At 35.9% G+C, this 60,948-nt stretch overlaps 1 protein-coding gene across 3 annotated transcripts; it reads right to left on the bottom strand.

Moving 5' to 3' along the window:
• Positions 1-15,000: 15,000 nt before the first annotated feature.
• Positions 15,001-58,343, bottom strand: UCHL3 (ubiquitin C-terminal hydrolase L3). Of its 3 annotated transcripts, XM_028106131.2 has the most exons (10): positions 58,224-58,343; positions 58,097-58,108; positions 50,052-50,180; positions 47,433-47,589; positions 46,733-46,818; positions 44,643-44,690; positions 25,000-25,191; positions 20,635-20,710; positions 15,815-15,873; positions 15,001-15,218 (listed from the first exon to the last, which is right to left on the bottom strand). In XM_028106131.2, exons 1-10 carry the CDS (start codon positions 58,263-58,265, stop codon positions 15,135-15,137), a joined length of 885 nt encoding a protein of 294 aa, XP_027961932.1. In that variant the 5' UTR covers positions 58,266-58,343; the 3' UTR covers positions 15,001-15,134. The 3 variants fall into 3 exon arrangements, with proteins under 3 accessions (XP_027961932.1, XP_027961934.1, XP_087877991.1); XM_028106133.2 differs by lacking the exon at positions 25,000-25,191; XM_088021865.1 differs by lacking the exons at positions 25,000-25,191; positions 58,097-58,108; positions 58,224-58,343 and having other exon boundaries at positions 50,052-50,196.
• Positions 58,344-60,948: the final 2,605 nt, after the last annotated feature.

Raw genomic sequence — 60,948 nt, 5'->3', positions numbered from 1 at the left:
AAAAATCACCCAAATTTTAATGCCAGCTATTTCCAAATGGAGATATTGTGCTTCTCTTTTACAAGTTTTTTGCAAAAGACATATGCATTACTTTTATAAATGGGAAAATAAGTATGACACAAAGATATGTCCAAATACCTTTTTTGGCTCTCTCATCCCACGAACTTCAACCTCCTCCTGCCTTCCCTGACTTGGCAAATGGTACCACACCTAAAATTTGGTCTTGTCTTTCACCCCCATATCTACCCCATTCCCGTTCTTGTCCATCTATTTCTTTAGTATCTCTCCAATTGGCCCCTCTTATCAATCCCCATTTCTACTATCTTAGGTCAGGCCATCATTTGTTCTCAGCTAGATGTCAAAAATCCTATGACCTTTCTAAAATGTAAATCTTATCATGCTACCAAAACATCCCACCTCCCATTACTCCTCAGTGACTCCCGGTTGCCGTTTTATATTTTTAAAGGTTTATTTATTTGGAGGGGGAAACCAAGAGTTAGGCGCTCAACCAACCCTACCACCCAGGCACCTGTCAGTTGCTTGTAAGAGTCATTTGATGGTTTCCAGAACATTAAGTGGCATCTTCCAGGATTTGCTCCTGCCCAGACCTCTAACCACATGTTTTGGCCCATATTTCGCCCTTTGTGAGAAATGTGCTTCCCCCTCTCCTTGCCTGGCTTTCTCTGACTTATTCTTCCAGGCTCAATTAAGGTCTCTTGCTTCTCGATGTCCTTCAAAACATTTTTGCAGATAGTCATAGGCTAGGTTAGATATCTCTTCTTTATGTAATCATAGCCCCTTTCATGGGGTATTATTTATTTTTCTTGTTGAACCATGAGCAATTTAGGAGTGTGTGACACATATCTGGTATTCAACAACTGTTTATTGATGAGAGTGTATGTGGGTATAAATATATATGTATTTAATATATTTAACTCTTAATGCACAGAAGTAATAAAATATAGTATCAGAGTAGAAAATGCTGTTGATTGCTGCAGCTAATACAAGAATTTCCTCACAGCAGGGTTTCTAAACAGAAGTACAATTAACAACCCAGACTAGATAATTCTTTATTAGGGGAATAATCTTGTGCATTGTGGGATGTGTAGCAGCATCCCCAGCTCTAACCACTAGGTACTAGCAGCACCCCTGAATATTCAGCAACCAAAAATGTTTCCAGGTATTGCCAAATGTCTCCTGGGGGACAGGTGGCAAATCACCCCAGTTGAGAAACCACTGCTCTACAGGAAGAGACTGGCTTTGTCAGTTGATGCTTTGGTAACCTAGAAGTATAACTCAAGCCCAAGTTTCTTGTAACACGTGGGTGGAGTAGAGAAGAGTTAGGGTGAATTAGAGGACAAAGGTTATTTTGTGTTATAATACAGGAAGGGGCAAGGGAGAACTGGACTGAATGAGGTCTGGGCACAGATTATAAGAGGAAAGGGATCTTGGTGACTGAAAAGATGTATGAGAAGAGACAGGCACAGTGCAAATTCTAACAAAAGAACTGAATCTATACTGCGGTTGCTTATGATTCAAAAAGTACCAGCCCTTATAAGTTCAAAGATAGCCAACATCTGGATTGTATATATATTTCTCATGCTTATATAATACCTTTATTAACGGGAAGATTCACTCTTGGAAGATAGATAAAAAATATATATTAAATATAATAAAAATTGTTTCTGTTTGCAGGTGATATGCTCTTATATAGAGAAAAGTCTAAAGACGCCACCAAAACACTTAAAACTAATAAATGATTTCAGCAAAATTGCCACAGAATACAAAATGAACATACAAGAACCAGTTGCATTTCTGTACACTAACAACAAACTATCTAAAAAAGAAAGAACAATACCATTTACAATATCTTCAAAAAAATAAAAGACCTAAATAATAAATTTAACCAAGAAGGTGGAAGATCCATACACTGAAGATTAGAAGACTTTGATGAAAGAAATCAAAGACACAAGTAAGTGGAAAGATACTCATGATCATGGATTGGAAAAATTAATGTTGTTAAAATGTCCATAGTACCCAAAGCCATCTATGGGTTCACTGCAGTCTCTATCAAGACTATGCATCGGGAGGGCGCCTGGGTGGCTCAGTTGGTTAAGCGACTGCCTTCAGCTCAGGTCATGATCCTGGAGTCCCGGGATCGAGTCCCACATCGGGCTCCCTGCTCAGCGGGGAATCTGCTTCTCCCTCTGACCCTCTTCCCTCTCGTGCTCTCTATCTCTCATTCTCTCTCTCAAATAAATAAATAAAATCTTTAAAAAAAAGACTATGCATCGGGAAAGGATATTCTCTTCAATAATTGGTGTTAGAAAAACTGGATGTCATGCACAAAAGAATGAAATTGGACCCCTATTTTTCATCATTTACAAAAGTTAAGCTGCAATGGATTAAGTATAAAACCTGAAACTGTAAAACTACTAAATGAAAACATAGAGGAAAAACTCCTTGACATTAGTCTTGGCCATAATTTTTTGGATGTGACACCAAAAGTACAAGCAACAAAAGCAAAAATAAAGAAGTGGAAGTACATCAAATTAAAAGGCACTGTACTACAAAAGAAACCGTCAACAAAATGAGAAGGCAAACTACATAATGGAAGAAAATATTTGTAACTATCTGATAAGGGGTTAATATCCAATATATATAAGGAATCCATATAACTCAATAGCAAAAGCAAAAGAAAAGAGAAATGAAAAAAAAAGAAATCTGATTTGAAAATGTGCATAGTACCTGAAAAGACACTTTTCCAAAGAAGACATACAAATGGACAACAGGTACATGAAAAGATGCTCATCCCTCATCATCAGGGAAATGCAAATCAAAACCACAATGAGATTTCACCTCATACTTGTCAAATGGCTAGAAAAAACAAAAAACAAAAAGTAACAAATGTTTGCAAGGATGTGGGGAAAAGGGAACACTTGTGCACTGTGGTGGGAAGGTAAATTGATGCAGCCACTGTGAAAAGTAGTATGGAGTTTCCTCAGAAAATTAAAAATCAAACTATCATACGATCCAGCAATTCCGCTTCTGGGTATATATCCAAAGGAAACAAAATCACTATCTCAGAGATATCTGCAACCCCATGTTCATTACAGCATTATTCACAGTAGCCAAGACATGGAAACAACCTAAGTATCCACTGATAGATGAAGAAATTGTACATACACATACATGCGCACACACACACATACACACATGCACATACAAAATGGAATATTCAGCCATAAAAAAAGGAAATCCTGCCTTTTGGGGCAACATGGATGGACCTTGAAGGCTTTATGCTAAGTGAAATAAATCAGAGAAAGACAAATACTGTATATTTTTATCTTTATGTGGAATCTTAAAAAGCCAAGGGCTGGGGGATGGGAGGTGAGGCATAGAATTAGCAGAAGTTGGTCAAAGGGTACAAACTTCCAGATATAAGATGAATAAGTTCTAGGGTTTTCATGTACAGTATAGTGACTCTAGTTAACAATACTGTATTATACACTTGAAAGTTACTAGGAGAATAAATCTTAAGTGTTATCACCAGAATAAAAAGAAAAATGGTAATTACGTGAGGTGATGGGGTGTTAACTAATCTTATTATAATCATTTCACAATTACATGTGTATTAAATCATCACGTTGTACACTATTTTTTTATTTTTTTTAAAGATTTTATTTATTTATTTGAGAGAGAATGAGAGATAGAGAGCACGAGAGGGAAGAGGGTCAGAGGGAGAAGCAGACTCCCCGCTGAGCAGGGAGCCTGATGCAGGACTCGATCCCGGGACTCCAGGATCATGACCTGAGCCGAAGGCAGTCGCTTAACCAACTGAGCCACCCAGGCGCCCACGTTGTACACTTTAAACTTAAATAATGTATGACAATTATATCTCAAGCTGGAAAAAAATTCATATAAGCAAAAAATATATACATATATAATGATAAAGTCATAATTGTCCCATCTTTACCCGCAAAAATATATCTAATAGTGCTAGTAATTAAAGGATTATGATGTTGCCAGTACTTACATAATGACATTCAGGCAAGTAGATTCAATTTGATGGAAGCCAGAGAGAAAAAAGGAGCTAACGTGTTACAGATAATGACTAAGAAATGAAGATAAGAGGAAGGATATAGAAGGGAAAAAATCTACGTGAATCCATATTTTATCACTCCCCAAAATGTAGACAAACCGTGAGGAGGTTTTTAGTATGGCCTTAGGATGGCGATGAGTGCTTTGCTCAGTGGATGAAGACAAGGGTCCTAAATTTTCTTCTGAACCTGCTGGATGGTTAACTGAGAAGGAATAGATGAGAAGCCCTTGGTTCTTATCAACCTTCCCCCTGTGTTCACAGACATCTCATTAAGAGATCAACTGAGATTGTAACTTTCAAAACATGGGACCAACCCCATAATAAGAACAGTTAGTTATTTTCTTCCTACTGTAAAAATCTTAAGAGTTTAGAGTTTGGCTTTTTTTTTTTTTTCTTAACATGTATAACAGTTTCCTATCATTGAACTCAAGTTATTTGACATAAAACCTAGGACTTTTTCTTGTTGTTGTTGCCATTAAGATCCTGCATCTGCATTCTAGCCGGAATTGCAAAACCACACTATAATTCTCTAAGTGGTAGCAGTGAGATCAAAAGGACTTACCCTAGAATTAGCTTTAAAATAAACTATTGGGGCTTCTGGGAAAGAAGGAGAGAATGTGTATTTACTAAACTTCTCTTCCTGAAGTCCAGTGAAATGAGTAAACTCTGTGTTTTCCCTAGAAGGATATCCTTAGTAATTATAATCACATAAAAATAGTCAAGTCCAGATTTCTCTAAAACATACTTATTTTTTTCTTTGTTATTATGGTTTGGGAGAGAAGTTCTACCTGACTTCATTAAGTTTACTAAAAAAGAGCAACAACTATACTATCTGTTCAAATTGTTATGCTTTTAAAAAGGGAGAGAAAAAACAAGCACAGGGTTTACTGTATTATTAATACTTTAGAATTGTAATAACCATTGTTTACATTCTGAAATGGACCCATAGAAGAAACAGCTCATCCATTATAGCAAACTTAATTTTATATAGTTATAGGAAACAATTCTTTTTTTAAAAAAATTTTTATTTATTTATTTGACAGAGAGAGACACAGCGAGAGAGGGAACACAAGCAGGGGGAGTGGGAGAGGGAGAAGCAGGCTTCCCGCTGAGCAGGGAGCCCGATGCGGGGCTTGATCCCAGAATCCTGGGATCATGACCCGAGCCGAAGGCAGACGCTTAACTACTGAGCCACCCAGGTGCCCCAGGAAACAATTCTTTTAATAACCCTTTCATTCTCCCTATTATGTGAGAACTAGCTACCTATTGATAATATATTACCTTCAGAAAGGAAAGGATTCAAAAACTACAAAATAGACTGGCCTGAGAAACAAGAGACTCAGGTTGTGCTCCTGGGTTTACCACTGGTACTAGGGTACTAGTCTGGCCTCAGTTGTAAGATGACAGATATTTTTAAAAGATTTTATTTATTTATTTGAGAGAGTGCACACAAGTTGAGGGGGAGGGACAGAGGGAGAAGCAGGCTCCCCCACTGAGCAGGGAGCCTGATGTGGGGCTCGATCCCAGGACCCTGAGCCAAGGGCAGCCACCTAACCAACTGAGCAACCCAGGTGCCCCAGATGACAGATTTCTAACAAAGCTGTTTCTTATTTTCATGCAGTATGAAGAAATCTTACAAAGAGCCATAAAAAGAAGCCCTTGGTTGTTCTCCAGAGTCCCAGGATGGCCATGATATCATGCTGAGACACGTCTGGTGCTCCCTCGAGGATTGGAGATTATCACAGAAGAGGCTAGCCTCAGACCCAGCTCAGCCAGAAGCTTCCGTACAAAAGGAGGTAAAGGAGTTTCCCTGAATGTGGGGATCACTTGAGAATGCTCCCAAGGATCATGAATGAAACCAGATGGTCTGTGAGGTAAATCACCAAAGTTCCCGGGAGTTCTTACAGGAAGAATGCTCCATCCGTGACTCTACTATAAATTTATTTGGTCCCTGTGGACAGAAAGAGACCAGTCAGGCCAAACCATTTCAATCCTATATAACTGAATTCAAAACAAAAACATGGGACATTGTGGCTTTCTCAGGACAGAGAAGACAACTATCTACTCCATTTCTGCTAAGACAGTTAATTACACTTTTGTCATGGATCAAGGCTACACACACAGGCGCGCGCGCGCACACACACACACACACACACACACACACATTCAGACCCCTCCACAGATTGCACATACGTGTATCTTCTTCCACTGGATCTTTGAATAATTAAAGGTAGTGATTAGGACTACATGGCTTTGTTACTTCAGGAAGTATTATAATGGACTCCATTTTATTTTTGCAGAGATAGGCTTCTGGGTATGGTCTAGGTAAGAAGAACGATATGGGGGAAAAGACCTAACACTCTGTAAAAGGTAAAGAGCTATTTATTGTAGACAGGAAAAATTCTTTGTGAGATATATTGGAAATGCAAAACCTTTTGTTTTAATTTGTACAACAAAATAATTTTACAGTAATATTTCGTGCCAGAAAAATTATTTGCCAAAGAGGTGGTTTATTCATTAAACCCTCATGGCCAGAGAAAAGCTTATTGGATGCTAAGTCAAAGAGCAGGAGTTATTAATTTTTATTTTTTAAATTTTTTAAAAGATTTTATTTATTTATTTGACAGAGACACAGCGAGAGAGGGAACACAAGCAGGGGGAGTGGAAGAGGGAGAAGCAGGCTTCCCGCTGAGCAGGGAGTCCAATGCGGGGCTTGATCCCAGGGATCATGACCTGAGCCAAAGGCAGAGGCTTAACGACTGAGCCACCCAGGTGCCCCAGGAGTTATTAATTTTTAGATCGGTTTTTAATTGATATCCTGACATATTCAGCCAATGCCATGAGAGAAAATAAGCTCTTCTCATGCATAAGTAGATTTTTCAAAATCAGACATTAGTATTATCTATGTTTATTGCCCTATCTGTTGAATAGATCTAATGTCAGGTTAGGATGGTGGTCATAAATCAACATGTCACCCACCATAAGTATCCACTTCTAGTTTGGTCCCTTTGAAAGGAGTCCCCGGCTTATAATTCTTAAAACTCTTAAAAGCATGGCTAGAGTAGGAGCATCAATTATGAAGGTGGTACTTACAGACAATTACAAGATTTAGAAAAAGAATGAGAAAAACTTTTCAAAGCTAAGTCCAGAAGGATCTTAATAACGCTGGGTTCACAAATCTAAGCTAAAACTGGCTTTGAGTAGCTTGGTTGACATTTCCGCATGTCCTTAACACCTTGTTTGTGATAGCATCTTACAAACTACAACATGCTTTATGCTACCTTAATGTCCTCCATCACCCAGACATATCCTATTGTTATAAGAGATCAATAATGATTATAAATTTGCTAGGAGGGGCTAAATATTTGCAATATTGTGGCTACCGGCAATAAAAGTTCAGATTGAATATGCCTGGGGATGTTCTGCAAGATTGACTTAACTTTGTCTCAGTTGTAGTATTTACTTCCTAACCTCCTTCTGACTTCCTCTTTTCCATCAGCATGTGTTCCAGAAGAAAGCCAAATGAAGGCATTATGCCTTAGAGCTTTCAAAGCAACAATAGAGAAGTCATCAAAGAACTATTATTACCTTCTGTGCTGCCAACTCCCTCCGTGGTTTGTAGCCAGCCCGTACCTACCCAGACATGGGCACTGATCAGTTGCCTCCATATTTCCAGCGCTCAGAGGCCTGTTGTCAGCATAGGAAGTACAACTGTAAAAAGTGGAAACACTGAATGTCTGAATTTTCTTTACAGCAGTTGTAATAATAATTAACATAGGTTTATATCACAACCATATATTGAACTTATCTGAACTCGTTTTGTTGTTCTAGCACCACACTGGAATTTATCAAAATTCAAACAGCTTGTAAATGAAGCATGAGCAGTTATAACTTGAAATGTTGAAATAATTATTCAGGGTGATTTAGATTCTGTAAACATAGCTATCAAAAAGAAAAACAGCATTCTTGGCCCTCAAGAGTAAGAGATTCAGATAAAAATGTTTTCCTAATGAGCAGTATGCTTCAGCATAGTATTATTACAGGAAAGACCAAAATTCCAATCATCCTTGCTAAATTGCATGTCTGCTAACTTCAGCTATTTTGAGATTTTTAAAAGTTAAACCATTTCTGAGTTACAGAAGAAATATGCACAGTTCCCTTGTGCATGGAAACAGAATGTGATCTATTCATTCCATCTTCTTATTCAAATTCTTTAGAAAATTAGGTGAGTCTGATGATTCATGACACAAACTTTAAAATTATGTTCAATACAGCTTATTGCACTCACTGGGGTGATTGTGATAATAATCACTATAACTTTTGGGTACTGGCTTTTATGTACTACATTTATAATTCTCACAAAAAAACCCACGTAAGAGTACTTTTATCTAATGTGTTAATAGTTTGCCTAAGACCACCCACGCAGAGACAGAACCAAGACTCAAACCATGTCTAACACCAAAGCCTGAGCTCTGTTCCTGAATCTGTGACATTTAGATAAATTTTTTGGTAGAACCACTACATTTTATGCCATAACTTCAGTATCATGCTGTCAATCAAGCATTGTGAAAACACTGAGATTCTTTGTTTTATTTGGGGGGGAGGGGCAGTGGAAGGGGAAGAGAGAGAATCTCAAGTAGGCTCCACACCCATCATGGTGCCCCTGATGCTGGGAAAGGGTATTAATTGGATATTAGGGGGGAAAATTCTCCCTTAAAAAGTTCTACCAGCCAGGATCTCCAAATTCTATAGGAGTTTAATTCTCCTGCCAATGGTTTACCTCTTCAGCTGGGTTCTAGAATTACCGTACTCAAAGTGGAGTCTTCAGACCAGCAGCTTGAGTGCCTGTTAGAAATGCATAATCTCAAGCCCTATATCTAATGGCTGAATTAGGATCTGCATTTTGGCAAGATCTGGCATCTCCAATGCTCATTCAAGTTTGAAATGCTCTGCTAGATGACATATCTTATCCCCATCCCCAATTAGATCCCTCAATCATCCCATTTCTTACCTGTGTTCTCAACTTCTCTCTGCTGTTTTTTTGTTCAGTATTGTTTACCCTCACATAGAAATACTCTTTTAAAAGTCCTCTGCTGGGTGCCTCGGTGGCTCAGTCAGTTGGGCATCTGCCTTCAGCTCAGGTCATGATCCCAGGGTCCTGGGATCGAGTTCTGCGTGGGGGTGGGGGGGAGGACCCTGCTCAGCAGGGAGCCTGCTTCTCCCTCTACCCCTCCCCCCTGCTCGTGTGTTCTCTCTCAAGTAAATAAATCTTTTTAAAAATTTTTTTAAATAAAAAAATTAAAAAATATAAGTCCTCTGCTGATCCTGCCTCCACGCACCTGAGACATTTCTCTTTTCTCAACCATGTGCCTTGAAGGAGGTGTTTGTACTCCTTGAATCTATATCTCCACCTCCTGTTTGTGTCTCAACCCACTGCAATATAGTTTACACACCAAATATCATCTGGCCCTCTACTATATGCCCAACACTGTGCCAGACTCTGAGGATAACCTGGTGTGCAAGAGACATGGTCCTTGTCTTCAAATGACTGTCTCTGAAATTGTTTTGACATGGATAACCAACTGACTCTCTAAATTACCAACTCCACTTTTCATTCATTATCAGATAGATTCAGCTGTCTTCTGTAAGTCAGAGATTAAAGAGATTTTGCAAAAATGTAAAATACTGACTGCTATTCTACTAACTTTTTAAAGAAAATAGTTATTTTTATAATATTGTTCTTCATGTTAACAAATGATGGGTTTATTTTTATTTTAAAATGAATTAATATTCTGAAAATGTGTCTTAATCTCTAATATTTGTAGGTCAACAGATAACATCCCTATAAAAGTTCTCTCTCTCTGGGCCCCTCAATAATTTTTAAGAATGTGAAGGGGCTTCTGAGACTGAAAAGTTTGAGAGCCACTAGATCCCATTTTGAAACCAGGTTAGTTGCTCAACAAATTGCTAAAATCTACATAGCTATCAACTATACAATTAATATCAGAGGGACATGAATAAATTGGCCTAAGCATTTTCTATCCTATGTCTTATTAATTTGGCTAAAGACGTCACTTTCTCTAGGCATTTCATGTACAGTAAGAAAACAATAGTTGACTACTACCCCTGAAAAACTAAAAGCTTTCACAGGAGTATTTTTAGTATCTGAGATGATATACACTCTTGTCTCCTGAAAACGGAAAACAAGGTAAAAATTAAAACGGTAAAGTGAACAGTTGGCTTTAAACATTCCTTCTTTCTTTTGCCCACAAGCAATATTTTCTAAAGTTCTGAAAATCAATACCATTATGCTCTTATCTTGAATACTTCATGTGTACCTGATTATCAAGCCATACCAGACTATGGCTTTAAAAGCAATTCTATTTATCACATTAAAATGAAGAAATATTTAAGGCATTTGCATTTTGTTTATAAAAGAAATCAGTTTCTCAGAAGAATGCATCTTTTAAATTATACCCAAACCATGAAATATGCTTTGGTCTCCACCATAAAAATATGAACAATGTAACATTCCCATTAACTGTGTACACTATTATCAAATGTGTGTAGTTCTTTAGTAGTGATGAAGGACAGGAGGAACTTGTGGTTCCCAATACTTCACATTGGAGGCAGAATAAAGAAAAATAACTTTTTACTGCTTAGCCCTAAAAGAAAATGCAAATGTAACCTGTTGCCATCTTCTACTACAGGTAAACTCTCAGTATGCAGCACGACTTTTCAGCAAACAGGTTTTAGGACATTTTTAAATGGTCTAATTTACAACCTTTGCATGTGTTGCAAGTCTCTCATGTTTGGATACAAATAAAGCCTCAAGCAATTTTTCATCTTGTTCTTACAGAACATGTGCAGGACAGAGACTTTATCCTTCAGCTCTAGAAGAATACAGTACTGAACATAACTGTTATTTAAATACCAACTATGTTTACATGTTGTTAAAGGGCACATTTTGCATCAACTAAAATGTGTCATTCACATTATTTGGGATTTATTCTTGACCACATGGATTTTTATTCTAAATAATTCAATTTATACTCATAGCTGTCTTATAGATTAGAAAGTCTTTATTATATATTTCTAAGCCTTTTAAAGATTTTATTGATTTTAGAGATAGAGAGAGCAGGGGGAGGGGCAGAGGGAAAGGGAGAGAGAGAACCTGGAGCAGACTGCTGAGTGTCGAGTCCAACGCGGAGCTCGATCACACGACCCTGAGATCATGACCTGAGCTGAAATCAAGAGTTGGACACTTAACCCACTGAGCCACCCAGGCCCCCTAAGCCTTTTAAATAATTGATTTTGCAAAATAGCTCTTAGTATAGGTTATGTATATTTAATGCCTCTAAACCAAGGATTCCCAGCCAGCCCAACAATTAGACAATAAGGTAATGCTCATAAAATAGAGCCTTTATTGTCTACATAACTTCCCATGGATTATCTAGGTGTGGACCACGGATAATGTCATACTGGGGACTCTCACCTATAATGTAGGTGGAAGCAACAGACAGGTTCAGAACCACTATCTTAAAGAAGTCCAGAGAAAGAGTTAGAATAACTTTTATTCAAAGGCAAAACAAGTAAAAATATGCAGGAAACTAAGGCATGGGGATTGGTCTGATCAACTGACACCATTGGCACCAAGACAATCAATGTTCTTCATTACACTGAATCATCCACATCACAACAGATTATGCAGGTCATACTCGGAAATCAAAAGAAGCAAAAGAAGTGACAAAACTTACTTTCGGTTATCTGAAAACTCAGTATTGGTTTTTCGTAGTAATTTTGTTGAGAGTACAAGGAACCTCATTTTAAGATCTTACCAGAGAATCTTAATAAAGACATTATTAAACTTTATACATGTGTGTACAAATCCTTCTAAATTAGCTAAAGACCTTCTGCAATGATTACATACTTTTCAAAGTGGTTTTACTTTAATTTCATATTAAAGTAAAGGATTTAAATAATCCAGAGGATTTAGACCAAAGTTATTTGCCTATTCAAGGTACAAATGTGTGAACATGTGTGTGCACATATATATACATGCATATACATATCTATATGTTAGTTCCCCAATGATATATACACAAAAATATATACATATGTACAAATATATATGTGCATATATACACATATATACATATATGTAAGCTTTCTCTAAAGGAAATTTCTACAGACAGAAAAATGTTTTAAAAGTGATGAAAATGTTACTTTTTGTAATTTTCTCACAAGCACCAATATAAGAATCATAAGCCTATAGGTGCTACTTTGAAAGATACTATGGTAGACAGATAATAGCTGAAAATCTCTCTTAAACTATATTATTTTCAAAATGAAATAAGCAGGTTATGTGTTATACACAACCCAATTACAAAGCTTACCTAATAAGCACTGTACACCAATCTAAGATGGAATGAAACTAAATTTAAATCAGGTTTAAGTAATTTTTATACTTAAAGTATTAAAGATGGTTTTCATTTAAGACATATTAAAATTTGATTCACCCCAGAATACAGACAACTTCTGTTTTAGTCACAAATGAACATGGAAGGGCATCTGGGTGGCTCAGTTGGTTAGGCGACTGCCTTCAGCTCAGGTCATGATCCTGGAGTCCCAGGATTGAGTACCTCATTGGGCTCCCTGCTCAGCGGGGAGTCTGCTTCGCCCACTGCCCCTCCCCCCCTCTTATGTGCTCTCTATCTCAAATAAATAAATAAAATCTTTAAAAAAATGAACATGGAAAATATTAGAGATTAAATATGGATATCATAAACTCTATTTCAATACTTCAAAACAAACCATTACACCCACTGAAAGGTGATGTTTAGTCAATTTCCAAAAGTACAAGTAAAAACATTTAAAGTTTCAGTTCTATTTAGTTCTATTCCCCCAAATATATTAGTCATTAACAAGATCCAGAAATTACCCATGACTTGACCACCCTTAGTGTCTCTCTTCAAGTTTCCATACAAAATTAACCATCAATTTCTTCTACAAGTGCTAAATTTTAAGAAAGTGACTAAACAAAGTATTATAGTTAATAGAGTAGTAGGACTAAAATCCTAGACATAAGAGAAATAATGTAAATTTTTGGTAATAAATGCTAGGAGAAATTCAGCCAGGCAATAGGCAGAGAGCTGTTTAGGAACACTTAAAATTTTAAGATAATATACAAAATAGACGGGAGTACAAAATGCAAATAAATGATGGAACAAAAGAGTAGAATACTTGGTTGTTACTGGCAGGACAGAAGCACCATCCTCATATACTATCGGTTGTTTCAGATGATTTCTTCATCCCTATTGCCATCATTTCATTCAGGCACTCTTCACCATAGGGAGTTTAAAGGTCTTCAAAAGTGATCCTCCTCATTATAGTCTATTTTTTTCTAATCCAGTGCTTCCCAAACTTAATATGCATATTCATTACCCAGGGATCTTGTCGAAAACCCAAGTTCTGATTTCGTAGGTCTAGGGTGGGGTCTGAAATAATTATTTTTTACCAAGTTCTTAGGTAATGCTGATGTAACATTTTGAGTAACATAGATCTAATCCATTCTATAAGTCACTGCCCCATTACACTTCCTAAAATACCACTTATCTCAGGTCACTGCCTCAGGAATCTAGGTTACCTCAGTGAATCAGGTATACACATTTACACTTAATGATTGTTCCAGAACTGCATTCCAATTTGGTCTTTCTCCTAACTGCTATACTCATTCCAACCCAACTCTGTATTTTTTCTTTTTTTGAGGTAAAATATATATACAGTGAAGTACAAAATTCAATGAACAAGTCAAAGAGTTTTGATAGTTGCATACACCTGTGTAACCAATACTCCCCCCCCCAAAATACAGGGCATGGCCATCACACTAACCCTGTGTTTTGACCCAGCTCTATACTCTTCCACCTTTCCTCTGCCTTCCACCTATCCTTTAAGACACAGCTGAAGCCCTCCCTTCTTCAAAACACACATCAAATTCACACACACAGCTCTGTCTAAATTACCACTTCTTTTAAGAATGAGCCATCACCATCTCTCATTGACCTCCTCACAAATTTCTCTGCCTCCATTCTTACCCGCTCCCCAGTATATTATCCACAGAGGAGTCAAGATGATCTTCTAAGATTATAAATCAAATCAGGTCATTCTCCTGCTTAAAACCTTCCATGGCTTACCATCACACTTGCAATAAATCCAAATGCCTTTTTCTATTCTGTATCACTCAGCCCCTCCTCCTCTGACCTCATCTCTTGACACCTTCCCCTTCACTTTCTATGCTCTGGTCCTAGAAGCCTTCTTCTGGCCCAATAGCCCAGTGAGATTTTCCTACTTGAGGGACTCTGCATTCATTATTCCCTTTACTCTTCTCTACCACCTTTCTCTCACTGGCTGTTTTTTTTTGCTATTCAGATCTCAACCTCACAGCTACTTCCTCATAGGAGCCTTCCCTGACTACAGAATCTAAAGTATCCACTCAGTCACTCTCTCACCCAAATCGGACTTTGCCTAGCATCTAGCATTGGTGTGTATCTTACTGATGTGTTCTTCATATCTTCCCACAAAAACATAGGCTCCACGACTGTGGAACCTGTGGACAGTGTTCACTGCTGTAACTCCTGCCCCTAGATCCGCGTCCAGCTCATGACAAGTCGATGCTCCACAACTGCTTGTTAAGGAAATAGGTCAAAATATGATATGTCATATATTTATACTATGCAGATGGAAACTGTACCTGTGCCCGAGACAAAATCTTCCATGAAATTTAAAAGAGAGTAAGAAAGTTATCGCTAGTCCTCAGACAAGGTAAGTCGTTCACAAGAAAGAAAGGGGAGAAAAGAATGACAGCTTTAATGTGCAGCAGAAATAAAACTCAGATTAAGTCAAAGTTTAATTCACATAAAGTTTAATCAGTCAAGTTAATGAAAATATCAAAATTTTTGAGTTAGTGTATGGCAGCAGAAATTTAATTTTTGTGGCAAATAATACAGTATTTGGTGTTTCCATCACTGACAAGCTATGCTGCAGATAGAGCAATGGCATTGAATCTCAATTCATCAGGGTCACGTTCCATAAACTTCTTGCAAACTTCTATGGCATCCTATGGGGGAAAAATGTGTAATTTTTCACTTTATAAACATGTGTTTTCCTTTCAAATGATAAGTGTTTCGTATTTTCCTAATTCATACAAATCTTACATCAGACTTCTTTTTCCAAATGCAAAAGAATTTAAAGCACACACAAGAAAAGCGAATGGTTGGTATCCTAATTTGCTTAGTACAAAACTGTAAGATATAGTAAGTGTTCTTTCTTAAAGTACTTTAAAGAAAATTTTCACTTGAAAATTACTATTTCTTAGCCACAAAATTTGTTCACAAATCTAAAAATCTCTAAGATCAGGATCAAGATACAAACGATGGTATCTTGGATTCAGTGAAATATGGAATATGATGTGCAACTCTTTCAATACTATTCTTATCTTTTTCAAATTTGATACTTGTTCACACAAAGAGCTCTGAAAATCTCTTCATTTGCTATAGATTTTTAACACTAACTCAGAATTTTCTTTTTGAATTTTCTCAAGAGTATAAGGATCCAGATTCAGAGAAAATGTTATTCAAGAGATCTTTAGAGATATTTTAAAGATAACAAGAACATTAATAACACTTAAAGTAGGCCAACAAGTTTTGTTGTTACCTCTAATAAAGTTTCATCACTAGTTTCCCCATGGTTAATTGGAAACGGTTTCCGTCCATCTGTGGAAAATGAACAAAGAGCTGTAACATTTAGCTGCTTATACAGGATAATGTACTTCCAACTTCCATTTTCTTCTTTCCATAGTGAGGCGAAAGTTAAAAGATACTGAAAATAATATATCCTAAAACACATATTTTAAATGTGCTACCTATCAGTATTTTTTATATTAAATGTTATTAGAACCTTGCTTCCATGTTTGAAAGCCTAAATTATCTTCATAAACAGAATTTATAAGAAATAAACATTGGCTTTAATTTCCTTAAAAAATGAAAAATTCCTAAGTCAGTTTTTAAAAAGCTACAACCCTAGTTTCTACCCTCAGGAATATGAAACATTTATTTCAAATCAGAAGGTTCCTAAGACTGACATGCTTATACCAATGAAAGGGAGCCACCACAAGATTTATATATTACTTCTACTAATTATGTAGCACCAAGGCAGTAAGTAGTATAGACCAACAATCTAAATAACCTAGGGTTATTTCACTGACCACCAATGTTAATTAAACACAATTATAAACATCTTGAATAAACTAATACTTTATGAATGCTATGAAAAAAGGAAAAAGTCCAGTATTATATAAACTCATCCTAACTCAAGTTAACTGATACTCTATATCCAAATCTAAATCTCTATGTCTTTTAAGTGGCACTTCATGGGGTGCCTGGGTGGCTCAGTCGGTTAAGCGTCTGCCTTTGGCTCAGGTCCTGCTCCCAGGTCTTGGGATCAAGCCCTGCACTGGGGTCCCTGATCAGAGTCTGCTTCTCCCTCTTCCCAACCTGCTCGTGTTCTCTCTCTTGCTCTCTCTCTAATAAATTCTTTTTTAAAAAAATGTGGCACTTCAAGTTCAATCCATAAAACACAATCCCTTCTATAATTTCATGGCTTCCAAATGTAATAAAAATGTCTGAATCCATATACATACACAGTGATAGAGCTGGACTGATAGATACCACTGTGAAAGAAAAGTATGAGGGAAGATTAACCAAACAAACCAAAAGGCAAAATGAGACAATTATTAAAGCCGGAGAAATAAAAATTTATTTATTTGAGAGACTGAGAGAACGAGAGAGATCACAGAGGGAAAGGAAGAGGGAGAAGCAGACTCGCTGCTGAGCAGGGAGCCCGATGCGGGGCTCGATCCCAGGGCCCTGAGATCATGACCTGAACCAGACGTTCAACCAACTGAGCCACCCAGGAACCCCAAGTTTTTTAAAAAGTACATTAATTATGGCTCAGCTGAGAATAAATGTTTCTGTGGTCATAATAATATAACTACAACAGAACTGGGAGAATAGGAGAAAGGAAATAATCTATTTCGTGATTGGGAGGGTGGGTGAGGAACAAGAGTGACACAGGAAAGCTAAATTCTGATCTTCCTTGTGGGAAGTGAAGAAATAATACTGAGGCTACTTCCACCTCCAGCCAAGTTGGAATAACTGGTACCGGATGACGCCTTCCACTGGAAACAATGAAAAAGTTGGAGGAAATGGTTGAAACAGTTGTTCTTAGACATCAGGAAATAGGTAGCTTTTATGTGAGCTCAACAGTAATAGCTTTCTGCCAGTTCATGAATTGGAAACCCACGCAGAGCACAACAGTCTTAATGAAGAGACTGAGGAGAAAGAGAGCGTGGTTCAGGAATTTGCACAATATCAGAAAGAAGGTGGGTCCCCACTTTGCAGAACTGTTGCTCTGTATGGGCCTGGCCAGGCCAGGATCAGTTGGGAGCAAGTGCGGGGGGAGGTTCAAGGAGAATTGTGTCTGGGTCTGAGTTTAGGCTGGGATGGCTAAGAGCTTGTTTATATACAAGAAGAATGGGTAAGTCAAGAAATATACGAAGGGTAATGGAGAACACTAGAATAAACTATATATTATTAGATTTAGAAGTGTTAATGGAAATGCTTTTTAAAAAATTTTTATTGTTATGTTAATCACCATACATTACATCATTAGTTTTTGATGTAGTGTTCCATGATTCATTGTTTGTGTGTAACACCCAGTGCTCCATGCAGAACGTGCCCTCTTTAATACCCATCACCGGGCTAACCCATCCCCCTACCCCCCTCCCCTCTAGAATGCTTTTTAATATATAAAGATATAATTGTGGGTACGTCTCTACTCATATTCACATATATGTATGTGAGTGTATTTTTCTAATACATACAAACATTTCCTACCTTTGTCCTCTGAGAGGGCCTAGAAGCAATGATATCTTAGTAGCAATGAACATACCTACCACCCAGATATTGGTTCTAAATTATCATTTTCCACTAAAAGGAACCAGGGTTCTATGGAGAAGCAACTGAATAACAGGGCCAGGGCACAGAAAATCAAAGATGAGTCTAGTCTTATTCCACCTGACAGTTAGAAAGTACTTGAAGAATGACAGAAACATATCAAAAGGACAAAAGGGCCAGCTTGAGGGGGTTCCCTTCAAGGCCAATCTGGGGAAAATTTAAGCATCAAAACAAATTATGATAATGAACTGTATGTAACCTTTTGAGTGAAATATTAATCCATGAGTCCATTCTGACAATGAATGAATAAGGGAAAAAGGAAAGCTTCTAATGGTGGAGGAATTTTTTTTTTAAAGTACCATTTGGCAACCATCATAGTGATAATCAATTAAAAATCATTAATGGATGCTAAATCTGATAAAGGCTTAATGAGAAACTACATTTACATAAGCTCAAAGTATCTCCTGATAAAATATTTATTAATTACTTACTAATTAATAACTAACATATTAACATATTAACAAGTTTAACAAACTTGTTAACTTTATAATGGAGAAATGCAGATACCACCTAGACCAAATGATAAAGATCATCATCACCAGTGATGGGACAAATCAACATCATGAGCCTCCTGAAATGATGTGCTGAGAATATAGCACCACTTCTGTGGTGTATGTGCCAAAAATGGATAAATCATGAGGAAATATCAGGCAACTCAAATTGAAAAATAATCTCAAAGTAACTGCCCTGTATGCTTAAAAATAAATGTCAAAGACACGAGAGAAAAGAAAAGATTGAGGAACCATTACAGATTAAAGGAGACAAACGTGACAACTAAATACAACACACAACCCTGGATTGGATTCTGAACCTATAGAGGACATTGTAAAAATCAGAATAATTTGAATAGGGTCTGTGAATTCAATCGTAATATGGATTGATGTTAATTCCCTGATTTTGACAGTCATACTACAGTTATGTAAGACAGTATCCACCTGTTTTGAAGAGATACATACAGAAATATTAAAGAATAATGGGGCATTGTGTCTGCAACTTATTTTCAAATGGTTCAAACATATTAACTGAATCTGGGGAATCTGAGTAAAGGGTTTATGGGAACTGTATACAATTTCTATAATTTTTATAAAAATTTTAAATTATTTCAAAATAAAAGTTTCTTAATGTTTCAGAGTATTCCTGTTACTCCAGGTAGACAATAAATCGTTAGTTATCAGTTTTCTAATCTGATGATTCAATCAGTTCTGAATTTACTTTCAAACCCATTGTTCTAATTTATCCGTAAAGGGTAATTTTATCTATGTAAAAATATGTACTTCTCCCCTCCTACATATGCCATTAATGACATGAAGCCCTAAGGAAAAGGAAGAGGTGACAACCAAAAGATGAGTAACTCAGTTCCTTTTATCCGTTAACCTTACAATTTAGTATGGAATAAATATATTAAAGATAACCACTATTCTTGTGGAATGATTGTCCTGTAGTAATTAATTTGCACATGTCTACAATCATACAGCCTTATTTTTAAACAAATAAGGTCACTTTGAAATGATTTTCTTTTCTTAAAAACCTATGCTGTTCTCTTAATCACTGTTTTCTTTTTGTGTGTGTGTGTGTGTGTGTTCCTTCAAAATTTATTTTGCCTCTCATCATGACTGGGTTTAGAGGTAATGGACAGAGGTGAATGTACTTTAAAGGCCAAAGCTCTCAGATGGGTAGAGAGCATGTTTCAAGAATCTGGGAACACTGCAGGACAAGAGAAATATATGATCAGGCCCCTGAAGATTATTATTTCATTACATAGGTAATTCTATATTGCCAAATCACAAATAACTGTACATAATATATGTTCTCTGTATTAGCAAGTATTGTGCGTGTGTTTTAATAACTGCTAGCATTTTCTATCACAAATATTTTTTTATTATGTTATGTTAATCACCATACATTATATATAATCACTGTTTTCTATTCACTAACTCAATAGTTTTCTTGCTCAATATTCCTTTAGAATTTATTAGGAATCAGGGGCGCTTGGGTGGCTCAGTCATTAGGCGTCTGCCTTTGGCTCGGGTCATGATCCCAGAATCCTGGGATCGAGCCCCGCATCGGGCTCCCTGCTCGGCGAGAAGCCTGCTTCTCCCTCTCCCACTCCCCTGCTTGTGTTCCCTCTCTCACTGTGTCTCTCTCTGTCAAATAAATAAAATCTTAAAAGAAAAAAAAGAACGCTGAAGTGATTTAGAGGAGTTTCCTATGATTTTTACTTATCTGCTTTGCTTGAAATACAAATGTGGTATGCACACTTCTTTGAATTATAACTTGCTTAAACAATGAAAAAAAATATTTTTTTCTAGTAAAAAATCTTAAATGGAAAACTTTTCATTATGCCCACTCACTGTTAAAAGGCAATTAATATTAAACACAATAAATGCCAACAGTCCTGTTAATATAGAGGCTTTCCCACTTATCATTTCCCTCCCCAGAGTAAATTTAAATAGTTCTTACCTAATTCATAGAGATGCCCATCTACATGAACTAATGCAATAAAATGAAGATCTACTTTTTCATCTATACTTGGTGCCTGAAATAGGAGGGAAAAATACATATTATGCATGTTAGTAGTCAAATCAATCAAGTACATGTAAATACATACAAATATGAAATGACATGAGAGAACATTTATCTAATATAATTCAAGGTTTATTAACCTTTGATATGGTAGGCAAACAATGAACATGACCACATTTATGACAATGTCCTCACCCATTAACCAGGAAAACATCAGCTAAAAGCCTATCTTTCTTAATCTCAACTGATCTAAAAACCTTTAATATTGTTGAACCTTGGAAGCCCTGGTGCCTAGCATAACACCTGGTACCTAGTAGATGCATAATGCATACTTGCTGAATGAAATGAATGCATGAACTCATTTGTCTAATTTTTGATATCTGAAATAAGAAAGGTTAAAAAAATTTATAACATAAACAGTTAAAGAAACTCTTTTCAAGCTAAATTTTAAGACACCAAGAAAGTGAATTCTTTCCTTAATGATTTGAACTTGATAATCTTTTTTGAACAATGTAATATGTCTTAGAATAAAATAAGTCTCATTATTCATCATAGATTCAAAAAGTTTAAAAATGAATAAATGCAGGAAACCAGCCCAAAAGAGTAAAGGGGGGTGGGGGAAATAAAAGCAAATTAACGTGCAATTAACTGTAACCTATGATTTTTTTGCCTGCTTTCTTAGTGAACTACTTGAAATTAAAATTAAATTACACCTAGTTTTTGTTGGTTTTTTTTTTAGTTTACCAAATTCAATTTGCATTAAGCAATATCTGCTACATTTCTTAGAAATGTAAATAAGTTACCCCAAATCAATACATGATTAAATGGCACTGCCTATGAAACCAGTAAGCTACACAGTTAACACTGATGTATATTAGCTGTATCTCAAGTCTTAATAAAATACAATCACTATTAAACGCAAGTGCAAATTTTAGAGGCAAACGTTTTAAAGAGGCATAAGTCAAATCACATTTCATATTAACATCTGATAACACAATAGTGTCTGAAATGTAAAGTTTATACTTTTTTCACCTTCAGATAATTTTATAATTTTAAGTAGTTTTTTTTAAAGTAGTTTTAAGAAGTTTTCAGATGGAAAAAATTGAAAGCAACAGAATAAACATTACTATTTTGGATTTACTGAATGTTTCTAAAACATGTACAGAGAGAGTGACTCATCTAATCTCACATTATTCTTCAGAGATTATTTCCCTCCAATTATGAATGGGAGAATCTCAACATAACAATGTGACAAACTAGCTCTTCCTAACTTCAATTTAGAATGAAAGAATTCCACTGTTGGTAGGAAACAAAATGATCTACTTCTGCTGCTCCAGTAGTAGACTTCTCCCCGGCGCAGCTCCATCTGCAGTGGCCCCTAGGAGAACAGGGGACTGGCACTAGGTTCGGAGGCAGTCCGTCCTGTCTTTGGACAGTTTTGCTGCAGTTATCCTTCATACCGAGACTAATATATGTCTCCCGGTATTTTCCATTATCTTAGAAAAAGCCTAAATCCCTCTTGAACAGGATACTTCTTCAAATATTTAAAGATAGTGATAATGAATTCCCTACTTTCCTGGTCAGAGAATCAAAAAATACTAGTGATCACTCAAATCCAATATCCTCGTTTTACTAATGACCAGAAGAGAATCCAATTTTTCAAGGCTAAACCCAGGCAATTCTACAAACTATAAATTCAGTTTTATAACAAAAAAATACTAGAAATGATTTTTTACCCAACTAGAAGAGTTTTGTTTTACTCATTTTAAGACAATTCTCCAACAGGATATCAAATATTTTAATTTTTTTGAGCTACTGCATTTTAAAAAATTATAAACGATTTTAACACCCTCTCTTCTTAAGAATAATACATCTTATAGCTTCTATTTTTCATATTTTGTCAGTAAATACAACCATACTATAGGAGAAAGGAGTACAAGTGAGGGTCAGAGACCCGAATATATACCTGATCCCTGTATAAACTGGGTTCCTTATCTGTTTTAAAGTTTAAATGAAATGCATGAAAGTATTTTGTAAATTGTTAAGTGCTATAAAAGCATTATGTAACATCGCAATATTAATACATTATCACAAATATAAGAAATCAGTAATGTTAGTGACTCATAATGGTGAGTCATTATACTTTTTATCCAAAAGTGCATACTAAAAATATAAAACTCTAAAGAGGGCATGAAAAGCCTTCAAACTTTATTATAAAAGGTAAGTAAAGCTAAAAACTTCTAAGCCTTCCACAGAACCTTGGTACCTATTGGGAGCCTTTCCCTTTGATCAACTTTATTAGTCTGAGAGAGTGTGAAATTTGCAATTATCTAACTGCTTAAAAACTGTTCCACTAAAAACAAGAACAATACATAAAAGGCAAAGTCTTCAATTTCAAAACATGACCAAGAAGGCAGAAACCAGAAGCTATAGACTGGATCATGTTGACTACATTTATTTTTATGTATTATTTTTTATGAAGTTCCCCAATTTACAACACTTATTACTATCTCAAACAGTTAAAAATAATGTAACAAATCAATTAGAGAAAAATTAATTAAATACTAAATACAAATTTCAAATTGTTGAAAATGAGTTTAAATTTAATTTCTACTAATATGGCACTTCATATATACCAGGCACTAGCACTGTTTTAAGTACCTTAAATGTACTGACCAATTAATCATCACATAAACTCTATGAGATAGGTAACACACTCATTTATTCTCAAGAAAACTGTTCAACAGTTAGTAAGTGATGGAATCTGGTTTCAAACTCAGGTGGGGTAGTTTTAGAATCCATGCTATGCTATGAAAATACTTATGAAGCTATAAAGCAATAGAATTAATATGGAGAGCAAAGATCAAAATTAGGTAAAATCATATAAAACTGGAAACACCAATTTTATGGTATGTTCATTTTTATTTAGAATTATTTTAAAAGTACAAAGGAATCAGTCATATTTAGAATCAATTGTGCCCAAGTTAGAATTTACAAAATTAGGGTTTTACTCTGATCATATAATTCACCTTATGTCTCCTACTATGCCAAACAGTGTATGGCACAGTAGGGAAGCAACAAATATTAAATCAATAAATGAATAAAAATGGCAAATGTGTGTTGTGATCCAATGGGGAAAAAGAAATAGACAGCAGTTTATTGATTGATATTCAGCATAAATGAAAGGCTATTTTGATGACCATACTGACATTTGGTGGAAATCGATATTTAAGAAAACATGTCAAGACTCTACTTCACAGTTTGAGTCTAGCTCTGGAAGAGTAAATAAGGGAAAAGAAAGAATGTTTGACACCAACTTTTAATTTTATCATTAAATGTATGAGGAATCAGACTGCCTCTGGCTTCAAAAGTTATGATGATTTCTAGAAGCATCAAGTTTCTTACAAATGGATAGCATACACCAAATCTTTCAAATATAGCATTTCTAAGTAGGCTCTGCCAAACCACAGTCATTGCTATTAACAGTCTAAAACATCAGAAAGAAAAGAGCTGGAGTTGCCTAACCCTACAGTTTATTTCAATCATGAGAATTATCAGAATTCCATCATCAACCTCAACATTTAAGATAATTAGCAAGATTATAAGAACAAATGTACTTTTTAATAGTTTGTTAATATTATCAACCTAAGAAGGAGAAATCATAAAATTTATGGGAAGCAATTCACAAGGAGAAAATCTTCACCTCCTACTTGGAAAAAGATCTTTAGAAACTGAATAGGCAGGGAAGATTGGATCAAGATTAAACCAAGTACCTGAGACACCTCAGGGAATAAAATATCTTAGATGAAACACCCTACACCATGAAGGATTAGGTTAAGGAAAGAGTAAGTAAAGTGACCCCGGAGCATGACAAGAGACTACAGTCATGTTCAGAAACATGAAAAAAATAAAGAGATGGCAAAGAACTCAGAAGGTACACAGCATTTGTTGACCTGGGTCAACTAAATGAAATCAGAGAGATGAAGGTTAAGAGAATACATATTTACTTTAACAACAGACAGGAACTTAAACATTATCATGAATGCCAATCAGTACTCATCAAAAGGCAGGCATCCTTATGCTGGCGGGATATGGAGTGGGAAGATGAATGTTCACTGAGGCACTGGTGAAAGTCAAGCTAGACTGCAAAGCATAAAGGTATGCTTGCAATCTTATTGGGGGAGAAAAAGCTAATGGTTGAGTGAACCAAGAGAAAAGCACTTTGAAGACTGAAGAAGTGTAAGGGAAAAAATGGACTATCCTTGTCACTGGAAGAAGAGATGGAAGATTGACTACACTTACAACAGAATGGAGACCCATAGATGGTAGGCGTAAGAAGGGTCGCCAGCGACGAAGACGGAGAGATGGACTGGTAGCCTTTGCAGGGCCTACATGGTTACGTTTGACCCAGGGCAGGGATGCATGGTGACACAATGATGAGGCCTTCGTTCTGCAGTGGCTAGAATGAGGCTGTGATGAGGATGACGAGGAGGACTACATAATTAAAAAAGAGAACATTTTACTTAGACCACGTTACTGGGCGATCATTTATTCTTAAAAGCAACGTATGGTCATACTTGTATTTATATGGTCTAGTACTTTTAATCAACCATAATCTAGAAAAGGATCATATGTGAATGTTGGTTCAAACTGGATGAAGTGGAAATATATAACTAAGGTATAAGGTTATATGCCATAGCTTCTCTAAGTACACATCTAAAATATTTACCTATTCTCATTTGTGTAGCACAGACTCATGGAATTATTTAAAAGCCACTAAAATGGAATTATCACATCAAATCATTTAACAAACAGGAACACACACACACAGAACACACAACATGTATGTAACACATATAAAACACAAAGAATAATGTGTAGAAGAAAATAAGATGATGATAGGCACTGTGAAAATAATTCTTTAGTGAGAATAAGCTCTAAGGGGGGGGGGGACCTTTAAAATATAAAGAGGAGTAAAGCAAACTCCTCCAAAGCTGATGACCTGCATAAAGTATAGTATCCTCTTACATAGGCTGACAAGTTAAATGGAAATTATCATAGCCTATTAGCCATCTTTTACTAATCAATAGTGTTTGTTAAAATACGTACCATTTATTTTGTCCTGGGCACTCTTTTAAGCACTTTACATTATCAATTCATTTAATTAACTCCCAGTAACCCATGAGATAGGTACCATATTTCCATTTTACAAATGAGGAATCAGAACACATAGAGGTTAATTAATATAACCCAGGCCATTGTACTAGCAAGTGGCAGGGATGGGATTCAGATACAGGAAATCTGGTTCTAGAATCCATTGTGTAGAATCACCCTGATGTATATAGCCTAATTTTCCAAGAGAAAGATTTTATAACTAATTTAATAGACCAGATTCTAATGAGAGGTACAATCCTCTTAAAATTAGATATTTTGAGAATCATGCTTTCAAACATAATTACACCACAAAGGTTGGATATGGCCCAACAGTTTTCCACAAAATGCACATGCTTACGATAAGTAACTTACTAATGGTAATCCAAATGATAATTTTATGATTGCTACCTCCAAAAAATATTACCAGTACATGAAATAAAAATTTAAGGCAGTAAGAAAAAATTATAAGTGTTTATAACCATAGTGAGAAGCAGCAATAAGAATAGTGTTATGAGTCCTTGGGAAGCGATAGCGATCACTAACCATGACCTATTCTCTTTAGGAAAATGAAGGGTTTTCCCTGAATGATTTCTAGGACTCTTCCAACCCTGAAAATTCTGTGATCCTACTTAGTACTTTCAATCTATGTAAACAGTACACTAACCTAAAATACAGCTATCACTGTGGTGAGGGTTTAAAAAACATGTCTGTGAACACTTTAGTGGCTCTTAATAAGAACCAGTCAATCAGAACTACATAAATAAATCCTCTTGGCTCTATACAGGAATAAACGGTCTGCTCTCACAGACATGGTCTAATCAGAAGTTTGTCATATTCAGTCTGATTACATTAAAATAGGAGAAAGAAAGGGAAGGAGGGAATGGGGAAAAGAAGAAAAATAGATGAAGAGGTAAAAGAAATGGAGTAAAGATAGGAAAGGAGAGACGACTAACGATCAGTGGAACAAAACAACAATCTTCTAAGATTACTAAGCTAGAAGTAGAATGTATAAGGTTTGGGGAGGTGAAATTGGAAAGGGATTCCTGGCAAAGAATTCAGTGTGAGAAAAAGAACAGAAAATAGGGACAAGGAAGACATGTTCACAGAACCAGACCATGAGGTCTGGGATTTGATTTTACCCTTTCAATCAAAAGAGCTGGCCTGTTACTTTTCCAGGGATGCTGGAAGAAGACTTGAGACTCCTGGGTCAGAGAAAAAGGGCTTGACTTCTAGCACAGCCAGGAGCATGATCATCTATAGGTTTGCATTGCACTCACAGGAGGACGACACAGAAGGCCTAGATGGATGGCTGCACAGGAGGTGAGCTGCATTCCAGGAGAGGAACACTGAGTTTGGGGAAACGTGTTTTGTAACAAGAAGCAAGCAAACATACTCTTCCTATAAGCAGACCTTACCTAATCCCTCACAGTTGCTTACTGGGAGAAAAGCAGTTTCCCTTCAAGTGTAATGGCCCTCTTCTTTTGGCATTTTTGAAAAACCTTTTAAGAACTTAAAAACAAAAAACAAAAAAACTCAAGCTTATAAAGTTACAAAAACAAAAATAGCACAGGAAACACTGAAATCTTTGCCCACGACATCCTACCCCCAATTTGTTTTGTCCTCCGCATTTACACTCTCTCTCTATGTAATTTTTTTCCTGAACCATTTGGGGGTTTAGGGTAAGTTACATATATCATGGTCCTTTACCCCTAATACTTCAGTATTTCTATAAAAGAATTCTCTTACATAACAGCAGTGTAGTTATCACCTTCATAATTTTACACTGCTATAATATCTTGTCTAGTGTGTCCATATTTTAATTTGTTAGTTGATCTATTCATTTCTTTTAGAGCATTTTCCCTCGTGACCTAATCTAGGAACAGGTACAATGAATTTACTTGCCATGTCTTTTTAGTATCATTTAACCTGGAATATTTCCATCAGTCTTTCCTTGTCTTTTATGACATTCACATTTCAAATACAGTCTCCATCCCCCATTTTTAAATAAACAATTTTCTATATAAAAAGTCATGCTATGGAGTGTTATACGCAAACAATGAATCATGGAACACTACATCAAAAAATAATGATGTAATGTATGGTGACTAACATAATAAAATAAAATTTAAAAAAAAATTTTAAAAATCATGCTATGAATACAGTTTTATTTCTTCCTTTCTAACCCATATGCCCTTTTTTTCTTCTTCTTGCCTTACTGCCAGGATCTTTAGTACAATAATGAATTTCATTGATTTCTGCTTTTATCTTTATTTCTTCTTTCTGTTTGATTTGGGTTTAATTTGCTCTTCTTTTACTATCTTAAGGTAAAATGTTAGATCACTGACTTGAAGCCTCTTTTCTTTTCTACTATAAGCATTTAATACTAGGGATTTCTCTTGAATCCTTGCCTTTTCTACTGTAAGCATTTAGTGCTATAGATTTTTCTGTAACTCCTGATTTTTTCTCTTCTATAAGCATTTAATGTTAGAGATTTCTAATTCCTGCTTTAGCTGAAACCTGTATTTTTTTTTTTAATTTTTATTCAATTTAAAATGTTTTCTAATTTTCTTTGTGACTTCCTCTTTGATCCATGAACTATTTAAAAGTATAGTGTTTCACTTCTAAATATCTGGGAATTTTCCAGATATTTTTTGTTACTGATTTCTAATTTAATTCCATTAATCCAGAAAACATTCTTTGTATGATTTCAACTTTTAAGAAAATTGTTAATTTCTTGATAGAATGGTATATCCTGGTAAACATTCCATGTGTATTTGAAAAGAATATCAGAAGCTGTTTTGGGATGGAGTATTCATAAATGTCAATAGGGCCAAGTTGTTTAACAATGTTGTGAAGGTCTTCTACGTTAAGGTCTTACTAATTTTCTGGGTCTACTTGTTCTATTGATTACTGAGGAGAGTGTTGAAATATCCAACTCTATTTCTGGATTTGTCTATTTCTCCCTTCCATTTTCTGTGTTTGCCTCATATATTTGGAGGCTCTATTTTCAGCTACATACACAAACTTTATGTTATGTCTTATTGGTGAATTGATCTCCTTATCCTTAGAATGTCCTTATCACTGTTAAATATTCCTGGTTCTGAAGTCTACTTCATCTAATTTCAATATAATTACTCCAGCTTTCTTTTGATTGGTGTTTGCATTGTATATCTTTTCCTATTATTTTAATTTTAATCTTTCCATGTCTTTATATTTAAAGTGACTTTCTTGTAGACACATATAACTGAGTTTTGCTTTTTCACCGATGTTATAATCTTTCTTTCAATTTGTGGGTTTACATTCAGACCATTTATATTTTATTAATTTCATGTAATCATTGATATGGTTGACTTAAAACCTATCATCTTGTCAGCTCTCTACTTTCTCCATCTGTTCTTTGTTCCTTCTTTGCCTTTTTTTGGATTATTTCTATGATTCCATTTTATATGTACTATTATCTTATTGTTTATATTTCTATCTTTTTCAGTAATTGTCCTTGGGTTTAAAATATGTGTCTTTAGTCACAGTGTACCTTCAAATAATATTACACCAGATCATATGTCATCTAAAAGCCTTATGGCAGTATTCTCAATTCTTTCTCCCATCCTTTGTGCTAATGCCATATATTTTAATGTATGCTTTAAATTTATAATGCATGGCTACCATTTTTATTTAGACAGTCAACTATCTTCTAAAGCAATTTTTTAAATTACAAAATTTATTTTAATATTTACCTTCCCTTGTTCCATTTCCAGCATTCCCCAAGTCTTTGTGTAGTTCCAAATTGCAGTGCAGAAAAGTTGCTAATGAATTCTGTTTTTGTTTGTTTCAATGTGTCCTTTAGTTTTTAATAGTTTCTTTTTTTTTTTTTAAGATTTTATTTATTTATTTGACAGAGACAGAGATGGCGAGAGCAGGAACACAAGCAGCGGGAGTGGGAGAGGGAGAGCAGGCTTCCCGCCAAGGGAAGGGAGCCCCATGCAGGGCTCGATCCCAGGACCCTGGGATCATGACCTGAGCTGAAGGCAGACGCTTAATGACTGAGCCACCCAGGCGCCCATGAATAGTTTGTTTCAATGTATCCTTTAGTTTTGAAAGATATTTTTGTTTCATTTAAGTTTTTCATTTAAAAATATCATTCCATGGCATTCTGGCTTGCATACTTTCTGATGAGAAGCCTGCTGTAATTCTTATCTTTGCTCCTTTGTACTTGACCCTTCTTTTTCTTCTGGCTGCCTTGAACATTTTCTACTTATCTTTCATTTACAGCAGTTTGAATATTATGCATTTCAGTGTATATATGTGTTTGATTTTCAGAGGGTGGGGGTATTTATCCTATCTAGTGTTCTTTGGGATTCTTGAAGCTGTGGTTTGAGGTCTTTAATCATTCTTTGAAAAACAGCTATTAGATCTTGAAATATTTTTTCTGTCCCACGTCTCCATCTCACTCCCACTTCTCCTTTCCTTCTAGGATTCTCCTTTCATGTATCAGATCATTTGAAATTGCCCTACCACTCTTAGATGACCTGAGTACCCCCTACCACCAGCAGTATATTTTACTTTTGTGGTTCTGTAGGAGTAATTTCTAGTGATCTGTATTCATATTTACTGATTCTCCCCTCAATTTTGTCTTGTCTCCTGGTTGGTGAAACCATTAAAGGCATTCTTCATCTCTGGTACCATATTTTTCATTAGTAGCATTTCCATTTGATTCTTATAGTTTCCAAATCTCTGCTGATACTCACTTTTTGTTAGTGCATGTCCACTTTTTTTCACATGAGTCTTTAACACACTAATTATAGTCACTTCAAACTACATCTGACAGGTCCAATATCTGGATCATATCTGACTCTGATTCTGTTGACTGCCTTGTCTAATAACAGTGTATTGTTATTTTTCTTCTTCTTTGTCTTGTAATTTTTGGTTAAAAGCTATACATCTTCTGTAAGAGCAGACTGAGGTAAATACTATTTATGCCTGAGAATGGGCATACCTCTTCTGCTAGACCTTTCATGTGTGGAATTGAATTAATCTGGTCAGGAGCTGAGCTGTTTGTGTTTTATTGTGCTATGGTTAACCTTAGCACCCTATCAGCTTAAAATTCATCTAGCATTACCTTGTGCTTAGGGTAGCAGCTGGGTTGCTGGATGCTTTCTTTTTCAATGTTCTTGTTCCACCCAAAGCTTTGGACTTTTTCTCAGAGTGCATGCTCAGAGGTCTCTCTCCTTGTTCTTGACTCACTCTCACATTTTTGACACTTGTTTATTGGTGCTTGCTGGTCTTTAATGGTGGGAAGGTGGAGATATTCTTTATTGTTCTGGTTTAGCCATTGCTTCTACCATTATAGCTAGGCTGTTTACCCCTCGTATTAAGGATCAGGCTTTCCTCCTCCAGCAATTTCTCTTAGTTTTCTGTTCCTTCCCCAAAAAGGGGGTTTTATCTATTCCCTTCCCCAAAGAAAGTGTTTTGTCCTAGCATCTTTAGGTTTTGTTCTGTAGGGGAGAAGAACCAAGACTTAGAGCCTTAGCCAAAGTAGAAACTGCTCCCTTCCTCAGGTTTGTACCTTAGGGCTCTCTCTAGTCCTGTCCTTAGTCTATCTTATAAGTACCAGTGAGGTCTGTGGAATGAATGAGAGCTTCCCTTTTGGGGGCCCTTACAGCAATTTTATAGTTTCATACTAGCCTATACTTGGCCTTTAGCAATTTGTTAAAATTTTTTAGCATTTTGGTTTTTTTTTTTACAAAAAGGGATCATACTCTTCATGCTGCTATATTCACTATCCATATATTTTGGGCATCTATCCACCCCAATAAGTATGTATCTATATCATTTTTCAAGGCAAGTTATTTCTTAAATAGATGTACCATAAATATATATATTATTGTATATTTAGGTTGTTTCTACTTTCCTACATTTATAAACGATGCTGTATGTTCACACAAGTATCTTTATATGTTCACCAGTGAATAATAGTAATAGCTAATATTGTGTGATTACTATTATGTAACGGATGTTCTGAACTATAGATGCCATAGATCCTCACAGTAACCCTATAAGGTAAAAATTATGATCATTTCTTTTTAAAGATGAAGATACAATTTTTGCCCAAACTCTATCAAGTTATCTATAGGTGATTTTAGCCCTTTTTACTCATCATGTCTTCCAGTGTAAGCTTATATAAGAGGAAAAAATGAAAAAAGTACACCCTGCTGAATTAGTTCCACACTTGAAGTTTGTATGTGTGTGTGTTTGTATCTGGCTATGTTTTTATATTGTAGAACATAAAAAATAGGATGGTACATTACTATATTATGACTGTTTTACTTTTAACCACCTTCTAAAGGTCTTAGGCAGGAAAGCTGTTACCCACTATTTTATAGCATAAGTGCCAGCTTACTAAGTATTATTTTTAATAAATAAATGAATATGTTAAGATGTTAAACATTAGGAGTAATAATTCTAAATGTTTAGTCTAGTCATATTTATGTCTACCTAATGCTAAATGAACACAATATATACATATTTTTTCTAACTACATGATTTCTTAAGATAATTTAATTCATAATTTAGGCATAACAGTGTACATCATATATATTTTCAATTTCAGTAAAAATGTATATGATAATTCAGGAAAAGGCTGTCAAGTAATATCATTTCAAGAGATGAAATGACTTTGATATGAAGTGTGCTATTATGAAATCTTAAAATTCCTAGGCTTTCTTCCTAGAATTACAAAGATTAAAGACATACACACCAACTTTTAAATTTTCATATTAACTGTCAATGCAATAGCTTAAGAAAACAAGGTAGGCTTGCTTTCAAAATATGAAAATTTAAACTGTAAACTGAATCTTGAGACTAAATATCCAATTTTTCACATTGTCTTCCATACTAATTGGAAAAGATCAAATATTTACAGTTTATTCTTGAGTCTTTCAGAAGAGGCATAATAAAGAGTTCACTTCCTCAGTTTTTCAGTTCTGGTAGAGGAATCCAAAATTGCTAAAAATTAACATATTTCACTAAAATTATTAAAAACATCAACATTTGCCAGGACTTTAACATTGAACCTGCACCCCCTCTGCTGTGTGGGTAATGCAACAGTATAATGTGACTACATACAGAACATTTCACGTGTAATATAAATCTATCTCTTTACTACATGATGTTTGGGAACACCTAGAATAGACTTTTCAGAACCTTGCCATTTTAAAAGCAGAGTAAATGTTTTGCTCTTTACAAAGAACTCTTAGGAATTTAATATTGTTGCATGAAAGAATTAGGTATAAACATTCATTTTAAGAGATTTTTAAGCATTCTCATTCTGACTTAAATCCTCTGAGTTAAAAATAAAATACCAAAAAATAAAATAAAATAAAATACAGACACAGAGTGAGTTTATCATGACAATGTTGGGGTTTTTAATATTCAGAAGCACAAGGACTTAGTTGACTTGCCCAAAGCATTCAACTAGTGACTGTCAAAGCCAGAGGCAGAACACATGACTCCTAGCTCTAAATTCAGTGTTTTCATTACATACAAAGCCACTCACCCATCAACTGTCAACTAATTTAACTGATTCATAGAGGGAAATCTATTACTATCTTCATCTGTATTCTCCAAACACAATTCAAGAGGTTGTTTTCCAAAACTTATAACTAGTTCAGAAAAAACAAACAAAAAAACCCAAAAACAAAATACCTGGGTCTTACAAGGCCAAATTACTTTTCCTTCACAGGTAATGTGCATGTCACTTTGTATATGAGAAAATGAGTCAACTACTCCTTAAACTGTTTAATAACAATAAAAAAAATTAGACATACCATGGAAGCTAAAAAGAAATGATTTAAACCTTTAATAAAAAGGTGGAGTGTGTCCCTTTAAAAAGGAAAATTACCTTCTTCCGATTAATGTACATGTCTCTGTGTGTAGGAAAAATGAATATTACTCTTTAAACTGTTTAACATTAACCAAAGAATTAGAAATACTATAAAGGCTAAAAAGAAATGATACGGGGGCGCCTGGGTGGCTCAGTCATTAAGTGTCTGCCTTCGGCTCAGGTCGTGGTCCCAGGGTCCTGGGATCAAGCCCCACATCGGGGTCCCTGCTTGGCGGGGGGCCTGCTTCTCCCCCTCCCACTCCCCCTGCTTGTGTTCCCTCTCTCGCTGTGTTGCTCTCTGTCAGATAAATAAAGAAAATCTTTTAAAAAAAACAAAAATAAAAACAAACAAAAAAAGAAATGATACAGACATTTTTTTAAAAAGAGGGCAGAGGGTCTGCCTAAAAGAACTTGTCTATTAAGAAATCAAGTGTTTGGAAAAAAAAAAGACATCAAGTGTTTGGTAGATTATTTAAGTGCTCAAATCTGAATTATTCTAAAATGCTAAAATAAACTAAGTAGATTTTGGCTTACACCCAAAACATCTTCTCATTTTAATGGACATCCTGTTATTAAGAAAAATATCATTATAACTATGTAATTTTCTGAACATGAAGGGATCATTAACTGGTAGATACTTACAATAATTACTGTTTTCTGAAATATACACAATATGATAATCAAAAGACTGTGGTTGGTTTATGGGTAAGATTTTATGTTTAATATAAGGAAAAATCTACTAAGAGCTAACTTAGATATAGGGGTAACAAAGAATAAAGTATTCAGCACAACTCTGAATGGACATTTATAATGCATTACATATTTGCACTAATTTATTAGCTGTAGAAATAAGTCAATCAGAGAAAGACAATTATCATATGGTTTCACTCATATGTGGAATTTAAGAAACAAAACAGAGGAGCAGAAAGGAAAAAAGGGAAAAGTAAAACAAGAAGAAATCAGAGAGGGATACAAAGCATAAGAGACTCTTAATCATAGGAAACAAACAGAGGGCTGCTAGAGGGAAGGGGGTAGGGGAATGGGGTCACTTGGTGATGCACATTAAGGAGGGCACATGATGTAATGAGCACTGGGTGTTATATAAGACTGATGAATCACTAAATTCTACCTCTGAAACAAATAACACACTATATGTTAATTAATTGAATTTAAATAAAAAAATTATTAGCTGTGTTAACTTTGCTTTTAGGACAAAAACAGAACTTTTAAATTAAAAATCCTCCCTTTCTTCTTTTTTGTGTTAGCAATTTTGATTTATGTGCACATTCTGTTGCCTTCAGAGCATGGTCACTTACTAACTATGTGACCTTGAACAAGTTACTTCTCAGTTTTCCCACCTATAAAATGGGGTAACATAGATAGATCTTAAGGGATTTAGAGGGTTAGTATAGTGTAACTATACTAATCATTAAAATAAGATGGCAAACATACTTTAAAAAGCAGTGAAAATTAAGAAGATGAGAATATTTGGAAGTTACTAAGCACCTTAATTTCTATTTGTATTCACCCATAAATGACACTAAAGAGTTACAAAGAAAACTTCCTCAATTGATACTGTGGCACCCCAAATCATGCCTAATGTTTCCAAGCATCCCCAGTCACTTCACAGTGAGAATTTTTTGGCTTCAGAACCTACTTTATTTGTGCATCTCTAATAGAAAACAATGTGCGCTTTTTTCACAGTATCTCCTCTTCACAGGGCAGAAATGGGAATAAAATACTGAAAAAAAATGAAATTCAACTTCTAAAAATAATTTTAGCTTCTCATTATATGATCATTAAAAATCATGGTTCCTTTTATTGACCTGTTGATAAAATATGTACTTGATCACAATCAAATTTAAGTTATTCTTGAATGTATATGTCCTTTCAGATATTAGAAATATCACTGAGTCTAAAAAATGGCACATGGACAGAAAAAGAATTAGGAACTTCTCTAGGGTTGCCAAATGCTATGAAAAGAAGTAAAATATAAATGTGTGTGCATACATGTGTGAGCACGTGTGTGCACATGCATGAGAACATGTACACATATATAAAACATGAAAAATTTTTAACTTGAAAAGTTTAAAATCGAAATTATAAATTAATTCTAAATGGATTTCTGTAGATATTTTTACTATCTATCTATACAATACATTGGATTACACTAAATGTAAGGTCCAAATTTAAAATAGGAAAGTAAAACCAGATTCATGCAAAAGATGCAAACTTTCCTATAGAGTATCCATGTTTAGTTGGCAAAGAAGTCAAAGTGAAACATGGGCTAGATATCAAAATACACAAAATACCATCACATAGTCCATGGAAAATCTGCGTGATGGCAAATTTATTCATTTTGCTCACCTAATAAATCAAAATGCCCACATTTAAGAATGTCTTAAAAGACTTTTCGTCTACTGGTTTTAACAACTGTGTTTTCTCACCTCAATTTATAATTCTCCAGGTCAGAAATCTCTATTAATATGACTTATATCTGTACATGTTACATTAAATTCAACCTTACCACTGTTAAGCTGGCCAAACTAATTCCCAGAAATTCTTTTTTTTTTTTTGCAACATGAGAATAGGTTCTCATTTATTACAAATGAAAAAACCCTAGCATTATCCTCTGTTTTGGAAAGCTGTGGTTTAAAACAAAACAAACAGAAAAACCTCACCATCCCCAAACCTAACCTTGACTCTATGTTTATTGCTGAAGACATTTTTACATAGAGGATTACAGCTAGTCAGATCTGAAAGAGTATACTCATGAGTTCAGTCTAAGAATTTTCCTTTAAAATAAGTAATAGCTTAATATCTCTATTTCCAAAACCCTCAGATTGTCAAAAAATAATAAATAAATAAGATGATGAAGAAAGAAAAGAATATTTTGATCCATTTTAGGACAAAGCACTCGTTAACCTAAGAAGGGGGGAGAAAAAGTATAAACAGGATAGAGTAGTAATTACATTTCTTACCCTTCAACAACTAATTTAATCTATCTATAAATCATTTTTTTAGTGAGAGTAAAGAACTGATTACATGCCTGGAGACATGGTGTTAGTGTTTGAATATTACTCAGCCATCAAAAAGAATGAGATATTGCCATGTGCAACGATGTGAAGGGAACTAGAGGGCGTCATGCTAAGTGAAGTCAGTCAGTCAGAGAAAGACAAATACCATATGATTTCACTCATATGTGGAATTTAAGAAACAAAACAAACGAACATAGGAGAAGGGAAGGAAAAATAAAATAAGATAAAAACAGAGAGGGAGGCAAACCATAAGAGACTCTTAACTACAGGAAACAAACTGAGGGTTGCTGGAGGGGAGGTGGGTGGAAGGATGGGTTAACTGGGTGATGGGCATTAAGTTTCTGCCTAACTGGGTTAGCTTCTTTAAAAGATGGGAAAGAAAAAAAAAATCCTTAAAAAAGAAATAAATGTGAACATCTTAATTTACCCTAATTCTAACATAATCAAAATCACCAAAACTGTACTGCAGCATAAAATAAAGCCATGAAAACTATACTTCTACATCGAATGAAAATGAAACCTGACACTGTTTTTCCCCACTGACAGTCTGCACTGATTGGGCCAAAAAGCAAATTAAATACACACACACACACACACACATTTTATCTTTAACTGTGTATACATATATGAACACATACTTGAAATCACAATTTATTCATTGCTTACCTAACAGTCAAATAAACTTCCTCTTATAGGACAACAACACTAACCAAAATATATTATCACATATATCATAAAGAAATTACAATTTAATTTCATGATTTAAATTCATTCTGTAAACTTGTAGTAAAGATCTTTGAACTGTCATTAGCAACCAAACTTATTACTTCCCTCTATCACACATGCCAAAATTTAAAAATAGAATTCAACACTGGCAAGGGTTAGTTTTGGGGCTATTTCCACTGAAGTGAGAGATCCTTAAAGACACAAACTATTCATCTTTGTATATACAGCTCCTAGCACAGTGCCTGGCATTATAGGTGCTCAAATAGGTTATGTGGTTGATCAAATGAAAGAAAGACAATTTTATATTCTACAAGAATCTTAAAAATGTTCATCCCTTTGTCTCAGTAATTCTACCTCTAAGAAACTATCTTAAAAAAAGAACCTAGAATGAATACTTGGATAATGAAAGATATTTAATGAAGTTATAGTTTTAACTTGAAAAACTGAAAACAATACAAACATCAAAAGTTTAAAAAAAACTGGAAATTATGGTTCATTCAAATGTAGTACACAGTCACAAAGAATTCTTTATGAAGAGGTCTTGATGAGACAAGAAAATGCTCATGATAAAATATAAAGAAAAAAAAATCCCACAAAATTCTTTAATCTTAACTATTTTATTAATTTTTAAAAAGATTTTATTTATTTATTTATTCGATATAGAGCACGTCACAAGCAGGGGGAACAGCAGAGGGAGCTGCAGAGGGAAAGGGGTAAGCTGACTCCCCACTGGGCAAGCTCCACCCCAGGACCCTGGGATCATGACCTGAGCTGAAGGCAGATGCTTAACCAACTGAGCCACCCAGCTGCCCCTTAACTGTTTTAAAGATAAATTTTAAAAGGGGGGGTACCTGGGAGGCATATGACTCTTGGTTTCAGGTCAGGTTATGATCTCATGGGTCATGAGATAGAGCCCTGGGATGGGCTTTGCACTCAGTGCAGAATCTACTTGGGATTCTTTCCTTCCATTCTCCCTCCACCTCTGCCCCTACCCCGACTTTTGCACACGCTCTCTCTCTCTCTCTCAAATAAATAAATCTTTAAAAAAAAAAAAGTATAAATTTTAAAGGGGCACCTGGGTGGCTCCATCAGTTAAGCATCTGACTCTTAATTTCAGCTCAGGTCATGATCTCAGGGTTGTGAGATCAAGCCACAAGTCAGGCTCCATGCTGGGCATGAAGCCTGCTTAAGATTCTCTCTCTCCCTCTCCCTCTGACCCTCCCTGCTGCCTCTCTTAAAAAAAAAAAAAGAAAGAAAGAAAAAAGATACATTTTAAAGAAAAGACTGGAAGTAAATATATATAAATCAAAAAGCATTTTTTGCTACACTTTCCATATTGGCATGTTTATTTAAAACCATAAATAAAACAATAGTGCCGGGGGCGCCTGGGTGGTTCAGTTTTTAAGTGTCTGCCTTCAGCTCAGGTCACGATCCCAGGGTCATGGGATCAAGTCCCGCATCTCGGGCTCCCTGCTCCCTGCTCGGCTGGAAACCTGCTTCTCCCTCTCCCTCTCCCACTCCCCCTGCTTGTGTTCCTTCTCTAGCTGCATCTGTCTCTGTCAAATAAATAAATAAAATCTTTAAAAAAAAATAGTGCCAATTTCTATTACTTTTCATTATTATTATAAACTTGAATGGAGGGTTCTGAGCAGTAAAATAAATCTATTCTTTTGTAAAAATTTAAATAAACAATAAATTATCAGAAGATCTCTACTTTTATCTGGACGGGCTCCTAGACTAATATGGACAAATAACAAACTTTAGAAATTGCTTTTTAGATAAGCATCAATGAAATAAAAGTACAGTTTAAAGGCAAGTTAAATACCTTTTTGGATTTTTTTTTCTTTTCTTCACATTGGACCTGCAGATTGCTTCCATTATTGTATCACTGATACTTGTTCACAATTTTTTTTTAAAGATTTTATTTATTCATTTGAGACACAGAGATACAGAGAGAGAGAGCATGGGCAGGGAGGGAGGCAGACGGAGAGGGAGAAGCAGGCTCCCCACTGAGCCAGGAGCCCGATGTGGGGCTTGATCCCAGGACCCTGGGATCATGACCTGAGCCGAAGGCAGATGCTTAACCATCTGAGCCACCCAGGCGCCCCACTTGTTCACAATTTTAAAAACACATAATTTAAATTCCTCATATCTCATTGTTCTTTTATCTTAAGTGAAAAACGAAAGCAATAATTTTCAGTATAGGTTAATGAAACATAAGTGAAGTGGGGCTCCTGTCTAAATTTCTGGATTAGCCATAGTCGGCCTGAGTTCATGGTGGGATGGTGGGATGGCGAAAACCATACAGGTAAACAGACAACTGGTCTGTAGTAGCATATTAAGGCCAATCTTCTGAAGACACTACTGTATCTGGGTGGTTTGACTTACTGATTTCTCATTTAGTCTACAAATCTCTACATGCACTAAGGCTCCTGCCTGCCCTACTCCCATGAACATGATCTGACTGAGTACCAACGATGTCAGTGACGACTACCAATGCAATTACACTGTTATTACTGGCTCTTCTTCCTCTAACCACTTCCTTTAATACCAACATGCCCTGGGGATTTACTGTGGTCGACCACTATTCTCCCTCTATAGAATTCTCAAGGTTCTAACTACTACCCAAATACAAAAGATTTCAGATGTCTCCCCAAAGCTTTAGGTTCCATATCCAACTTCTACACAGATAACCCATAAACTCACCTTAAACTCAATATGCTGAAAACTAAACACACCGTCTTCGGTGGCTCCCCACTGCCTGTAAAATCCAAGCTCCCTCCTTGATCTGGCTTCACCTTATTACTTCTTCCTCTGCCTCTTCCTTACCTTATTAGAGCCTCACCCTCTGCCATCCATGTTCATTTTTTCTGAATGCCTTATAAAATTAACCACCTAATATTTATTGAAGGTCCATTACATGCCCAGCACTATCCTAAGCACTTTATATGATTCACTCAGCAATCTTCACAGCAGTCCCATGAGGTAGATGCTACTACTTCCATTTACACTGAGGAAAGTATCCTGCCTAAGCTACAAAGTAGTGGAGTCAGCATACAAACCTATATCCTGTGCTCCTTACCTTTATATATGTAATTTCTCATAAATGCCTACACATGCCAAGCACTGTCCTGGGTATTCAAGGTGAATGGGACAAACAAGGCCCATGACCTCATGGGGCTTATAGTCTAGTAAGTAAACAGAAAAACAAACAAACAAACAAAAAACCTTATTATAAATCATTTACAAGTTCCAGGAAGAAAATAAATAGGATTTTATGACAGAAAATTCACAGAGGTGGATATACTTAACAGTGATAAAAGAAAAGCCTCTTTGAAAAAATGACTTTTCAGGAGTGACCTCATGGATAAGAAGTTGCCAACTATACAAATAAGAGGGATTTATCCAGAAGAGTACTGAGTCAATAGACAGCATAAAGATAGTGTTACAGATTGAACTGTGTTGCCCCAAAATGCTTATGTTGAAGCACTGACCCCCAATGTAACTGTATCTGGAGTTAGGATCTTCAAGGGCATAATTAAGGTTAATAAGGTGGGTCTCCAACTGGATGAGACTGGTGTCCTTATAAGAAGAAGAGGCAAGATCAATCAATCGATAGATCAATCAATCAATCTCTCTCTTTCTCCCCGCCCCTCCACATGCACACAGAGGAAAGGCCAGGTGAGAAAGTACCCATCTTCAAGCCAGGAAGAGTGGCTCACCAGAAACCAACCCTGATGGCACCATGATATTGAATTCTAGCCTCCAGAACTGTGAGAAAATAAATTTCTGTTGCTTAGGCTATCCAGTCTGTGATATTTTGTTATGGCAGCCAAGCAAACAAATACAAATCAGAAAGACTTAGTTGAAAAAAAAAAAAAGAAAGACTTAGTTGTTTTCCAGGAACTGACAAAAACCAGTGTGCTAGAATATAGAGACAATGGAGATAATAACATGTCAAAAACTCTTAAGCCCATAGATGGCAGATGAACCTGAAATGAGATGATCACAAAAATATGACCTGGTGCAAAAGTTTTAAGCTGGTTCATACTGGATTTGAAAATGTATGCTGTGGGTTTTTGTTCTCTCAGTGACTGGGAGTCACTAAAATAGTGACTAAAATACAGTAATTTATATTCCACCGTGGAATGCACAAAATGGCCCCACACAACAAAGAACTGAACCCTTCCCAAAATGTCAGTAGTGCCCTATTGAAGAAAAATGGCTAATGAGTATGTCTTGTTTACACAGAGGACTATGGAAAAAACAACGATGGGGTTGTTGTTGTTGTTGTTTAGTTCTTACATCACTAAGGATAGTTCTGAGGGAATTATGGTGAAATAATAGTATGTATGGTGCTCATGTGCAAGGAATGGTGTTGGATATCTTGGAGCATGTCCAAATGAACCAGATACCAACCCTAGGCCTAAGAGCCACAGTAAGGTAGATATGATGCCCCATTTCATCAAATCTAAGGTACCAGTCATTATGTGTCACATTTTATGCACAACTAAGCAAGTTAATTATGACATTAACTGTAAAAATACATCTTAATTTCAGGGCTGTTAAAATGTAGAGAAAAAAAGTGAAAAAATACACATCTTAAGCAAATGAAAAAGAATATGAAAATAGCTAAATGCAAATAGAAGTCATATAAAAGAGTCCATAGAAGGAATGTATTGTTTCATGCAGAAGGTAGTATTTAAGCCAAATCTTGAAGAATGGGTAGAAGTAGGAAGAGCAGAGATTGACGAAGGAATATTTTTAGCAAGAGTAAATTGCAAGAGGTAAAGCATAGCAACAATAAAATGAGGTATGGCAAGAGAGAAATATTTAAAGAGAAGACACTGTTGAAAAGTTAGAAGGACAAGGGCTAGGAAAACCTTGAATACAGCTAGGCTAAAGAGGCTGAAATTTATTGTATATCCTTGGGGAATGGTTCTCAAACACTTTTCGTTTTTTTACCCCAATACACTTTGGGGCTATAGTACACATAAAAAAATAGGGCCACTCTAGCAGTGATCCTCAACTATAAGAGATGCAAAATGAGCAAAAGCAATTAATTCTTCTGAGAATAAATTTAGAAAAAGCTGTCCAGAAAATCCTAACTTTTACTCCTACCTCACCTTGATAATCACTGCTTTCTACACACTAAAAAAAAAAAAAACAAAACAGAAAAATTTGAGTACCTTTTCAGGAAAGGTAATCCAGGAGAACTGTGTAAAAATGAATGAGTATTAGAATAAAGGTTAAGGATTGAGAATCTACATAAGAAGCTGATCTTCGAGGAAGAAGTGAAATAAATTCCTATTATTAGATTAGCAATAATGGGGAAAATGTATGATGCAATTATTACAAGAAACGGGAAAAATAAAGGAAAGAAAAAGTTTAAAATACAATATACTAAGCTCAAACAAGGACAAGTGCACTCCAAAATATTGGTGATCATTCAGATGATGTCTAAAAGGCATCCAAGATTAAGAAAAGTGGAATTTAGGTCTGGAAAAAGCTGTGAACATCATCTAAAAAGAGTTATTGAAGCATAATATGGATAAAGCCACCAAAAAGAAGGCAAGAGAAGGTATTGCAAAGACAAATTTTTTGAAGTAAACATGTATTAAAGCTTTACTATAGTAAAGCTTTAGTAGCTTTACTATAATTGTCTTCATATTTTATAATAATCTCATGCTGATCACCATCATTGTTAATTTTAATACTATAAGTTTACAAACAAAAAAGCAAAGCATAGTGAAGATTAAGAACATGCCTAGGATCATACAAAGCAACTTAAAAAGGGAGCGTTCCATTAATTTCCAATCTGGTGTTACAGACATTTAGAGATGCCGTGTGTGTGTGTGTGTGTGTGTGTGTGTGTGTGTGTGTGTGTGTGTGTACGTGTGTAAACTTAGTCAAAAAGTAAAAGTCCACACCCCTGAAAACAGAACTTGAGAGCAACCAAGACGGTATAATATAATTATAGGGGGAATTAGTGTTTAAATTCCTAGATGGCTTTATTCCAAACACTCACTTATCCACTTCAATCTATGAAAAACTGCAGGTATATCATAGTATTGAATTGTTTTCTCCGTAAAAAAAAAAAAAAAAAAAAAAACTTTTGGAGATAGTGAAAATATTTAAGAACAATATTTTTAAATCAGATATTTTTTCAAGTATTTTTTCAAGTATTGTTAAAGCACAAAGGCAATATAATCTTTGTATGTGAAAAAATATGGTTTCAAGTCACACATGGATAAGAAAGAAGAAAATCTATAATTTTCTGGTGTTAATACTTAAATTTGTTCGTTTGTTTTTTTTAAAGATTTTATTTATTTATTTGAGAGAGAGCCAGAGAGAGTGAGTACAAGCTGGGGGAGCAGCAGATGGAGAGGGAGAAGCAGGCTTCCCGCTGAGCAGGGAGCCAGACGTGGGACCCGATCCCAGGACCCTGGGATCATGACCTGAGCCGAAGGCAGACGCCCAATGACTGAGCCACCCAGGCGCCCCAAGACTTAAATTTGTTATAAATTTACCAAATGACTTTAATTAAACTCTATTCATTTTGACTGAAATAACCTTTGACAAACTTCCTCCAAAAGTGGGAACATGAGGCTTAGAGGGAAAGAAAAGAAATGGAGAGGGAATAAGAGAAACCAAGAGAAAAAAAAAAAAAGAGAGAGATGAAGGAGAGGAGAGGTGACCCAGGTGAAGAACTACTAACAGAATGAAGATGGTAGAAATCATATTGCCCCAGAACAGATTTATTGAGCAAAGAGTACAATGGGTTTTTTGCTGGTGGTTGGGCATGATAAAGAGTCTTGAAAATCCTACAGGTTCATCTACTTGTACTATCATGCAGATATTTTTCTCAAAACACTTGCATAAGTCAAAAGAATCTAATAAGGAAGATGCAACCAGCCCACAGTCTGCAATCTGTCTAAATGATTAGACAAACTGAGATGGCTGATATCGAAGTGCCTATTAATACCTTATCAATACATGTTCTTGAGCTACTTCATGACTACTTTCACATAAGCAAATTTCCTCAAAGGAAAAAAAAGTCCAAGTAATTTTCTAAAACTACACGCCATACAACAACACTATGGTTAAACTTACACATGGCAAGAAAAGTTTTGAAAAATGTGAAATACCTCAGTCTGACCTTCATGGGCACTGGTCTCATGAGTGACTCGAATAGCCTGTAATAAGAACACAAGATATTAATTGGAAAAAATGACTATATCCAAAATTTTAAAAGAAAACAACAAAGCTAAATTTTAACATCTAAAGCTTTGTTAAGAGATAACAAATTGGAAGAAATTTAGGAACAGTTTAATATTAAAGAATGATTTCTGGGTAACGAAATGAATTGCTCTACTTTCCAACCCACAAATCCCTGAAGACGTAGGAAAGTGACTATCTGATTATTTGTAATTTCCAGATGTGAAGTGGGAGACATTTAAATCATTTGTTAGAACTAAAGTTTTAACACTTTATTCAGCTGGGACCAGAATAAAGTAAGCATCTCACAGACAGAGACTGGAAAACTTATCTCATCTGTTTCTCCAGGTTACATGCTCCTCTGCAGCTCTGGCTGTAGTTATGCTTAATCATGCAGCTTCAGTCAGCAGTTTAAAAATGGGGAGCAGAGGGCGCCTGGGTGGCTCAGTTGGTTAAGCGACTGCCTTCAGCTCAGGTCATGATCCTGGAGTCCCAGGATTGAGTCCCGCATTGGGCTCCCTGCTCAGCAGGGAGTCTGCTTCTCCCTCTGACTCTCCCCCCTCTCATGTGCTCTCTCTCTCTCATTCTCTCTCTCAAATAAACAAATAAAATCTTTAAAAAATAAAAATAAAAAAATAAAAATGGGGAGCAGAAAGCATGCATTTATCAGAAGCTAGAGATTTTAGTTTTCTGAACTTAAAAAAAAATGCTCTTATAATACCCACTATTAGCAAAAATGAAGAAAAAGGGCAAAAGTAGTAAATTTGGGGTGAAAGTACCTTTATGAATGGCAATTTGGAAATAAGTATCAAAGTTTTAAAAACATGCAAATTGTTTGATCCAGCAATTTCTGTTCCAGGAGTTTATTTACATGTAATTGTACATAAGTATATACAATTAAGGATATCTGTAAAGATTTAGCTACAATAATATTCCTTGTATATTTTTTTAAATAGTGAATAAAGAGGAAAAATATTAAATTTCCAACAATTTCTTGGTGAAATAAAATACTGCACAATGGAAAGCTATGCAGCCATTAAATAATGATGTCAAATATATACTTACTGGTACGTAATACATTTGTGATAAGTTAAGTGAAAAAAACAAGTTATAAAACAATATTACAGTGTGATCAAATTTTTGTTTTAAAAAATTGTGTGTATATCTATCTATATATATATAGATAGATATACACACTCCCTATAAAAAATATGAATAATGATGGCTGTCTCCCATTGGTGGGATTACTGGTGACTTTTGTGTTGTTTATTTTACTTTTGTGTAAAATAAAGATATCTTATGAGATCTGTAGGGTTTTTTTTTAAGAAAAAACAATTTAAGATAATCAAAGTGTATAAGAATGCTAAAACAACATAATCAAATCAATGGATTCATTGGGCAAAAACTGTGTAAGGCATTTTTCTAGCCAAATAATCTGTACACTACACCGCTTCTAATTTCAGAGAACTTACCATCTACTTAATAGTGTTACTAAAAGGTAAAAAGAACTTCAAAAGAAAAATAGATTTCAAAACCAATGAAATTTAAATGCCACTCTAAAACAATTCTATGAAATGGTACAATCATTTAAAAGTAGATTATGTAGCCTGTGTCTTCACACATGCAAAAACATTACTAAGAGGATGAAAGAGCTAAAGTATGGTCTGGCATCTACCATTAAACCTTTGCTTTTTCCATTGGTATTCAGCCTTGTTCCAAATTCCCAGTGAAAGACACATAGGGTATTGGCAGGCATATATTTATTTATAGGGAGAGAATGGTAAGCAGTGGTCAATCATAAAGTATTTTTAATATTTGTCAATCAAACTTTTTTTTTCTCATTCACCTCTGGATGTAGAAAAGAAGTGGCAACTGATCAACATTTATGGATATTTCAGGTAATGACACAACAAAATCCACAAGTGCTTAAAACTAGTTTCAAGACAAACCCCCAAACAGAATCTACAATCCCACAAAACTTTGCCCATAATTGAGATCAAGACAGAAAGAAGGTACCGACGTCATAGTTCTCTAAGTATCTGGCTCGTTCTTCAGGACTCATTGACACAGACTCCTCGAGGAATTTTTTCAAGGTTGATCCAGATTCTGAGAATATTAAGGTAAAATTGAGAAGGTTTGCTATCTCACTGATATATGAAAATACTATTAGCATCCTAACCTTTTCGGGTAAAAACCTTTTCACTGGTAAGCTGGAAATGTAAGAAAATTGGGATAAATGATAGGCTTTAAGTTGTTTGTTAAACCTCCGTTTATCACTCATAAAAGAATGGGAAAGATTGGGGTGCCTGGGTGGCTCAGTCGTTAAGTGTCTGCCTTTGGCTCAGGTCATGACCCCAGGGTCCTGGGATCAAGCCCCACATCGAGCCCCACATCAAGCCCCACATCGAGCCCCACATCGAGCCCCACATCGGGCTCCCTGCTCGGTGGGAAGCCTGCTTCTCCCTCCCCCACTCCCCCTGCTTGTGTTCCTCTCTTACTGTGTCTCTCTCTGTCAAAAAAATAAAATCTTTAAAAAAAAAAGGGAAACTTTAATATTTCTTCAACACAAAAATATACATTCCCATTATAAAAGAATGGAGAGGGGAAAAGGTTTCCTTTACTACTTTAAAAGAAAGAACTACAGCACCACCTACTGCTCAATAAGTTAACTTTTAACTTAGGAGGGTGAGGGGGCCAAGCAGTAACACAAAATTATTTACCAAAGTGCATCTTGTCTTTATTGTTGGCAATAGCATGGATCAGTCCAATTGTTCCACAGGCATTGCTGATTGTTTGCTTCATGAAATATACTGATGATGTAACATCTTGTCCCTGAGATTTTATTTTTTCCTCCTCCTCTGTTCTGAATACTTCATACTATTAAAAAAAAAAAGTCAATAATCTACTTATGAAAATAATACATTAAAGAGTACTCAAACGTAAAACTGGGAAACTTCTAATTATCCATCAATAGGGATTTGGTTAACATACTATGGCATATCTTAGTGGAATACTATAAAGCACATAAAAAAAATGGAATAGATTTACATATTCCTACTCGGAAATTTGTCTGATTATAGGGTGGTTCTAGGTCAATATACATTAAAATGATTCTCATTTATGTTTTTAAAATATCTACTTTATAGGGGCGCCTGGGTGGCTCAATCGGTTAAGCCTCTGCCTCCTGATTTTGACTCAACTCATGGTCTCAAGGTTCATGAGAGGGAACCCTGTGTCAGGCTCAGCACTGGGCATGAAGCCTGGTTAGACTCTCTCTCTCTCCCTCTGCCCCTCCCCATCCGCTTGTGTGCACATGAACGCTCTCATTCTCTCTCACTCTCACTCTCTGAAAACAAAAACAAAAACAAAAACGGTTAAGGGGCGCCTGGGTGGCTCAGCCGATTAAGCATAGGCCCTCGGCTGAGGTCATGATCTTGGGGTCCTGGGATAGAGCCCTGCATCAGGCTCCCTGCTCATCGGGGAGTCTGTTTCTCTCTCCTTCTGTCCCTCCCCCTCTGCTCATGCTCTTTCACTCTCTCTCTCTCTCAAATAAATAAAATCTTAAAAAGAAAAAACACAGAAGCCTGAAACACTCTGTATTCCTAAAATACCCTCTAGATATCCCTTGAGTGACTTTAATATGTCACTTATGAACGGAATGAGAATATACCAAATTGTAAGAGAGATCCAAAAGTGGCAGATGCCATTATATTCTCCACTTTAGTATTTTAGAATTGTGTTCTTTCTAGCAATAGGCACAATGAGCTTTTTAGTACTGGTGATCCACTAAATGAAGAGTCCAATTGATAAGGACAACATGCTTTTTTTAAATACTGAGAGCCACTAAATGAAGGAGACCAAATCCAATTTATTCTTTAACTTAAAAAAGTGAATAAAAAAATAAAAATAAACTTTAAAAAAAAGACAGGTCATAAAACTCAATGTTTTGAGAAATTTCCAATTCAGACCATAAACTCATATCTATATCATACCAACTAAGAAATCCTAAGCATTAAGCAGCTGTTTGTTTTTTTCTTTTTATTATTCCTTACAATTGGAGTCCTGGGATAGCTATCTATTGGCTTACTTTAGTAATCCAAAAAAAAAAAAAAGAAAGAAAGAAAGAAAGGAAGAAAGAAAGAAAGAAAAGAACACTGGACTAAGAGAGAGTAAACTTAAGGGTCCTAACTCCTCCTCAAATTTCAGAATAATTACAACCTCACCATTAAAAGTAGTTTAGTCTAATAACAGATAATCATCAAGAAATTTCTAACTCTGAATTTCTATATTATAAACAGCAAATATGAATAAATATCCCTTCCTTAATTAATTTTTTTGTAGCACCATAAGTAGAAAAGAGAAATATTTCAGTATGTTTTAATTTATATTGAATTGAGGCTAGTTATGGCATAAAGAAAATTATCCAGGAATTCCTAGGACTGAACAAAGCCTAATTCTTATCTTCTCAGAGACTTGGCTCCATTTATTCCTGAAAAGTAAGATGACCTGAGCATCTATACACAAAGTCATCAATATTTCACTTCTCCCACATCTTTCCATTTACTTCCTCATTTTTCACAACTACTGACTTCATCCTGTTGTTTCTAAGTTTAAAAATAAAAACCAGAAGGATATGAACTCAAAAGCTGTTTTAAAAATTAATATAACATAATAAAAAAAATTACTAGCCAAAAAAAAAAAAAGTATATGGAGAAAGAAAAAAAAAAAAGAATTTAAAAGTTCTGGCTCCATAATGCATATATCTAAACAAGGCCTGAAATATAGAGATCTGAAATTAAATACAGAACTCCAAGAACAACTAATTATAATCCCCAACACATCCTAAATCTACCAATAAAGCTGTATTTAAACTTAATAATTTCCACACATACTGGGTTTATTCTGAAAAGACTTCTTTATATATATATATATATATATATAGAAAATAATTACATATTTTATATACTGAAATTATGAATATTCTTTATTCATACCTTCTCTAAGACAGACTTAAGATTATTCTAGTCCTTAACATTTCTAAAGCATATACAACAAAATGTGATTAAATGTGATATCGAAACACGCTGAGGCAAAAAATATTTTATAAAAGAAGAAAATTAGCCAAGTTTAAAAGTCTAACTCAGGGCTTTATTGTCAATCTATACATCAAAATCTAAATATCATCTCTTTAATAAAACTAGGGTTTTTTTTTAAGTTGTCTTTTAGATTTCCTCATTTCATGCAAGAAGGGGGTCATCTGTTCTTAAAGAAGAGTATGTTTTTAATTCAACATTGAAAGAAAACATTACATTTACCAGAAACCTTATTATCTTAGTTACCTTTTCTGTAATAGGGAAGAGAAGTAACACTGCACACACTGGTCTTGGTACCATGCTAAGGAGTTCAGGATCCATTCCATATACATCAACAAACTGCCAGTTAGGATGTAGACCTAATTGTTTGAGAAACTGGTAAAAAGTTGAAAACAAAGTTGAAACAAACAAAAATTGTAGTGTTAACAGGGAAATAATGAACATGTATTACTACATATCTAATAAACAAAAGGGAATGAAAGGTACAATTATTACTGATGTTTGGTAAGAATGAAGTAAAGCAGGTTTTCCATGAACAGGGTGGGAAGAGACAGCAATATATTATACCAATTAAGAAACATTAAAATTTTATAATATATTAAGCAAAATCCCTTTAAAAATCCATTACTTTGGGGTTGAACATAATAAACCAGGACTTCACCAAACACATACAAGTTAGTTTGTTAAACTCATTTCCAGTACACGATTTTTAAGAAGATATATTTAAGTCCTAGCAAATAAAGAATTATATTAGATGGTCAACACAGTTTATCCTGCTTACCGAAGATGAGATTTGAGGTTTAAAGAGAAATACACATCACAAATTATATCAATGAGCAAAAAGTACATAAAGCCAAGAAAGTACAATGATAATATGTACACCAGAAAATGCTTGATATGAGAAGTAAACTATGGGCTTCCTGACCTCTAGTACACAGTGAAACGTATTCAACTTCACTGTCTTTCATACTTGGCAAAACAACTGTAACAAAAGATTAGCGGGTTTTTAAACTCTTAAGATTTCATAGGAAAATAAAATGTCAGACCCTAATCTATTACAGAGAGAAAAAATGAGAATGATGTCAATTTCACAATGAAGTCTTAATAAATGTTTGTGTTGAATGAAGCTGTTAATTTATAAAAGTACACCATCACAAAATAAGGTTTAGATTAAAGAAAAAAAGGAGCAGAGGGGAAAAAAATCATATTAAAAATGCATCATGGGGCAGCTGGGTGGCTCAGCTGGTTAAACATCTGACTCTTGATTTCAACTTGGGTCATGATCTCAGGGTTGTGAGATCGAAGCCCATGTTGGGTTCCCCGCTGGGCTGGAAACTGTTTAAGATTCTCTTTCTCCTTCTCCCTCTGCCCCTCCCCCCCAAAAAATGCACCATTATATCTTAGTTCAAGAATATAAGTTATTGGGGTGCCTGAGTGGCTCAGTTCAGTTAAGCATCCAATTCTTGATTTCAGCTCAGGTCATGATCTCAGGGTTGTGAGACAGAGCCCCATGTTGGGCTCTGAGCTGAGCACGGAGCCTGCTTAGGAGTCTCTCTCTCCCTTGCCCTCTGCCCCTTCCTCCCCTCTCTCGCATGTGCTCTCTTTCTCTAAAAAAAAAAAAAAAGAAAGAAAGAAAGAAAAAAGAATATAAGGTATCTATTGATCTAACATTATCTAAAATTTGAAAATAAGACAGTGCCTTGGGTACTTCTTCCTGAAGAATGATTGCATGTACTTGGACCATCAATTGAGATCTTGCAAAACCAACAGAAACAATGCCATGTTACATAAACAGTGCCATTCATCTCATAGTCAGGTTCTATAAGAAAAGACCTTCCTAATTGAACAGAGAAACTCCTTCTCTGCCTGGTGAAGAAACTCTAATGATAATATGGTTGGTCAAAAATAAGGTCCTAGATAAGTTTAATAAGAAATATATTAAATTAAAAAACTCTTGGCAGAATGTGCTCAACACCTATTAAGTTAATCAAGTCACATGCTCTCCAACAGTCTGGGGCCACAGAAATCAATGGGCTCCTCTATATTATACCTGTTCTTCATCTGATTCCCACTCACTCCAAACTACTCTCTCCATTCTCCACTTTCTCCAAAATTCTTAGTTAATGCCCTTCTCAATATTCAGGTTTTTTTAAAGCATTAAACCAATTTATTTAGTTTTATCTAGAAACCAAAAAGAATTAAAATTGACAAAATCAAGGGAAGGAACTGTGTCTTATTCATTTTTTTAATCCCATCCCCTAGCACTGTACCTGGCTAAACCAAAGACACTCAAGTTATGTTGAACTGAAGATTATATCCCTATTTTAACAAATAATCTTGCCATCTGTATGTCTATGTATGTCCATTAAGCTATGGACATGTATTTAAAATATATTCATTTTTATTTGTGTCATGTTAAATAGACAGGAAAGATATATTTGCCTAATCTAAAACCAGGCATTCATTTAACCAACTGAGCCACCCAGGCGCCCGAACCAGGCATTCATTTAATCAACTCAGAATACTACCTGCTCAGTCTACGACCATACCACCCTGAATACAACCAGCTCTTGTCTGATCTCAGAAGCTAAGCAGGGCTGGGCCTGGTTAGTACCTGGATAGAAGAATACTACCTGCCCAGGATTGAGAGCTCTAAAAGTAAAAGTATCATGAACCCTGATAAGACGATTTAAATTTATTTGTTAATTTTATATACCCCCAAAAGTCAAACTGTCATAAAATTATAAAACAAGATGGTACACATAACAGAGTAATTTCACATCTGTGCCGCAAACAGCAAGTAACAGTTAAACATTTTAGTGACACTCTGGACAAAACTGGCCAATTACTGTGAAGTAGAGGGCCTTTGTTGTCAAACGACTCCATGGCAGCCAAAGTTATTAAGTACAAAAAGTACCAAGATCCAAGGCAGCAACTGTAGTGAGACTGGTAAGTAACAAACTGAGGAATGAATGACTAAATTAACATAAAAATGGCTAAATTTTAACTGGAATCACACTTTTTAACTTTTTACTCATATTGCTAATCAAATGAGATTGATATAAAAAATTCAATCAATATCTATCAAGTACATTAGTTGCATCCTCTGACCAGATTTCTGTAAGATTCACACAGGAAGTTATCATATGAATAAAAAGAACAAAAGCAGCTATTAATAGTAACTACCTCTGGGAAGTGGAGAAAAGTGGAGAAAGGGTGAGGAAGAAGGCTTTCAACTTTTACCTCTCATTTTTTTTTTTAATATCATGAAGCCATCCTACGTTGATCATGAAAACAAAAACAAAACCTGTGTTTAAAATTATCCTATGCAAACAGAGAAAGATTGGATGGAAATTTTCTAAAATATTGACTGCAGTTAGCTTGGGTGGTGTGAACTCAACTTTTTTATTTTCCAGTTTAAAAAAAATGTGTTATTTTTACAATAGGTATATATAGTTTGTAAGTTACAAAAAACTATAGAACTGACACATATATGTATTTTGGCTAAATTTACAAAACTGGAGGAAAACTCAAAATAACAATCTTAAAACTGTTCCAAAAAAACTCTCCAGACTACCCACAGAGTATTCTATATATGCATTTGCAAAGCCATCTCTACACAGTTAGAATCAACCAGTTTGCATCAAGCAGGATAATGGATTTATAACCTCTAATACCAGTCTCTTGGCTTTTCTAAACATTGGATAATAAAATAACAAAATTCTGATTGATTAGCTCACTAAATTTTCACAATGCCACTAAAATTTTGTCAAGAAAAATGAGTAAATTAGAGTATGTGCCTTTAGGGGCCCCTGGGTGGCTGAGCAGGTTAAGTGTCTGACTTTAGCTTGGGTCATGATCTCAGGGTCCTGGGATGGAGCCCTGTGTTGGGCTCCCCGCTAACAGGGAGTCTGCTTGTCTCCCTCACTCTGCCCCTCCCCCTGCTCATGCATGCTCTGTCTCTCAAATAAATAAAATCTTAAAAAAAAAAAAAAAAGAATATGTGCCCATAAAAGATCCTTAGGTCACTTATCTTTTTTATTCTATGGTCCAATGATAAAATTTTCCACCAAATAATTTAAAATTATTTATAAATATTTTTTAAAAGTATCATGTATCAGAAACCATGCTAAAAGGTTTAATGTACTTCACCTTTATTGCAACTGGCAAGGTAGGTTTCAATATAGCCTTTTACCAGTGAGAAAACGGAGTCTGAGAGTTTACATGATTTGTCAAGCTCACACTGCCAAAACCCACATGCAGAGCTCCAGGATGCTCTCATCCCTATTTACTTTTCTAGCCTCGTTTTTTTCATTGTCTGAAGTCTCTTTTTTTGTACCTTGTTCTCCAACTTTACAAAGAACTCTTTGCATTCTCAAAGGGTCTATAACTACCTATTCTTTCCAGGTTTTGCACAAAAACTAGATTTCTTTATTTTAAATCTGTTACCCTTTGCCCCTAATTTATAATGAATTCCTCCTCCTTCTTTAGGTAACAGTCAAATAACAAAGACTCTGATTTTATAAATTGAAGAAAATAGAAAAATAAAATTCACTTTCCTTTCAAATTTGTTCTAAAGCCACTTTCTCCAGTCTTTAATGGCCTGCTCAGGGCAGCAATAAACTCCGTCTTATTACTTATTTGTTAATGATTTAGGTTTTAACAGAAATTACACTTATTTAGTACTTGCTTGATATTACTACTAATAAACATATACTAGTAGTAATTCCTAGATGCAGAAATAGGAGAATAGTAGTTAAATGAGAATAATTTTTTCTATCACTTAACTGGTTTTATTCCAGGTAAGCCCTACCTGCAACATGACAAAATATCCTTAGAAGGGATCGACAGCATATTAATCAATAAGAAAAATCATTGCTTACCACATCTACAGAGACACATGGTTACTACTTAATATCTGACAGTTAATAATGATCTCCATATAGTAAATATGGATTGATCATTCTTCTACAAACTAGGCATCATTAGAACATAAAACAGTATTTGCTCAAACTAAGAGTACAATAATAACATATGCAACTATCAAACTGTAACAAGTAAAAGGCCTAAGATTCCATTAAGATAGGGAAATAGAGAGCGTGGGGATAGATACTGTTGGGGTTTATCTGGTTTAATTTATTAATTCTCCAAATTCTAAGTCAGTTATTAAATTTCTATTCATTTTCTACCCTCAGTTTTGTCACTAATATACAGAGAATAAAGAAACAACGACAAAAATTTTGGTTAAAACTAATCACACTCAGATTTTTTCCCATTCTCCCCTAAAAGCATATTACTTCTTTAAAACAAACTGAACCATGCCAAAGCAAGCCAGAAATAGTATAGAATCATACACTAAATAACATCTTTTCCCTGTTTATGTCACCTCAGAATGGCCTCCTGTCACCATCCAACCTATTATGTTTCTCCTGATGGTCTCGATCACAGTACCCTATTAATTTTTTTCATTGCACTTAAAACAATTGCTAATTGTTTGCTTGTTTATTGTCTATCTTCCCACTGAAGTGAAAAGCAGAAAACCATGAATATTTTAATCACCAAAGAATAACCAGCTCCTTCTCAGATACCTGGCATTATAAAAGGTATTATTATTTATATTATATTATATAAATAATATTATTTAATTAATGTGAAAAAGTACACTTTTTTGTTTTTTTGTGGTTTCTTTTAGTGAAGGCGTTTTATAGTTTATTAAGATTACCTAGGGAAAGTCCAATAGCAGCTGGGTCACATCACAGTTAAGTAAGTTTATATCTTATTAACAAATAACAATATCATCTAAAAAATAGTTTTGTTCATTAGTCTGTTATATGGTTAATTATACTGATTGACTTTTGAATGATGAACTAGCTTTCCAATAACCTGCATAAACTGCTCTTAGTCATGAATTATTATCCTTTTTACACATTGCTACATCCTTTTTGCTACATTTTGTTGAAGATTTTTAGATCCCATGAGGGATACTGGTTTGCAGTTATTCATATTATGGCTTGTCTGGTAATGCTGGCCATTAAAATGAATTGGTAAGTGTCCCTCCTCTTCTATGTTTACACAGAATTGGTATTATTTCTTCCTTAAATAATCACCTCAAGGGATGCAGAAAAGTCATTTGAGAAAATTGAACACTGATTCATGATAAAAACTCTCAGCAAACTAGGAAAAAGAGGAAACTTCTTTATCAGAGGAAAAGTCTTTACTGAAACCCTACGATTAATATACCTAATGATAAAAAATCCAATGTTTTCCACCCAAGGTCTGGTACAAGACAAGGACGTCCTCTCTCTCCATTCTATTCAACTTTGTATTGAAGGTCCCAACCAGTGCAATAAGAAATAAAAAGCACACAGACTGAAAAGGAACAAATAAAAAACAGTCTATTCACAGAGAAAATTATGGTCTATATAGAAAGTCCCAAAACATCAACAAAAAAGCCACCAGAGTAAGTGAATTTAACAAGGTAGTAGGATACAAGTCAACATATAAAAATCAACTGCATTTCTACACATAGCAATGGACAATTAGAAATTGAATTTTAAAACAGTATCATTTACAATAGTACCAAAAATCATTAAATATTTAGGTATAAATCTAACATATGTGCAAGACCTAAATGCTAAAACTACAAAACACTGTTGAATGAAATCAAAGAAGACTCAAGTGAATGATGAGATATACCATCTTAATGGATTACAAGACTCAATATTTTTAAGATGTTAATTTCCCCAAATTAAATCTATATACTTAGACACACATTCATCATCAAAATCATGATTTTTTTGTAGAACTTGATGAGTTGATTCTAAAATTTGTATGCTAAGGCAAAGGAGCTATAAAATAACCTAAAACAATTTTAAAAAAGAACAAAGTGGGAAGATCCATCCCATTCGATTTCAAGATTTACTACAAAACTACAGTAATCAAGACAGTGTGGAACTGGGAAAGGAACAGGCACATAGATAAATGGAAAAGAACAGAGTCTACATATATAGTAAACTGATTTTTCACAAAAGGTGTAAAAATCATTTTGGATTAAGTCTGAGAGAAAAATACCTCTTTCACTATGGCACTAAGTCAGAAGTTGCAAATACTGATTTTTCGGCCCAAAGATTTTTTTTTCCTCTTTTTACAAAAGTGTCAAAGTGTTTTAAGGAACAAAATTAACAGCAAATTTCAAAGGGGGAAAACAAAAGAAAATGGACATGATAATGGACAGGGCATGCCACCTAAAGAGTAATATAGAAAGATGTATGCTGGTTTTCAGTTTTTTACATTTCTAGGTTACTAAAGAGAAGAGTTTGGAGTCATTCTGAAAACATAAAATAAACTGCATAAGATTTAGGATTTGCTGTCCACATTAAGATAAAGCATTTCTATCTACTTTCTGTATATAAAGAATTTTTTACAAGCGTTGAAAACAAAAAATTAAGTACGTAATGAATCATTATTCCTTGGTGATGAAAAGGAAGATTATGGGGGGCGGGGGGGAGCATATCATTATGATAAAGTAGGAGAGCAGTAAAAAGTCAATGAGCTGTTGAGAATGAAAAACAGGTCAGGACAAAACACACCTGAGCAAATCAAAGGTTTATACCTGGTAGCACTTACTGTTCTGTTAATCGAGGGGCGGGAGATGTTCCCTTTTCCCTCCCCAAACGTGAACCTTCCATACCCAGAGGAACTTTGTTTGTAGGTGGGCGAAGAATGGCGTGGGTCCCTATTACTGCGCTTTCTACGGTATCAAGGCGAAACTGAATTCCAGTTTTAGGGACTGGAAGAGAAAGGGGGCGTGGCGGGGAAGAGAAGTGACTTGATGGAGCAAGAGAAGACGATTGGAAGATGATTTCATAGTGCAGGCGGTGGATGAAATTACAAGGACTGAGTGGGCGAGTTTACAAAGCTTGGAGTCAGGTAGTGTAGACAAATTAGTCACCCAGAAGGTACAAGGGTTGGGAAATTATGGAATCGGCACTAGCAGGAGGCAAAACGAAGAGGGAAGAGGTATGGGAACACAGGGTCAACGTGCCACAAGCCTCAGACCCGGGGACCCCAGGAAACGTGATGACACGGCAATGGGACCAGAGGAGGGACTGAGACAGCTGGGAGCATCTCCAGAAGCCAGGTGGGAGGCACACGGCCGTAAAGGGGGCACACCCGTCTGAAGCAGAGCAAGAGGGGCCCTCACTGAATCTAATTCCGGATTCCCAGTAAGCGTAGAGATGCAGGCGGGCAGGGAGGGCTCCGGGGTCCCGAGCGACAGACACCTCACTCACCTGGTTAGTGACCTGAAAACAAACAGAGAACACAATTTATAGAAACAAATGCTCTGAACTAGCCGCGGCAGCCCGCTTCCCTCGACCCCTGCCCGCGGCCGCAGCCCGAGATCCCAGCCGCGTTCACCTCGGGATTGGCCTCCAGCGGGAGCCAGCGCTGACCCTCCATCGCCGCTCCGCACGGCCCCTCTCCAGGTCTGACAGCCGCCGCCGTCACAGCCACCGCCGCTTCCGCCCCCGCTCTTCTTGACCTAGGACCGTCTAACCCTCTGCCCCCAGCCCGGGTGGGGGGCTGAAGAACGAAGAAGAGCTTGACAACACTCTACTGCCTTTCTTGCTCTCTCCAGAGCCACACTCAAGTCTTACAAATTAAGATACAATCGAAGAGGAGAAGAGAAGCCACATCCCTACTGCACAAAGAAAAAGAATCTGAATCCACAGCCAGCTCCCCTCTCACTTGGACTGTTCCTATCCGAGCCAGGCGCTCGCGCGCTACGCATGCGCCATGCACGGGCCTGGGACCGCATGTTCGCCCGCGCCCTGCCATTCCTGCAGCTTCATCTGGAGGCGCTAGGGGGAGCCCGAGAGGCGAGACGGAATTGCCACCCACACATCAGGAGTACTGAAAGCCAGGGATGCCCAGGAATCGTGTCCCAAAAGTTCATTTGCCACGGTGCAGAGGTGATATGTTGGCCTTTTCTGATGTTGCAGAGTGGGTGGGAGGGAGGGGGGAGGGGGGAGGGGGGAAGGGTGCCCTCTATATACCTATTCAGTTACGTCTGAAAAAAAATGTCAAGCAGCGATTATGAATCAGACTCTGCACTCACAATAGAGTAGAAGAGGTGGACAGAAAAATGAAAAATCACAATGAAGTATGATACATATGTGATAGTGGTAGCATGAGGTGTAGAACTGCAGAGATGTGCAGCTAAAGGGGGAGGGTGTGTCCAGAAGTTTCCAGCAGGTGTACAGCTGGAGTGAACCCTTAAGACATGGTAGACATTAGCCAGGCAGAGAGGAAGATGCTCTGCAGAAGGGAAAGTGTGCATTGTGGCTGTAGAGCCCGACAGATTGAAGGGCTGAGGTTAGAGGTGATGCTGCAGGGGTAAGAAGGGACAAGCCCATCCAGACAAACGGGCTTCATTCTGAAAACAGCAGGGAACCACGGTAGGATTTTATGCAGGATTTTCTTTCTTTTTTTTTTTTAATTTTATTTTATTTTATCATGCTATGTTAGTCACCATACAATACATCATTAGTTTTTGATGTAGTGATCCACGATTCATTGTTTTCATATAATACCCAGTGCTCCATGCAGTACGTGCCCTCCTTAATACCCATTACCGGGCTAACCCATCCCCCCGCCCCTCTCCCCTCTAAAACCCTGTTTGTTTCTCAGAGGCCGTAGTCTCTTGTGGTTAGTCTCCCCCTCCGATTTCCCTCCCTTCATTTTTCCCTTCCGTCACCTAATGTCCTCCACGCTATTCCTTATGTTCCACAAATAAGTGAAACCATATGATAATTGACTTTCTCCGCTTGACTTATTTCACTTAGCATAATCTCCTCCAGTCCCATCCATGTTGATGTAAAAGTTGGGTATTCATCCTTTCTGATGGCTGAGTAATATTCCACTGTATATATGGACCACATCTTCTTTATCCATTCGTCTGTTGAAGGGCATCTCGGCTCTTTCCACAGTTTGGTTATTGCGGACATTGCCGCTATGAACATTAGGGTGCATATGGCTCTTCTTTTCACTACATCTGTATCTTTGGGGTAAATACCCAGGAGTGCAATTGCTGGGTCATAGGGTAGCTCTATTTTTAATTTTCTGAGGCACATCCACACTGTTTTCCAAAGTGGCTGTACCAACTTGCATTCCCACCAACAGTGTAAGAGGGTTCCCCTTTCTCCACAACCTCTCCAACATTTGTTGTTTCTTGCCTTGTCAATTTTTGCCATTCTAACTGGTATAAGGTGGTATCTCAATGTGGTTTTGATTTGAATTTCCCTGATGGCTAATGATGTTGAACATTTTTTCATGTGCCTGTTAGCCATTTGTATGTCTTCTTTTGAGAAATGTCTGTTCATGTCTTCTGCCCATTTTTTGACCTGATTATTTGTTTTTGGGGTGTTAAGTTTGGGAAGTTCTTTATAGATCTTGGATACCAGCCCTTTATCTGTAGTGTCATTTGCAAATATCTTCTCCCATTCTGTGTGTTGTGTCTTTGTTTTGTTGACTGTTTCATCTCTCTCCTCCACGAGACTATAAATCCCATTAGGCCTGCAGGAGTGTCGTTTTAAACTCTTCACATTGTTCCCTAAAGCCTAGCCCAGTGTCTGATACATAGTAGATGCTCCATAAATACTTGAGGAACGAATAGAGTCATCAGATATGCTGAAACATAATTTGTCAATAATGTAGGATTATTTGTAAGAGTGAAATGATGAGAAAATTAAGGCAATAACCATGGAGATGGAGAGGTAGGCACAGATTAAAGAGAAACTGTTTTAGGGAGGTATACCTTTGATGAGCAGGAATTGTCAATGATAACTCCAGAGATTTGACCTGGGATCCAGTGCATATTCCTACTGTGCACCCAGTAGAGGGCATTCTGGGAAAGGAGCATTTAGAAGTGAGAAAAAGATAATTTTATTATGCTGAGTTTGCCTTTCTTGAGGAACTTCCAGCTCTCCCATTCATGTTCTTCTGGCCACTGTTCTTTGACCTCTGAGGAATTTCTAATCCTTTGACCCCTTTTTCTCCTTATCTATCTGATAGATTGCTGTTATACCTACTTAAAAGTGACTTGGTAGATCTAAAATGTCCAGCTTGTGATAAGCAGCCACAG

Source organism: Eumetopias jubatus, unplaced genomic scaffold, assembly GCF_037043125.1.
Source record: "Eumetopias jubatus isolate StellerSeaLion01/CBP00866 unplaced genomic scaffold, mEumJub1_p1.0 scaffold_3, whole genome shotgun sequence".
NCBI classification, from domain to species: Eukaryota; Metazoa; Chordata; class Mammalia; order Carnivora; family Otariidae; genus Eumetopias; species Eumetopias jubatus.
Note: the sequence above shows the minus strand (reverse complement) of the source record. Positions and strands in the feature narration are given on the sequence as shown.

Coding starts and splice junctions, on each gene's coding strand:
- UCHL3 (XM_028106131.2), bottom strand. CDS start 58,265: ATGGAGGGTCAGCGCTGGCTCCCGCTGGAGGCCAATCCCGAG. Junction 46,819..47,432: donor TAAAGACAAGATGCACTTTG/GTAAATAATTTT, acceptor TAATATTCTCAG/AATCTGGATCAACCTTGAAA. Junction 15,219..15,814: donor GTGATGAAACTTTATTAGAG/GTAACAACAAAA, acceptor TTTCCCCCATAG/GATGCCATAGAAGTTTGCAA.